General features: G+C 51.7%; 1 protein-coding gene across 2 annotated transcripts; it reads left to right on the forward strand.

The window, feature by feature from the left end:
* The first annotated feature begins 11275 nt into the window (after positions 1-11275).
* Positions 11276-54131, forward strand: Crhr1 (corticotropin releasing hormone receptor 1). 2 transcript variants are annotated; one of them, XM_021211518.1, is made up of 13 exons: positions 11276-11599; positions 31854-31941; positions 37548-37667; positions 41952-42037; positions 47026-47132; positions 47836-47956; positions 48139-48292; positions 48496-48556; positions 50936-51008; positions 51264-51349; positions 51539-51674; positions 51839-51880; positions 52330-53468. In XM_021211518.1, exons 1-13 carry the CDS (start codon positions 11567-11569, stop codon positions 52468-52470), a joined length of 1248 nt encoding a protein of 415 aa, XP_021067177.1. In that variant the 5' UTR covers positions 11276-11566; the 3' UTR covers positions 52471-53468. The 2 variants fall into 2 exon arrangements, with proteins under 2 accessions (XP_021067177.1, XP_029402287.1); XM_029546427.1 differs by lacking the exon at positions 11276-11599 and adding an exon at positions 12043-12082 and having other exon boundaries at positions 52330-54131.
* The last annotated feature ends 5058 nt before the right edge of the window (positions 54132-59189 follow it).

The raw sequence follows: 59189 nt of genomic DNA on the forward strand, positions 1-59189 counted from the left end.
AGTTCTTAAATGGGTACTTAAAAAAATGACTGAGGACCTTGGTACAAAATCCCAAAGACAATGAAAGGACTAGCTAATGAGTCTCTTTCCTGCTCACCACCCCTGCAACAGCCCTCAGCTCCTCACCCCTGCCCCAGCCCTCAACTCCCCACCCCTGCCCCAGCCCTCAGCTACCCACCCCTGCCCCAGCCCTCAGCTCCCCACCCCTCCCCCAGCCCTCAGCTCCCCACCCTTGCCCCAGCCCTCAGCTCCCCACCCCTGCCCCAGCCCTCAGCTCTTCACCCCTGCCCCAGCCCTCAGCTACCCAGTTTGGTCCTTAGAAGTAGCACAATCAATGGTCTTCTATGTATGACTCCCCCCCCCAAAAAAAAAAGACACACTACCTTTTTCTATCTTGTTTTAAACATTTTTTATTTATCCTTGTGGCAATTTCATACATTTATATAATGTGTTTTACACACACACACACATACACACACACACACACTATCCTCTCTATCCTCCTCCCACTCCCTCTGGGCTCCTCTTTCTTCTCAGTGAGCCCCCCTCCTACTCCCTGTCCCCCACCCCAGCCCCTGGTAAGATGAGTGAGTGAAGTTATTTGCTAAAACACAGAGAAAACTTACAGGTGGCTACAGTACCGAAGAAAACTCTCACCATCCCCTCCGCTCCCCCCTCCGCTCCCCTCCTCTCTCTTCCTCTACCCCAGCAGCCATTGATTGCCAATGGCTCCTCAGCAGGTGGGGGTGGAGCACTGTGCTCCCCATTCCTGCTGTAATGCTGTGTGATGGGTGGAGCACCGTGCTCTCCATTCCTGTTGTAATGCTGACTGTGTGGTAGGGTGGAGCACCGTGCTCCCCATTCCTGCTGTAATGCTGTGTGATGGGTGGAGCACCGTGCTCCCCATTCCTGCTGTAATGCTGACTGTGTGGTGGGGTGGAGCACCGTGCTCCCCATTCCTGCTTTAATGCTGACTGTGCAGCTGATCACAGCTGCTGTGTGCTCGTGAGTGAAACATCCATGCCATCCACACACAGGACAGCATTTCCCAGCATTCCCCCACCTTCGTTCTGCCCCCTTGTTTTTCTTGGTTGGTTTATTGTCACCTAATCTGGCATCAAACTTAGGGGTCCTCCCACCTCTGCCTCACAAGTGCTACACTGACAGGCATGGACCACCACATCCAGCAGACATTTTACATTCCATCATGGGCCTTGAACCCAGGTCCTCACATGTTAGGCCACTGCGCTACTACTGAACTACGACCCATGCCCCAGACCTTATATATCATAAAAGTAACTTCTGGTTTAAATAAGAATATGAGAGAACAAACAGGAATTCTATAAAAACTTTGGTTTCCCCAATCCCCAAGCTGATACTCACCCTGGGGCAACGGTGGTCAGTGATCCGTGCTATTCCTTTAAAGTGTGACTGTCACGGCTTATTCAAGAGAGAGTAGTCTGCCCAGGAGAGCAGGTTACAAATGAGAACATGTTGGATTAACCAGGAAGTGGGCAGAGGCGGTGGCAAGTTCCCAGGAGATATTTCAATCATCTCAGAGGCATGGGATGAATTGCCTCTGTCCCTGCAGGGAGATTTATCATCCACCCACCAGCCGCCCCTCCACCTCTCCATCCTCGCTGCAGGGGCCTCCCCTCCATGCTGCACAGAATGCAAGGAGGAATGAGGTGCACTCTCTCATGTTATTTACTCAGAGAAAAATCTAAGCGGGACAAGAGAAGCCAGCCAGGTACCTCTTGTCACCATGACCATGTCCCAGACTGGCTGACTCAGAGTAGTGGAGGGTCTTCCATCAAACAGTGGGCTACAGGAAAAGTCCTTGGGCTTGGAGGCACTCAACTCAGAGCCACCAGGAGAGACGCTCAGCTGAGAACCACGGCTAGCCATGGCTGACTTAAAGCTGGGGAGTTGGTGGGATAAATCGCAGCCATTTGCTGGCCCCAGCCAGAGCTCTCCGTAGCTAAACCTGTTGTGAATCGGGAAGAGAACTGTGCCTGTGGGCATGAGTTACTTCCTCCAGGCCTGGAACAGTGCAGATGGGGAAGACTAGATAGGTGGAGGGGCTGAAGTGGAAACTTGAGGGCAAACACATGAAGGAACGTTTCGTGAACATGGACACAGGTGGAAGACTAAGGTGGACTTGTGAAGGGACGTTTGCTGAAGCAGACACAGGAGAGAGGATGTTCTGCTAAAGCAAGCATATGAAAGGACACGTGTTCTTTGCTAATGACACGCATGTCTACCTTACGTCGCGTAGTTGAGCTGCATTTGTCAGGATGCCATAGAGAGAAACACATAAACCCTTCTGGTGATGTGCTGCCGTTTGTCAATGCTTCCTTAGACTCAGGCTGATTGGATGTACATGCTGAGGCAAGGCACATGGAGGTCACGTGATGTTTGGAGGGTATAAATAGGACTCCACAGAGTGACAGAGACAGAGCTTGGCTCACTGGTACAGCTAGCTGTGTAACACTTGTGGGTCTCACAGTTTTGCTGATCTTCGCTTCCCTGAGAGAGGCAAAGCTGAGAACTTCTCCTGGTGTCCCTCCAGATTCCTTCTGCTGACTCGAGCTGAGGTTGAGGCCTGGCTGTCCCTGCTAGGTCATGTCACCATGGTTGCTAACCCAACTGTACTGAACTGGACTGCTGGTATACATGAGGTCGTGAGTGAACTGAGCTGCTGCTGCCTGCTAACCTGTGAACTGAACTGCCGATTTCCTGACAAGACAGATGGGAGGTGCTCCAAAGAACCATTCTAAACTGGTTCACTTCCCCCTCCCATATCCTTTCTTATCCACTCACTACCTCTGGTGGGTGGTGGGCACAAGGGAGGTTAAAATATTTAAGAACCATCATTAAAAATAAGGACTGAAAAATTAAAATTACAGAGGGCAAACAGAAGATGCACTTCATGACATTGGTCCTTCTTTACCATCAACTGGTGCCTGTTCTCCTTTGTGCTCTCAGCCCAGCCAGATCTCTAGCCATAGACCTCTACTACAAGGTGACAGTTTCCTCCACCATGTGTCTCAGATGGGACCTAATGTCTTCAGCCCTGACTACCACCTTCATCTGACTACATAGTGGTATAATCTCAGGCAAGCCCATCACACAGGAGAGACTCGGCAAAAAGAAAGAGGGGAAAAAGTATTTCCCTCCCAGAATGTGCTGCGGCTGTGTGGCCTTTGGCCTGCTCGCTCACTGCTTCTCTGGCTCAGGTGTGGTTGGGAGGCATTGGCCTCTGTCCAGCGGAGCTACTGGGGCCTGGCCACATGGCAGGCAGCAGAGCCCAGACTGGCTCAGTGCCACAGACCCAGCTTTAGAAATCGAGCAATGGGTGGTCAGAGGGAGAGAGAGCATGTTCTCAGCCAACTTGGAGCAGAGATGGCACAGCCCATCCAGGCCCCCACTGCACTTAGACCCCAGGTCCTTAGTCTTACAAGGACCATGGGCAGCATCCATGCCAGAGGAAGCCAGTATGTCGTTGTACTGTATGCAGAAGGCTAAGAGCTGAAGCCTCAGCTGAGCCAGCTGTGTCTTCTAATACATCTGGCCCAGGGAAACCCTTCACTCCCTAGGCAGAACCCTTTACCAGCATGAGATCTCCTGCAGAACACCACTATCTAAAACCCGGTTTCAGGCCGGGTACACACTTTTAATCCCAGCACTCAGGAGGCAGAGGCAGGTGGATAACTTTGATTTCGAGGTCAGCCTGGTCGACAGGATGAGTTCCAGGACAGCCAAGACTACCAGAGAAACCCTGTCTTGAAACCAAAGCAAAACAATAACAACAAGAATAACAACAACAATGGTTTCACCTGGTATAGTGGTACTCTCTGAAAGTAGAAGTGGGAGAAGCAGGAGTTCAAGGCCAGTCTAGACTATTTAGCACATTCAAGAGAGCCTGGGCAATATGAATCCCTGTGTCAAAAAAGTCCAGTCATGTAGCTCAGTTGGTAGAGCACTTGCCTACCATGCAGGAAGTCCTGGCTTCAACCCTAGCACCACATAGACTGGGCATGGCAGTGCACATCTGTCACCCCTGCACTTGGGAGATAAAGGCAGGAAGGACAGAAGTTCAAGGTCATCCTCAGTGACTTTGCAAGTTTAAGAGTAGTCTAGGTTACATGTGACCCTGTCTCAGAAACAAAAAAATGCACCCTGACATGGAAATATCTTACTCCTCTGATCCCAGTCGGGAGGATGAGGCAGGGGGATTGTGAGTTTGAGGTCTGTGTGGACTGTATAGAAAGGAGAGGAGGAGGAGGAGCAGGAGGAGGAAGAAGAGGAGGAAATCTCACTAGCTCAGCCCCCTTCTCCCCCGCAGCATCATTCCTGGAGGCCTCTCTTTGGAAACTAGAGTTCACTGGAAATGGTCTGGAAACCACAGTCTATTAGGTCCCTAAGTGTCCCTGCAGCTCCTATGTACTCTGAGTTTTATGGCTGGCTGTTTGTTCTGGTGTTGGGGATTGAAACTGGGGTCTCATGTCTGCTAAGCACAAGCTCCACACAGAGCTGCATGAAGCCCCTCATGAATATGTAGATAAGCTCCATGTGACCCTAAATGATCATGTGCCCATCACTCAGATTCAACTACTAACAATGGAATCTGGTTTCATCGGGATCCTGACCCACTCCATTTCTTTCCGTATCACTAAGCACAAATCTAGGACATTGTAACATTTCATCTGTAAATATCTCAGTTCGTATCTCCAAAAGACAGGCACGTGTGCGCACACACACACACACACACACACACACACACACACACACCCCGGTGTGCACTCACACATGCACACAGAGGCCAGGAGAGGGCATCAGAATCCCTGGAACTGAAATTACAGGTGCCTATGAGCTGTGCAATGTGGGTGCTAGGAACAGAACTGGCACTCTGTGCTAGAGGTGACATTGTTCAGAGAAGCTAAGGTGGCCCCTCTGTGATTCCCATATAGAATGGGACATCTAGGTTTGGACCCTAGTTTCTGCCACAGTACTGGCTGGCACAGATGTCCTGTGGGTGTTTCGAGCCAGGTAACACTTTGCTTTGGGGTGCACCATTTTGTACTTTGTAGGGTATCCCTATAGAATCCCTAGACCTCTGGATACCAGCAACAACTTCCCCAACCATGGCAACCAAAACTGTTCTTAGACATTGCCAAAGACTCTTCTGGACTGGACACAAAAGGACCCCTGGTCTACTGGCTCTGGCTTAGGCCTCTGGAGGGAGATAATTTCTCTGTAGAGAGAAGTGGGTATGTACCCTGCCTTTAAAAAAAAAAAATTGCTCCACTTCCAGAATTTTTTTAAGATACCTTCCCACGTGTGCAAACCCTCTTATTTCCATGCACCTTAAAAAAGTTTTGTTACAGAGCCAGACGTGGTGGTGCATGCCTTTAGTCCCAGCACTCAAAAGGCAGAGGCAGGTTAGGTACCTCTGTGAGTTAGAGACCAGAAGGATCTACAAGTAGGTTCTAGGTTAGCTACGGCTGCTATACAGAGAAATGGTGTCCTGAAAGCAAAAAAAAAAAAAAAAAAAAATGTTTTCTTTCAAAAGAACCAAATAAATATTATAGATAAACAAAAAAAAATTACCAAAATTAACCAGACCTCAAATCTATGTTACTCAATGAACTTGTATACAATTTATTTGCATGGTTTTTAAATAATAAAGTTATAAAAAAAATTTAATAAAAAGAACCAACCAATAAATGTCAATGGCCTTCTTGTCCCTGCTTAATAAATGCAAATATATGGTAATTGTGCCACAGATAAGTGTACCTGGTGCCCTTGATAGATGCAAGCTCACACCTGCAAAGCAAGGAAGAGCCACAAGAATTCTCCTTCACTGTGTCACTGCCAAGCCCCATCCATAGTTGTCTCACCGCAAGGTACCACTTTTCTGGATCTGAAGACCCCTCTAAATCACGGTGCAACTCCCTAGAAGACCAGGTTCAAGCCATCTTTCCATGGAGCGCTGGAAACATCCAAGGATATGGGACTGCCTGTGTCCAGCCAGCTGTGTGAGCGTGGATGTCAGGCTTCCGAGAGACTTTCCCTCTATAAACGGTTACCAAGACCCCTATCACAAAGCCGTTGCCAGGATTAAATGAGGAACTTTTGTGGAAAAGTGGAGCCTTGAAAGCAGTCTTCCCAAACCACCGTCAGCACCTGTAGTTCTAAAAGAGCAAACGGGAGACACCAGCCCTTTCTCCAGTCTTCCCCTGCTCCCACCAGCCTCCTGAGCCCAGGCTTGGTCTCTAAGAGAATCGGTTCCCTCTCTTGCCACGGTTGCCTGTCTGCATTCTCTTCCCACAATCCATCTCTCCCAGAAAGCTCTGACCTCTGACAAAGGCAATAAGACCAAATCCAGGTTGTCCTTCTCCACTAGGGGGTCTAGTGTGACACCAGAACCCCGCCCCCAAACTAAGGGCAGTGTTGGTTATGTCTCTAGAAAGATAATGTTAGTGAAGGCCTTTATGGCAGCTGGGCCGGGGGCGTGGCTTAGTTGGTAAAACAGTTGCCCTGGGGTTCATCCGAAGCAGGAAGCACTACATAAAGCAGGCATGGTAACACATTCCTGTAGTCCCAGACCTTGAGGAGAGGAGACAGGAAAATTAGAAGGTCAAATCGTCCTTGGCTATTTGGTGAGTTGGAGGCCAATCTGAGCTATATAACAATCTCTCTCTAAAGAAAAGGGAAAAAAAGCAAAGGAAACGGCTCAGCAGGTAACAGTGCACTTTCCACACAAGTCTGATGGCCTGAGCTCCATCCCTGGAATCCACATAACTTCCAGATGCAGTGGTACAGGATCCTACAGCAAGATGGGAGAGAGAGATGGGAGAGAGCTCCCCCAGCAGCTCAAGGGGCAGCTAGCCTGGAACGGAAGCAGCACAAGCAGAACTTCAAGAGACGCTGCCTCAAAAAATGGTATAAAGGGCTTTCGGCATGGCTCAGCACATAAAGATGCTATTCAAGTCTTAGACTGGTGACCTGATTTAAATCCCTGGAAACCCACATAAAGGTGGAAGGAGAGAAATAGCATCACAAAGTTGTCCTCTGAGCTCCACGTGTATGTCATAGCATGTATGCTCACACAACTGTCTCACACATAATAAATAATAATTTGTTTGTTTGTTTTCCAAGATAGGGCTTCTCTGAATAGCCCTGGCTGACCTGGAACTCACTCTGTAGACCAGGCTGGCCTGAAATTTACAGAGAGCCACCTGCCTCTGCCTCTCGAGTGCTGGTGTTAAAAGTGTGGACTACCACTATCTGGTTAATTTTTTTTTTTAATAATCATTTTAATTTTTAAGTGTGGAAATTGAGAAATGACTTCTGAAAGTTGTCCTCTGACTTCCACACAGGGGCCAGAGCATGAGTGTATGCCTCCACTCACACAGAGTAATAATCAATAAAATGTTTAAAAAAAATAGTATAAATGGCTGGGTGGTGGTAAGTCCCTTTTACCTCAGCACCTGGGAAGCAGAGGCCAGTGGATCTCCGAGTCTACAGAGCAAGTTTCAGGGCAGCCAGGGCTACACAGAGAGATCCTGTCTCACACACACACACACACACACACACACACACACACACACACACACACAATGATGAAAGAGAGAGGTGGGGGAGGGAGGGGAGAGAGTTTAAATGGCACAAGGCACTGCACATAAAGCACTTTACACACTGTATTTATTGAGAACAAGGGGCATATGGTACTGAACAGACACATCCCTCCCTCCCTCCCTCCCTCCCTCCAGATCCTGCAAAAGCTTTGCCTCCTTTATAGACTCTTCCCTATTGGCCAGGAAGGATTAATATTCCTGCCTCTGTGGCCATAGTGTGCCCTGCCTATTGTTGATCCAATTTTGCTAGCTTTTAATAATTTATTCAAGTGTCTGTATCCCACTCCAAGCTGTGAACACCTTGAGGACTAGGACCCTGGCACATTAATCATTATTAACGTTGGCATCCCACAGTGACTGGCATATAGTTGCTGCTCATTAAATGTTTGTTGATTAAGTGGAATAACTAACACTGTCTCCCAGTGTCCCTGGGATTTTAAAGACAGCTCTCTCTGCAAGGCTACTTTCCTGGCTCCGTCCTTGAGACTGGGGCTACGGCAAGTATGATCTATAGACTGATGTGGGTCTGCCAACTGTGTTGCCAAGGTGTGACAAGCTTAGCAGAAAACAGAGAATAAGCATCCAGGCATGTCAAAGCAACCTGGTAGAGTTGTGTGGGTCTACTGGGTCCTCTCGGGTTTTAGTTGTGCCTTTATTTTTATTTTTATTTTTAATTTCACTTCCTAGCCACTTATTCCCATTGTATTTGCAATCGTGTCACCTGTGACCAATTAGAACATTAAAAATAGCTAGGGTTGATGGAGCGTGCCTGTAATTCCAGCACTTGGGAGGTTGGAGAAAGAAAATTGTCATGAGTTGGAGGCCAGTCTGGGCTAGAGAGTGAATTCCAGGAGAGCCTGGGCTCCTGAGACCCTGCTGCGATAAATAAATAGGTTTGGTTCTTAGTCACAGGTGAGAGGAGTGTCCTCCAATGTGCACACACACACACACACACACACACCACCGCCGACGCCACCACCACCACCGCCACCACCGCCTTCATATCTCTCTGGAAGACTGGGTTACTTATGCTGCCCCTATCTTTGGAAGGGTTACTGTAGAGAAAACTGATTCCTGCTTGGACCTAGACTGAATAGAAGGCAAGGGAGAGAATGGAAAGAGAGTGTGGGAAGGCTCTGGCTGGGGCAAGAAGGCTCCTCTGGGCCAAGCAGACCCAGAGAAGAGTGTGGTGAGCTGTAGGACATGCCCTGAACATCAAGCTGTGGGGACAGGATGATGGCAGAGCTGCTACCGAGCAGAGCAGAGAGCCAAGCCTTTGAAAGTAAAAGGTTTACAGTTTCCAGACAAATACGAGGAGATACTGCGAACTATTGAACTGTGGCTCTCAGGACAAGTTGGATCCTGGCATGAAACCCAAGCCCCGGCTTCAGCCTGGGGTCCTGACTGAGGTTAGGTCAGGGAATTAACACAACCAGGGTGACTGTGTTGGACACAGCTGGACTGGCTGGAGACACTTCAGGGAGGAGGCTCAGAGCCAGAAGAACCAGAGGCGATTTCTGTGAACTGATGGCATTAGCATATTTAAAGATCACGTCAAGGGGAGGAGGGTGAGCTCAGAGCCAAAAATCTGCTGCTTACCGAGCCCCAGGAATCAGAAGCCAGAGAAGGGCAGCCCTGAGGCTGTCCTTCCTCCAGGGACTGTGCTCCAAGGCCAGGACTGAGATGTGGCCCTGGGGACCAGCTAGTCTCCCCTCTCCTCCCTCCTCCCTCCTCCCATCCCTCAGTCCAGGGTTCCAGGGCCCTTCTCAAGAATTTATTTCCTGCCAAGAATTTCCTGGAAGAGCACCGGGCCCACTCTATCTTGATGATGACCATGAGAGGAACTATATACCAGACACTGCGCCAATCCTCACGAACAACCCTAGGAGGTGTGCCTTCCTGTGTCCGTTTAATAAGTACGAATATTGAGGCCCCCACTAAATCATTTTCTAGAGCTCTTCAGTTTGAACCTGGTAGAGTCTAGACTCCAGTCCCATCTGCCTGACTAGTAGGCTACCCGGTCACTCTGCATTTCCCTTTTGCTGGTAACAGTGGGCACTGTAAGTCGGCAGTCTGGTTAGCATGTCCAGATGTCCATCTCTCCGGGGCTGACTGGCGTGAGTCACTGCTTTGAACCTGAAGACTTCAGGACTCTGCTTCACTGGACTGTGCATTCGCAATGGCTAAGCCAATGTGACCAGGGTTTAATCAATGATCCAGCCGACTCTGCACCCCAACCCCATCTGTGCCAAGACCGCCAGGGACACTGAGCTGGGAATTCGCAAGGAGGGTGCCGACTGTGGGGATTTGGACAAGCCACGCTCCCCTGTGCCTCAGTTTCCTCTCCAGTAAACTGTCACAACACCTACAGCAACTCCCGCTCCAAAATGACTATTGCCTGGGCCCCTAAGCTGTGGATCTTGTCCAGTGTGCTGAGAACGGATGTAAGAAAGAGGAGTTGCACAAAGTAGTGTCCAGAGCCACCAGGCTACATTTTAAAATAAGCTGGTTCCCCCACTAGGACGTTGCCTCTCTCGGTGCTTCTGCGTACTCAAGATGGAGACCGGGATCTGAGAGGTGAAGATGTTTCTACCCCGACACACCTTTTCTCCTTCTCTATTTCTCCTTGGGGAAGGAAAGGGGGGTGGGGGAAGGAAATCAAAAGAACAATCCACCTAACTGGCCTGAAGGTGGCGAGAGCTGTTTTTCAGGCTGGAAGTGGAATTGGAAAGCCAACCTAGACGAAGACCCGGAGGTCTGGCGGGACAACCCGCTCCAGCCCCGAGAGCTTGGCCAAGAGGGGGCGCTGTGGCCCCCCTCCACGCCCTTCGGGCTGGATTCCCAGCTGCGTCCACAGCGTTGCAGCGCAATGCGCGCCCCGCTTTCCCCTCCTTACAGACTAGGTGCCCAGCCCGCTGTCTCCACTTATTTTGGGGATCCTAAGTAGGGCCTGGACCAAACAGACAGACGTTTAGTTCCAAAAACGAATGAATGAATGAGTGAACGAACGAAGGATTCAAAAAGGAAGGGTTCCCGCCGCAGAGCGTCAGTGTCTCAGCACATCCTACGTGTGTTTAGGCCAAAGGCGCGTGGAGCAGGAGGGGGGTTCGGGCCCGACCTCCCCTCCCCACTAAAGTGGGGGCGGGGGTGAACCTCCTAGATGGCTGCAGGACGGAAACCACCCAAATGTAGTTCTCGGCTTCTTTTTCCACGCAGACTGAGTTTTGTGGAGATCGCCCTATTCCCCAGCGCCTACTAGCCTCCTAATTTCTCTCCGAGCCCCACAAGCACCCCGAGATCCCCCGGACTCCTTTGGTCCGGACATCCAGCCTCACAGGAGGCTAGAGAAGAAAGGCTGCCTGCTCCCCAGCCGCCGCCTCCCCGATCCCCGGTTCTCCCCTAGCTGCGGCGGCGGCAGCTGCTGCCGCCTGTGCGCCCCGCGCACTGCCGCAAGCCGGGTGCGGGGAGACGGGGTTCAGCACGGCCAGTGTGCGGGGATTCGGCCCGGGGTTGGGCAGTGGACCGAGGAGGCGGGAGCCGGCAGCCAGCGGAGGGGCGAGGAGCGGAGGAGGGACTGAAGGGGAGCGGAGGGAGAAAGAGGAGGGGACACGAGGCGAGGGGGCGGGGAGCCGAGGCGAGAGGCAGGCGGACCGTGGGGGAGGCGACCGGGCTAGGCGGGATCCAGGCTGGAGAGAGGTAGCTGCGGGCCCAGCTGAGTGGGGAGAAGGCAACCAGACTTGCTCGCGGGGGGCGAGGCAGAGCCTGCTGGTGGGGCGGGGCGGGAGGGTGCGAAGCCGGGCGCCTGAGAGCAGCTCAGCGGCCCGGGAGACCGGCCGCCCAACGGAGACCGCAGCCGCCCGCCCTTCGCTCTGGGATGTCGGAGCGATCCTGGCATCCAGGACGCTGACGGAGCGAGCCCGAGGATGGGACGGCGCCCGCAGCTCCGGCTCGTGAAGGTAAGAGGGTACCGACCTGCTCGTAATCAGAGGCGCTCCCGGCCGAATGAGCGCGGGACAGGCGTGGGCAGGGGTGCCGGGGGAGGGGATTGGGGAACCCGGAGCCACCCGGGAGGTTGGGGCTCAACCTGACGTCCTCTACCTGGACCTCTAAAGCCGTGCTTCGGAGACAGAGGGACAACTCTGATGGAAAAAGAAAGGGTGGTGGTGAAGCCGCTGCGGCGCCAGAGGAGGAGGGGGTCCGCCCACTCGAAGAACCGGCTTTGCGCGAAGAATCGCTGCAATCTTTGGGGCCGAAGCGCCATCCCCCTTAAGGCTCTGGATGGGGTCCCGTCCCTGCTGGACACCCTCCGAGCCGGCCCTGTCCCGGTCTCAGGCGCTCTTTCCTGCCGGTTTTCCTCCGTAGAAAGGTTCAGATTCCGGAGATAGATGCGGCCCGCGCGTCGAGGCCCTTCATCGACTTAGCATCTCCGAGAGGCGATGGTACGCGCACCCCAGTGTCCAGCCGATCCTCCGGGGAGCCACAGCCTCGGAGCGCAACGCATTCTCTCGCTGCGCTCGCTCCTGTCACCGGGCTGGAGAAGCAGAGTTTCGGAAAGTCTCTAGAAGGCGTTTACAGTGCCTACTGGATAAAGTTCGGGGGCGATCTAGGGCTGCGCGGGGGTGGACAGAGCCCGGGAAGAGCTAGGTGCTTCTCAGCCAGGCCCGCAGCCTAGGGACAGGCGCCACTTCGCCGGCGCGTCCCGGAGCGCGCGCGCTCACTGGGTACCAGCACCTCATCCCTGGTGCTGGAGAAGGTGAGTGGGTCTGGCGCAGCCGCCTGGCAGCCCCAGTTGCCATGCCTGGGTCTCCGGACCGCTCAGGGCTGACATGGACCTCCAGAGCCACAAGCCGAGACACCGGGTTAACTGTGGCCAGGGACGTTCAAAAGCGATTGCATTCAAAAGATGTAAGTGGATTTGGGAGGAGCAGTGCGAATTGACTGACTTTGATTTTTCCACCAGTTATTAAACCGACTGCTTTTACTTGTTCGAAAAGCATTTGAGTTAAAGCACCTCGCGTTTAAAATGTGATTGACTGCTCTGCTCACCAGCAACTCAGGTGCCTACGTCCCCCCTCTCCAAATACTCAAAGGTTGTCTTCAAATCTGAGGGAGTCTCAGTGAACCTAAGGGCTGGAACCCGAGATTAGTTTTTGGGTGACCAAACTCTTCTGCAAAGAAGTTAGGGAGACTCTTGGAGGTTGTATAAAGAAGCAGCAATGGAGGTCTTTTCCCAAGGATTCCTGTGTACTGAGCCTTGATCTAAATTCACAGGGGTTAAAATGCAGCCTCTTAAGCAAATTCAAAAGATTGAGCTGTGGGTATATTTTTTTTCAAGTTTACATGGAAACTGATAAATGTTCTTTCTGAGGCCATTCTTAAAACTGTGTGAAATGACCTGTTTGGCATGTTCACATTTTCTTAAGATAAAAGGTGCTTTTTTCCCTTGTTCCTATTGGCTAGTGGGAGTTGGGGGGCTTGTCTCACTTGATACATTCAGCACATGCCCAGGAAATGCAGAGAGGCGGTGACTGTGATAGTTGTGTGGTCTGTACACATTTTCCAGTGTTAGTCTAGTTGCTTTATAAATATTAAGTCGTGTAGTCGTCACAACAGCCCAAGAAGTAAGAATTATATCCTAGGCATAGAGAATTGAAGCTACTTGTTCAGAAAGGGGCACCATGAGCTTGTCAGTCAGCAAGCCTGACCTTGCCCTTAGTGCCTGCACACAGATTTCAAACCCAGTTCTCCAATCCCAAGACTCTGCTTTGTTAAGTTCAAGCTTAAATCTCGCGCTCAGTCCCTACCAGCTGAGAGTCTGGGAGGTTCATCAGTTTGAACGTGCGAATCTAGGGAACTTGAAGATCTTGCAAAAACCAGCTCTCTCACTGATGATTGACAGGCAAGCCATGCTTGGAAAAGGGTCACTCGGGGGCTACACTGTGCCGTTTCTCATTGGACTTGTTATAGAGCATTGTGGGAGAGTGCAAGGAAGATGCGGAGTGTGTGTGCATCTGTGTGGATTGTGTGTGTGTGTGTGTGTGTGTGTGTGTGTTATTTATGGATAAGTATACAGAGAATAAATGGTCCCTCTTCTTATGACCCATCCACTAACTGCTCTCCCTAGAGACAGATCTATGCTCTGGTGATGGGTGATTCTGTATAGTGACTGTGTGGAGTGAACTAGGCCCCTGTGTGTTCTTAAAGGACAATGAGTGTCCAGTGACTTCCAGGGAGGCCAGTTTTATTGCTGCTGTTATTGTTTATAGCAATTTAGAAGCATTAGGCAAAGTCTAAAGCAGAGGAGAAAATGGCTGTGACATCACTCTTTACACAGTGCTGTGACAAGTTGAACAACGATCCCTGCAGGTCCCGTGTTTTAAGAACAGGTCTAGGCATTGCTGTGACCCTCAGACAGCTCTCTCCCTTGCTGTGTCAGAGCCCCAGTCTTGTCCCATGTCATTTCTGAGCCTTCAAAGGGAGATTGCCTATTGCTAAGGAATGCCCGTAAATGGCTCTGCATGGTCCTCTCTTCCATCGTCTCTTTGGTTGAGTCCTAGTGGAGTCCGGTTTTCTAGGGGTGCTGGGAAGGATGGAAGGCAAAAAGTGAGCCAAGCTGGGACTGTGGGCTGTGGGGTAGGAAGTCACCTGGCCACAGACCTGAAACAGAACAAGGAAGAGGAGGCCCAAAACAAGGGCAAACTGTGGGATTTGATATCCAGCCTGGGGAGAAACCTGGCACGTAAGCCCCTTCTCAATGTGCGCAGACATGAAAAAGCAAAGCCACGGGCCCAGAGCTCAAGTGAAAAATCCATTTCTTACCCTTGTTGACATTTGACTCCTAGGGGAGCTTCAGCAGCTAGCAAAGATCAGTCTCACAGAAATAGTTTAGGGGTCAAATGTGCCCTTTGGAGCCACTGTTAATGTCTAACTTCTGGGCAAGAGCCTGAGCTCTGGTCCCAGAGATTGGGAGAGATGGGGACGCAAGGCCTCCATAGAGAAGCAAGGTGCAAGGCTGAGAATTTCAGCTGAGAATCGGGTAGGTCATCAGCGTGGCAGTCAGCGAGCCTGACTTTCCCTTAGCTCTGCATCCAACTGGCTGTGTGGTTTCCAGTAGATCACCTTCTCTCTCTGAGCTGTAGTGTCTTTATCTGTGCCTGAGTGTGGAGCTGACTCCCTTATTCATCGGCCTCTCTCAGAGGTTCCCATGAGCTCCTTAGGGCTGCGACCTTACGTGGGCAGAACAGGTCTAAGAAACTGAACCACCAGCCTCTGCTTCTCTTACCTTAATGTGTGGGGACCTAGGGCTCTTCTCCGGGCCTTAGTAGCCTGAGCTGGTGTTTCTCCTTCACCACTGGGCCGGGAAACCCAATGAATACAGTAGGTGCTTACCAGATACCTGGGGGCTAAGGTAAGGGTGATATTGTCACCCGCTCCCTTTCGCTTATGCAGTTGGCATAAAGAAATCCTTGTTGCCCCTGTGCGACTTGGGTGTCATCTAAAAACAGAGGAGCCCAAGATGAAACAGCAAAGCAAACATCAGATATGTTGTTTGCATAAAACAACAGAAAAGGAAAAAAAAATAGAAAAAGCAGAGCCACATCAGGGACAGAAAACCCCAGAAGCCCACCTTCAGCTCAGTGGTTAAAAGAGGGAAAAAAATAAAGGCCACAGGTACCAGCACAGTTCACCCCAGTGACCTGGAGCCTAAGGCGGGGTGGGGTGGGGGTGGAGGAGGGTGTAGCAGCTCCATAGGGTGTCTGAAAGAATTGAGTGAGCCCTGTAAGGTTCTGCCCTTCCTGTCTCCTTCTGGGTGGCAAGGGAACCGAGGGTGCTGTCTTTCTTCTCAGATTCCATCCCGCCCTTTCTGGACTGTCTGGAAATAAGAACCCATCAGGTACAGAAGAATGGGTCGAGATATTGACTGCAGTTTGCTGGTCAAGTAATGAATTGTTAATTAGAACCCCGTCCTGTTAGAGGCCCCAGTCATCGGGGACACTTGCAAGCTGTACACTGAACCCTCTTAAAATGCTCGTCACGAGACATCTTGCTCTAGACCAGGCATTTTCTTCTGGGAGATGGGAACATCAGGGAAGCAGATGTGGGTGGACCCCGACCCTGCTATGAGGCTCTGAGCAAGTAGGGTTACCACTCTGAGTAAATCCTCATGGCTCAAAAGATGGGGAAGATGAAGCTGGAGAGACAGCTTGGGCAGTACAGTGCCTGCCGGGAAAGAAGGAAGGCCGGGATTGGGTTCCCAGAATCCACATATAAAAACTTGGGCGTACAGAGGTCAGATGGGTGTCCATGGTCCATGCCGTCACCAGATGCCATGTGGAAGTCTATGGTCCCTGTTCCTACTGACTATAAGGGACAAGAAAGCCTCTTCCGCAGTGGTACTAGTGACAGCTGACTCACAGTTGACAGAGAGAGACATAGACAACCCCCATCCCCCCAAAGTAAAAACCTAGACCGGAAGTCATCAAAGAGAACTCTTAAACATTGTGATAGGGGGGCTGTTTAGCTCTCCACAACCGATGGCTTCTGGTGGGGATGCTGGTGTGGAAGGACTCTCTTTTCTTTAAGGGACTGGCCATAGGGAGTGCGACCATGCTCCAGTAACTATATGGACAACACAATTTGAACTTTCTTTCTTTTTTTTTTTTTCCTTTATTTTCCTCTTTCATTCTTCATTTTTTCTTCTGTTTTCTTTTTTTCTTTTTTTTTTCAGGGGAAGGCCTTAAAGATAGGAGACAGACCTGGGAGGGATGGGAAGTAAGGGACAAGAGGAGGGGAAACTTGGGCATGGCGGCCTATGTAATTTCAGCCCTGGAGAGGTGGGGTGCATTCTAAGACATTCTAAGATCCTTGAAGCTCATTCATTCGCCAGCCCAGCCCAGACTAATCAATGAGCTTGCAGTTTCAGTGAAAGATGCTACCTTATAAAGTAACGATGAAGAGTCATAGAAAGATACCTGATATCCATATCTGTCCTGACCACACATGTGCATACATGAGCATGCTCTATCACACTAACAAGCACATATATCACGCACACAGCAAAACACATATACACACTCTCCCCCAAACTGGGAAAATGGGGTAACCATGACTTCCTGCATTGTTGAGTTTGGCATGAAATAGTCCTAAAGGGTCTGGCATACCATCTGCCCTTTGTAAGTATGAGCTAGAGTGGTCTATAAGATATCCTACCAATGTCCCCGGTCTAAGAAAGGCTATCAGAGGTTGGGGAGGGGATGGGAATGGGAATGTAGTTCATTTCTTAGAGTGTTTGCCTAGCGTACAAGGAGTCCTAGGTTTGACTCCCAGCTATGTGTAAACCAGGCATGGTGGCTCACATATCTGTCACCCAACATTCAGGTAATAACAAGAGGATTAGAAGTTGTTGGTCATGCTGGACTACATGAATTTTAGGTCAGCCTGGGCTACATGAGACCCTCTTGAAAACAAAAACAAACAAACAAACTAGAAGAGGAGAAGAATGGGGAGAAGGGAGGAGGAGGAGGAGTGGAAAGGAGGGAACATCCCCAGGATTTTTCACGTTTCACATCCCACCCCACCCTACCCTACCTCCACCCTGTGAAAGGCTAGAGCTCTAGCCTACAGCTGAGCTCAAGGTCAGAGGCCACACTAATGTGTGGAAACATTTGTCAGTAAAAATAGACACTTGCAAGGAGGATGATACGGTGTGATTAACTTTCAGATGCAGGCAATTATTTTGAAAACAACTCCTTGGGGTCTGTCAGGAAGCAGAGTCTTAACCACTTATTTTAGAAGCAGGATCTGCTTCCATGAAATTAAAAGGCAGAACGATGGGGCAAGAGGGAGCCTAGCCTCTCAGAATTTCATCTCAGGACTGGGAAAGGTCCTCCCTTTAGTGTGCAGTGGACACGTCGGAATTCTGCTCCAGGACGCAGGTCTCTGTGCCCAGGGCCACCTGTTGAGATTCCTCCATGTTGGCAGCCATCCACCATGTGCTCCTGGGCCACATGGAGATGCCATGGAAACAGACAATCCTGCCACTGCTCTGCTGGGTCCAGGGAACAGCAACCACAGGAGCCCAGAGATGGTCTGAGTGGCACTTACTCCTCTCCGCTATCATCCTGACCTCTGGTCTGGTGGGGAGCCAGGGCACCTAGGGTAAAGTCCAGAAGAGAAACTGGACGGGCAGGTCCATCTGCTTCACTGCGGCGGGTCAGGGAGGAGATCGTTTGAGCTAACTTTGGAGTCTTCTGTGTTTGGGCAAAGGGGTTCCCAAGCTTTTGGCTTCTTTTGATCACGTTAGATAAAGAATTGTCTGAGACACACAGTAAGTACTGGAGGTGTCCAGCCTGCCACCCAAGAGTGTAATGTGGCCATGGGACCATGGTGGGATACCCCTGGCAGAGATACAAGGCTGTCGTGAGGCATGGTAGGAATCTTGGTTGAGTCTTTAGGCACCGGGAAGTCAGGGCACTCGGAACTGAGAACAGCTTATTGGTTAAGGTCCCTGGTAAGAACACAGAACCACAGAGATAAAATGCAGCCAGCCCAGGTAAATGGCTAGAACAGGAGCTGGTGACGGGCACAAGAGTGTCATCTGACAAAGGGCGGGGTGTGATCCTCCCCTTTGATGTCCTTGCTTTCTCCACCTTCTTGGCAAGGGCTAAGTGGTTGCTGGAAGGCCTTTTCTGGCTCGTTGGCCTCCTTCTCTCATGAGGGCGTCGCTGGTGGGCAGCCAGTGGGCATAGATGGGAAAAAGAGGAAGGGCCCAGGCAGCCTCGGAGACAGGAAAGTCTTGGCTGATGAGAAAGGATTAAGAAAGGATACAAGTAGGGAGTGGTCCTTCTAGGACCATACAGACTCCTGTACTGAATGACCAGCCTTGTCCACAGCCTACTAGGGGTGGACAGTTTTGTTTTGATAGGGGAGTCTGTCTTCGAGACAGACAGTCTGGTAGAGAGAGGCTTCACTGGGTAATGGAGGAGAAAGAGTATTGAACATGAGATCTGAGCAGGCATGGGAAGGAAGCTAGCTTGCATGACTACTTTGGCCATTCTGGCCTTTCCTTTCTTCCTAGCCCCCAAGGATAGCTTTGTATCCTGATGCTGAGTGCTCAGTAACACTCAGAGGTTCCAGCCCTGTGTCTCCTGGCATGTGCTGGGGGGCAGTCCACATGTGGAAAGGCAAGTCTGTATCCCGAGGGTTTCTGGAGAAATACCACCAAGGGGAGGCCAGGGTCCAGGCTGGAGACTGGGGTGTCACAGAGCAGGCCTGGGTCACTTCTGTGCCCCAGATGGGATCGGAGGTGTTCTGATCCTTCAGATATCCAGACAGGAGGGACCAGGAAATGCAGAAGTGACTCAGAACAGTAGCACTGCCATCTCCTCTAATCAGTCTTGTCCTGGGTGTATGTCACATGCCCCCAGCTCCTCGTGGGTGGCAGTGGGACGGCCTTGCATCCTTTCTCTGCAGATAGTTGGGCCCCATGGTCTGAACTAAATGACACGACTAGGCTGTGAGACCCAGGCTAGGAGTGGCAGGGCTTATATGTACCCTGAGTGTCACAAGGAAGGAGCACTGTCCCCAGTGCCAAAAAAGTAGGAGTCCTGGGGTTAGAGTCAATTCTGTCGTCCTGATTGGGTGACCTTCCGGAAGTCTCTCTCGGCTTCTGGACCCTCTCAACCTGGACAATGATGGGGAATAATAGGAGATGATGTGCAGTGAGCAGCCTGCATACCCACTAAATCTCAAACAGGGGGGCCTGCAACTTTTGTGGGTATCAGCCCTCTTCTCTGCCCCATGCTAAGCTCAGCAATCACTCAAACTGTCTCTTCCACGAGGGCTTCCATAATGAGCCAGTTGGAGCTCTGTCCTCCAGCTAGCCAGCGGGGAGAAAGACCACGGGGATTTTCCAGTCCTCTGCAGACTGGCATGTGGTCCCGGCGGCGACACCCCGTGATTCACCTTGCCAGTCTGACAAACACTGGGATCAGCCTAGACCCAGTTCAAGGAGATGAGTTTATTGACAACTTGCTTGGGTGTCAGAGCAAGGACAAATTCCCATCCAAGTTTCTAAATAGTCACTCTCGATTTTTGGACTTAGCACGCCGCGGACGGGTATCAAACAATTTACCCTTGGCAAATCTGCCCAAACTGATCCTAAGCACGCTTGCAGCAGCGAGCTCTGCTCTGAGATGCACCTGGGGGCTACAATTCCCACCATCAGGGCTGGAATCATTGTGTGTGCCCTGTGTCTTCTCTTCAGCTCTGCTGTAGGGGCCTGAGTTAGAAAGCATCTCTGGGGTAGAGCCAGGAGGAAACCATGTGGATTACTCTGGCAGGGAAGGGCTGGCACACTCTGGCTTCTTCCTTCTTATTCTTTAGCAGCAGAAACCCTAACTAAGACATTCGTCAACCTGTCCCTTGTCACTGAGGTGAGAGGAAACCTAAGCATAGCCAGTGGGTCCCAGTGCCACAGAGAGGCCAAAGAAGTTTCTCCTTTATAGTGGGTTCATCGAAAGCTACCAGGGCCCGGCCCTATAGTGGTTCTGCAATTGGCTGAGACTCAGTCTAGATAAAAGAGGCAAAGTCCCGAGCCCAGAACCCTGTTCTGGCCTGTGCTGACTGCCCCTGAGCTGCAGCCACACCAGTCAACGATCCATCTTTCTTCATCTTTCTGGCCTTCTGTGGCATCCCACCCAGGAGGAGCTTGGAGGAGCTGGTTGGAGGAGGGTTAGCTAGCCAGGTAGGGGTAGCCACCGGTCCTCTGATTGCAACTTGAGGCCAGAAACAGGGATGACTGGTTCACGGTGGCAAAGGGCTGTTGATGGACAGAGAACAGCAGAGCGTCTTGGGTATAGAAGGTTCTTTCCTTGTGTGTTTTCCTTTTCCCCAAGGACCTCCATTGTCTCCCTTCCTCCCCCTAATGAGCAGACAGGTGAGTGCCTTCAGAATAGGGCTGGCCAAGGACACTATTGCTGGCATTTGGTGTCAGTAGTTTTGTTGTTTGTTTGGTGTGTGTGTGTGTGTGTGTGTGTGTGTGTGTGTGTGTGTGTACGTGAATTGAAAACAGAAGACAACCTAGGTATTATCACTGGGTCTGGAGCTCACCAATTAGGCTAAACTGGGCTGACCATCAGTCCTTAGGAACTTGCCTGTCTCCACCTCCTCACACTGAATTCTGAGTGTGCATCACATGCAACATTTGTGTGTGGGTTCTAGAGACCAGACTTGGGGACCTCGTGCCTACAGGGCAAGCACTTTACCAACCAGGCAATCTCTGACCTGGGACAACAGTTCTTTGTTGTGGGAGCTGCCTTGGACACTGGGATGTTCAGCACCTCGGGCCTCTACCCGCTATGTGCCAGTCACTCTTCCCTCCGATTGCTGCCACGCATCACCTAGTTGAGACCCATAGGCAAGGCCACTACCTGTCCCATGATTATTCCTAATTTCTGCTCAGTGGGCCTTGGTCCAGCAGCCACTAGCTCATGCTCCCGAGTGACCTTGGCAGGCAGCTGCTCACCCGAAACATCCAGTTACAGAAGCTCTAGGCTTTCTATAATAGACCCACTTTTCCAGCTGCCAAGCAGTCTCCTTCCTCCTTCCCAGCCTCCTCAAAATCATGTCTGAAGTGCCTCTCCTCCAGGGACAAGCTTCTGCCACTGCATGCCGACCTCCCACTTCACTCTTGTCTCTGTGCAGCTGATCAGGAGCTCCCAGGATACGGGAGGCGGGGGGAGTCACCTGGAGGGCTGATGTCTCCAAAACTGTCCTGACACCTGGAATCTAGCTTCTGCCTCCTCGAGGAAACGTATCAGCATCCAGGGATCACACACAGCCCATAGCTTCCAGTTCCCCAACCTGGGAGCAGGATTAGAGCCCAGTTCAGGCTCCATGCATCTGTGAGAATCAATTTAAGTTCTACCTAACTCTTGTCCAATAAGGGACCCTGCTCCCCTGTTCTTACTACAACATGCTGCTGCTCTAGCTATGACTTACAGGTGTAGAGGCAAAAGAAACCTGTACCTACCTTGGATGCATCAGGCTTAGAAAAGGGCTCGGGGAACAAGCTGTCTTGCTAAAACAGGAGAGCGGCTTCCATCCTAGTGCCTCCAGTTGCTAGGGTAACAGCCATGAGCAAACTCTGTTCACACCAGTTTGACATTTGTACACAGTGGAGAAGTGGTAAGGACTCCAGCTTGAGATGGGTTAAGATTACATGAGTGTCTTGGGCAATGTTCTATTTTTGTGAGGAAGCGCCATGACCATGACAACTCTGATGAAGGAAACCATTTAACTGGTCCTTGCTTTCAGAGGCTTAGTCCGTTGTCACCATCACCATTGTGGGAAGCATGGTGGTAGGCATGCAGACACACTGCTGGAGAGTAACTAATTCTTCATCCTGACCCACAGGTAACAAACAGAAAGAAAGACAGTGGCCCTGGCCTGAGCATTTGGAACCCAAAGCCCACCCCTAGTGACATACTTCCTCCAAGAAGGCCACAATCACTGTCAAGTAGTGCCACTCCCTAATGACCAAGCATTCAAATCTGTGAACCTATGGGGTATATTCCTATACATACCACCAAGTTTGTTAATGGGCAAGTCTTCACTGAAACCAGATAATAATAGAAAGGCAAGGAAGGAGGCCAGAGGACCACACTGGACAAACAAGTCACTGAAGCTATCAGAGAACAAGTCATACCATCCTAGCTAGATAACTGTCAGCTTGATACAAGTTAGGGTTATTTGGAAGGGGGAATCTTAATGGAGAAAATACCACCAAAAGGTTGGCCTACAGGCAAGTTTTCTTGATATTGTCTTGATAACAGCCAATATGTAAGGGCCCAACCATTGTAGGTGATGACAACCCTGGGCAGTGGTTCTGTATAAGAAAGCAGGCCGTGCAAGCCATGAGGAATAAGCCAGTAAGCCACACTCCTGCATGGCCTCTGCTTGAGTTCCTTCCCTGACTTTCCTGATGCACAACTGTAAAATGAAATAAACCTTTTCTTCCCTGACATGCTTCTGGTGATGATGGAGAAACACATTAGAAACTCTAAGACTCACTTAGGACAGTGAATGAATGATAGGCAGATTTGGGATGGGTGTTTTAGTTAGTTCTTCTCGGCGTGACCAAGTAATTGACAAAAACAAAGGAAGGAGGAAGGCTTGGTTTTGGTTCGCAGTTCAGGGGAGCACAGTCCATCACAGAAGGAGAAGCACAGTGGTCCACAGCCCTGACCAAGAAGCAGAGAGAGGGGCTTGCCCACAGTCAGCCCACTTTCTCCTCCCCCCAACCCGTTCATTCACTGTCAGATTTCAGGCCACAGGATGCTGTCACCCATATTCAGGGTGGGTTGTTCCTCCTCATTGATTGATATTTAGCCTCTCTCTCTCTCTCTGGAAATTCCCTCAAAGAGACATCCAAAGTTGTGCCTTGTTGTGTTTCTTTCTCTTCTGGGGTACTGATGGTTGTTTTTTCAAGACAGAGTGTCTCTGTGCAGCAGAACTAGTTATCCTGGGACTTACTCTGTAGGCCAGGCACCATTGTATTTCTTAACTCAATCAGGCTTGTAGTGGAAATTAACCATCATTACGGGGGTTGGAAATAGGTACCACTCTATGTCCTCATGCCCAAGACCAGCTAGTTCACATCCAGGGTGACACACACATTTTTGTAGGTGACCACAGCTCCTGGGAACAGACTGGTGATGGAGGGTGATGGGCAGGAGACCAGTCAGGGGCACTTCTGGTATGGAAGACTGAGTCATGGAAGAAGCACCCAGCAGGAAGAAAGCCCATCACTGAAGAGCTAGCCAACCCCTTGGCCCCTTGTTATTCGGTATGCGCTGAATACCAGATCTTTCCAAGAGCTTCTGGGTGTAGATATTTCATTCCAACTAGTCCCATCTACAGACAGGGAAAAGACTGGGAGATCAGTGGTTTTTCTCAAGGTTACACACGTGGGCCCAGGCAGTATGGTGTCCCACTGTGGAGCTCCCCCTGAGTTAGAGGTTGGGTTTGGGCTTTCCTGAGGGTCTTGGAGCCAGAGCATATTCATACCTGGAGAAGAATGTTGAGAACAAGTGTCCTACTCATTTCACACTTGTGGAAACCGAGACAAGTTGGACAGCCACTTGTCCACTGTCCCAGACCCAGTCTGTCCAAATCACACTCCCCCTTCACCAGGATGTGCCTTTCCGGAGCTCAGCTCTCCAGCTGATGCAAAGCAGGCGGCGTGCTGGGCAGGGAGTCAGAGCAAGAGAAAGGACCCACACCACCAGGAGGAGAGAAGGAAGGGAGAAAGAAGGAGATGTCACCGTGTCTTGGTGGAGCTGGGCACAGTGCCTGGAATCCCAACACAAGGAGGCTGAGGCAGAAGGATTGCCAAGAGTCAAGGCCAATCGGGGGTCCAGAACGAGTTCCTAGGCTAGAGTGAGATCATATCCCAGAAAACCAAAGGAAGAGGAAAGAAGAGAAGGAAGGAAGGAAGGAAGGAAGGAAGGAAGGAAGGAAGGAAGGAAGGAAGGAAGGAAGGAAGGAAGGAAGAGAAGGGAGGAAAGAGGAAGGGAGAGAAGGGAAGAAATTATCACAGGATCCTTTGGACCAAGGGGGTAGAAAGAGAAAGTCAATCTGTCTTATTCATTCGTTCATTCATTCATTCATTCATTCATTCCACATGTCTCCCAATTCATTGGGGATATCAAAACAGCCACATGCCCCACCCAGGAGCTTACAGCCCTAGCAGACATAGTCCAGTGCTCTCCAAGGTCATGTGTAAACTCCACTGCCCAATGAGGGGTGAGGACAGGTTCAGTCCCACTGTGAGGCCCCCATGAGGGGAGGCAGGAACAAGGGGAGGGATGGGGGAGGGCACAGGGGAGCTTAGGACCCAGGGAGAGAGTCTGGAGGTGGGGAACACCCAGGCCTACACCCCCTTGAGTGTAGGCAGGAGATTTTCCCTTCTGATTTTTTTTTTCCTTCTTCTCTGTACAACAGCAATTTAACCTAATTAAATCCAACAATACATTATTTTTTGTCTGCCTGGAATAATATTTCACTGCTCACTCACTCTGAGGCGGAGTGTGGAGAGACAGGCTTTTTACCTAGAGATGGGGACAGGTTGTGACCGTCAGTAGAGATCGTTGGGGAGGACCAGGTCTGGGGTACAGTATGGAGAGGGGATTGTGTAGGGAAAGGCAGGAAGGCTGAGAAAGGACTTCTGTGGGATTCTGTCCTTAGTCTGGTGTTGCCCTGACTCATCTTTTGGACACCTCTGTGGATCCAAAGAAGCAAAGATGTCCCCTTCGTGTCTCAGCCGGGCTGTGTAGAGCTTGTGGTCTTCACCAGCACTAACCCCTCTGCTTGACACTTGTGAGCCTGTGGAGTCCACAGAGTTGTCCCTCGCTACCCTCAGAATCTCCTGTTGAGGTTCAGTTAGCCCGCAACTGCGCATGTGTCTGTGGCCGCAGAGATGAGGCTCGAAGGGCTAGTGGCACACGTCCTGTTTCTGCAAGCTAGATGCCAGCATTTCAGAGCACGAGGGGAGTCCGCCTGGGGAAGGAAACTGCTTTATGAGCCCTATGCTCCCTTTCACATCGTGACTTATTCCCCTTCCTAAACAGAGTACCGAACAAAGCAGTCAGAGTAACCGGGGAAGGGCTGGAGAGACAGCTCAACGGGTAAAGCACCTACTCCATAAACGTGAGGACCTGAGTTTAGATCTCCAGCCACCCGTGTCAAAAAGCCTTGGGATCCCAGCCCTGGGAGGCAGAGATAAGCAGATTCTCAGGACTCACTGGCCAGCCAGCCTACCCTAACAGTGAGCTCCAGATTCAATGGGAGACACCGTCTCAAGAAATAATGTGAAAGTGATAGAAGACACTAATGTTGACCTCTGACCTCCATGTGAGCATGCATAGACATAGGCACCCACATGCACATGTGCACAGTATCACACATAGAAACATGCATGGGGAGGTGATGTCAAAAGCAAACAAGGGGCAGAGCTGGGATTTTGATCTCGCTAGGGAGTCGGGGCTTTTCTGGTCCACTAACGAGAGCCCTCATGTTCTCCTGAGCTCAGTTCTATCAGGATCCAATGGATCTGCCTCAAGTACCTGATCTAGCTTCCAATTTCCTTTCAGGCCTCGGTTTCCACACCTGCCAATGATAGCACTGATCAGATCCAGCTGTCTGCTGCCCAGAAATCCGTGTTGGCTCTCTGGGCCTCCTGGATCCATCTCGACTTGTCTGAGTCCTCCATCTCTGACTAGCTTGAGTCTCCCCAGGCCAAGAATGTTTCTCTTCCTGACTGTGTCCCCCTTCACAGGCTCCCCTCCCTCCAGAAACCCACTCATGGTCATGCAGTGCAGCCTCTTCCCTGTACTCAGCTACAGTCTTGGTCTTCATGAGAGGGGTGTGTGTGTGTGTGTGTGTGTGTGTGTATGTGTGATATTGACCTGGTGGTTTCTGACTCTGAATTGTGTGGTGTGTGTATGTGTGTGTGTGCACATGCATGCTCATGCACGCACACGCATGCATATGATACTGACCTGGTGCTTCCTGCATCTGAATTCCTTTATTCTTCTACAAATCAAGTTCTGAGCGTTGGACTCCATGAATATAGAACCTTAGCTTAGCAAAGGCTTGCAAAATAAGCAAGGTAAACAACAAACAGCTATTCTTTTAGGCTGAAACCCCTTCCCAGATGCATGCTTACAGAGAGGGCAGACCATGAGTGAGTGAGGTAGAGAGGGCATGGGGCAGGCAGCCGCAGGAGCAGCCTCACGCATGTTATACCAAGCCTGCCCTCAAAAGCTAAGGAGGAGGCTGGGCAGTGGTGGTGCACACCTTTAATCCCAGCACTTGGGAGGCAGAGGCAGGCAGATTTCTGAGTTCAAGGCCAGCCTGGTCTACACAGTGAGTTCCAGGACAGCCAGGGCTACACAGAGAAACCCTGTCTTAAAAAACAAGAAAAGAAAAGAAAAGAAAAGAAAAGAAAAGAAAAGAAAAGAAAAGAAAAGAAAAGAAAAGAAAAGAAAAGAAAAGAAAAGAAAAGAAAAGAAAAGAAAAGAAAAGAAAAGAAAAGAAAAGAAAAGAAAAGAAAAGAAAAGAAAACTGAGGTTGATTCTGGGTCCCAGAGGGATCAGATAGTGGGAATGGCTCTGCTGGCCTCAGAAGCTTTCCATTATTGGTCCCAGGAAGGCCCACCTCCCAACTTCACTGTTCTTGCTTCACATAAAAGGAAGTTGCATGTGAAGGGCCAGCCACTCCCTCAGTAAGAACAACACTCTGAGCTCTAGGAGAGTGAAGAAAGAGGGCCCAGTGCCATGAGGTGGTCACACCTGCCCCGGAGCTCACCTCCCAGGGAAGGGAGGAAGATAGATCCCTCTCCTGATTCTTCAGAGACTTTGAGGAGGTGGGGGGAGGTAGCCTTGGCTGCTTCCAGGCCACCTCTCCCTCCCTCCTGTGGCTCCTCAGGTCCCTCCCCAAATGGTTAATAATCATGGAATCGTCCCATCAAAGAAGATTGTACTTTGTGCCTCAAAGACCAAATGGAGCTTCAGTAAGGCGGTTATTTGCGATCTCTAATAAGCATTTTCTGGGTGTGATTAACCTTTATGCCAAAGTCACAGTGGGAACTGGGGTGGCAGCTCAGACTGTGCCGGCCTGGGGGGGTGGGGGGCAGGGCTGTGGAGCTGGAGCAGGCAGCTGTCAGGCTCAGCCCTCCCACCAGCCCTCCAGAGACGGCTTACCACTTTTCTTGCTTCTCTATGGCTCCGTTCCCTCTCCCGCTGTGGGTGCCCTGTGCGTGCCAGGGCCTGACATCCGTTGCGCAGCTTCTCAAAGGTAGGTGACCTCCTTGAGTAGCAGAGTGGCCTTGTCTTTCTCAGACTAGACCTTCAAGGCTTGCTGAGGTTTAGCAGTGAGGCAGAGGTTTAGTTTGGGGTCCGGAGCTGGCAGGCTGGGGTACAGACCCAGCCATTCGCCAGTGAGTGAGAGGATGTGCCTAGTCCTGCTGGGATTAGATGCCCCAGGATGGGGTGGTCTCCATAGAGGGCTTCCTTTTCTCTGAGGAGAAGGGGAGGGGCAAGAGGGGAGGACTTGTAAGGGCAGGACTGGGAGGAGAGGAGGGAGGGGGGCTGTGATCAGGATGTAAAGTGAATAAAAAAATAAATTATTGGAAAAAAGAAAAAAAAATGGCGCTTCAAGAGATACTGAAAACTTTTTTTTTTTTCAAAACTAGTTGTGGGGACCTGGGAGATGGCTCCGTCTGTGAGAGTGCCTGCTTGTTACATAAGCGTGAGGACCTGAGTTTGTTTTTTTTTGTTGTTGTTGTTGTTGTTGTTTTGTTTTGTTTTCTTGAGGACCTGAGTTTGAACCTCAAGACCCTCATAAGATGTTGCAAATGACTGCTCATGTTTGTAACCCCAGCATTAGGGGACAGAGCCCAGGAACTCACTGGGCAGCCAGCCTCACTAAGTGTGAGAAGTGTGCTTCTCAACCACAGATAGACCCTGTCTTCAGAGAAATAGAAGACAGCGTCTGACATCTTCCTCTGAACTCCACTTTCATGTGCTGCACACACTCATAGGCATGCAACACACACACACACACACACACACTACATGCACACACACATACACACTGCACAAAGTTTAAAAAGTAGTTCTGAACACACAGCCAGTGTCCAGTGCTAAGGCTGGAAGGAGAGAACAGGGTAGACACGAAGGGAGTGATGGTTCTCAGGCTACATGTACTTTGTTCTGATTTAAGAAGACCCAGATCTGGTTGTACGGAGGCCTGGGACTTGTGAAGTAGAGGCAGTGACAAACTGTCCTAAAAAAAAAAATTAAAAAAAAACTATTTTTAAAAACCATTCCACAATTAATTACAGGGTATTCACACTGCCCACCACCCCCAGTGTGTTTGTTGAATTCAGATTAAGAATTCCCAGTCTTGCTAGGTGTTGTGGCATACTTGGGAGACAGAAACAGAGGATGTCTGTGAGTTCGAGGCCAGCCTGGTCTACAAAGCAAGTTACAGGACAGCCAGGGCTACACAGAAAAACCCTGTCTGAATAAATAAATAAATAAATAAATAAATAAATAAATAAATAAATAAAAATAAAAATTCCCAGTTTTAGCTGGTCATGGTGGTACACACTTTTAATTCTTGAGCCTGGAAGGCTGAGACAGGGGGATTTTGAGTTTGGGGCCAGCCTTGACTACTTAGAGAGCCTGGCTTCAAACAAACAAATAAATCTTCATTAAGAGGACTTTAGCCTGGAAAGTTTGGGAGACTTTGGCTGCCAGCAGAGCCTTCTCCTGCTGATGGAGAAAGGAAACTGAGGTGACAGTGGAAGGAGATCCACAGTCTGCAAGAGGGAAACACTTGGCCTTTTATGGAAGTAGGATTTCAGAATTAGCTGGAAGCTTTTATAAACCTCCACAGAGCAGGAGGGGGCGCAGGTAAAAATTCTGCCACAGAGCTGACCTTTTGGGAGAGGAAAGACCAGCTTAGGAATTTTAAGAAGTATTTGCCTTTTCATAATGCAACCCAGGTCCTCTGTGAGCAGAAAATAGCTCTATGACCAAGCAGATCCAAGACAGACAGACAGACAGACAGACAGACAGACAGACAGACAAGCAACAGGGTTCAAGGTCAGCTGATCCCTTTGCCTTATGGCATTTGGTTCTTTTTTTTTTTTTTTTCCTTCTTCCTTCAAATCTGGGTTTCTGCTCTAATGACCTCCAGGACATTAAGATGTGTGAATAAGAGCTTCCGGTCCTCGAATTCCTCATCTAATTAGAGCTGGGTTGAGTGTGTGCGGTAATGAGCTGGCTTTTACACACTCCGGACTACCCCAAGGCCTCCACTGGGAACATCCCTAACACGAGCAGGGTATGGGGGTGTACCGAGGGCACACTGAAAGGGTATACTGAGTCACTTTGCTTTGGAGTGCTAAGGATGGGTTTTGTCTCTAAGGACAGCTGAGTCACCGGGTGCTGGACAAGGTTAGAAGAGACATAGACTGTGTAGGCAAAGGTGGACCAGAACAGGAGGGGCTGTGTGGCGAGAGAGGATGCAGGGTAGGTAGAGGAGAGTGGGGTATGATGTGTCTTCAAGGGGAAGCTGAAAAATGGAAGCATGATCTAAGTATTAAATTGATAAGGGTAGGAGTCAGGCATGGGCTGATATTGTCCAATAGGGTTCGAAGATTATTTAACTTGCCTATGACTGAAATGAGATTGATTGAGTGATTAACTGTTGATTGCTTGCTTGGTTGGTTGATTTGTGTGTGTGTGTGTGTGTGTGTGTGTGTGTGTGTGTGTGTGTGTGTGTGTGTTAGGAGGTGAAGGAGAGTAGGATTTTCTATCAGGGACCTCTCTCCCCAGCAGCCATTACCCATCTCTGGGGAGAGCACAGAGCCTGGGTCCCTGCTGACTCTGAATGAGCTGCTGCAGAGCTTTGTCAAGAGGACACTGCCCTCTGCTTAGCTGTCAAGAGCCACCCTCAAGCCCCTTGGCTTCCTCTTCTCTCCACTTCTGCCTTTGCATTTGGAAAATGAGGCTAATGATATTTCGTCACCTCTCTGGAGATTGAAACTTAATTACTGATTAATAAAGTGTAGGAAGTTGCTTGGGGCCAGGGCAACAAATGGCTTTATCCTAACCACCGCCAAGGCCCTGGAGTGAGTTTACTATCCCCAGGGCTGATGGCAGAGCAGCCCTGAACCTGCACAGGAATGGTGGGACTGGGGACGATTGAGGAATCTGAAGCTGTGTCAGCAAAGAGAGTCCTAGGGCGAGATGGAGGGAGGATGCTTGAGGTGAGGGAGTGAATTAGATAAAGCCCACTAAAGACTTGGGCAGATACCAAGGGGGACAATGTGGCTCTGTAAGTCACCAGGATTTAGAGGTAATTCTTGTGGGGGCCAGGTTCAAGCTCTGGTCAGGAATACAAATGCATGGTGGGAAAGAAGGCAGCAGACTGCCTTTGTCATCAACCTCTGACAGAAGGGAGGAATAAGTACTGCTGAGGCTGGGGGATTGCTGGATAGGAAGAGATAGGGACATTCCTATCAGGGGAACACAGAAAACTAGCTTCAGAAAGGAGATGGATGGACAAATGGACATTCACACAGAGAGAGAATGAGCCACAATCAAATTAAAGAAACTAGGGTTCCATTTGCTTCTAAAGCTGGATATACTGTCCCTCGTTGATAATTCTCTCAAGCCTAGGGCTTGCAAAGATGGGAACAGGAGAGAGTGGAGTGCTGTGTGAAGAACACGTCCAGGGTTGCCATCCGACCTAGGGATTCTTCTCCCACTGTGTAGGAGACGATGCATGTGGTAGTGCCTCTCTCCTATCCCCACTTGCTTCTGGACCCCCTTGCAAAAGGAACCCCCAACAGACACAGCTCCGACCCTGTCTCCACCTTGCTAGACCAGGTAACAACCAAGCTCAAGTCAATCTGTATGTTCTCATTGAGCACCTATTGTATAGCCACAATACAACATCATTCCTTAACCTAGTTGCCAAATTCGAGCACCGTACCTGTTCTCAAACACGGAGGGGAGATGAACTTGCTTAAGGGTGCAGACACTGTGGCCCAGATTGGTCACACAGCCCACCCTTCCAGACTCTAACCTTAGAGACAGCAGTAACCTAAGAAAGGTATCATTGTGGTTGAGGGTGTCCATTCAAAAAGAGAATAGCCTTCCAGTCAGAGAGCCACACTGCTCCCACCCCAAAAAGGGCTGTGATCCAGAGTGACACAGAGCCCTCAGTGGGGTTATAGGACAAAGGCCTCCCCTAGAATCTTCTCAGATCAGTTCTTCAGTGCCTCAGTTTCTCCCTCTGCAATAGTCATATCCATGCTGGCCCCAGGCAGAATTAATCTGTCCTAGATATCAGAGTACATCAGAGGAGCTTGACACATAAGAAGGGGAGGCAGAAAGTTGGATACAAATGCGTGTACATGCCTTTGTAGGGGCCTGGTTGGACATGTGGAGATGGCCAGAGACAAACACCAGCTTCCATCCCCAGCCCTCCATGAACCCAGCAATTTCAAACAGTCAGGAGGGCACCAGGAGACTGGGAAAGGGGAGGATGCTGGGCAGAGAAGGAGGGGCAAGAATCATCAGGTCAGACTGCTGAGCACTCCTAACAGTGTCCTGTACCCCCTTATCCCCACAGGCTCTTCTCCTTCTGGGACTGAACCCCGTCTCCACCTCCCTCCAGGATCAGCAGTGTGAGAGCCTGTCCCTGGCCAGCAATGTCTCTGGTGAGTCGCCCCTGTCCCTTACCTCTCAGCATGCCTGGTTCTCCCAGAGCCTCCTTCCTTGGCGTGATCTGTATGGAAAAGAAGGAGCTGGAGCCGGAGTCCTGAGTGAACAAGGACTGAGGTTAGCAAGCAGCCTTCGCTGTGGGCCACAGGAGTCACAGCAATGTGTCACATGCTCACCATCCCATGGGCCACAGGGAAGGGCCCTCCAGACCCTGCTACTGGGCTGTGAGTTGGGGACACTGACAAAGGACAAAGGTGACTGCTGTTGCTACATGAGCTGGGGTATAAGGCTCCATGCTGCCAGCACAAGAGCTTCAAGATGTCACCCATTTGACACCTCAGGCAACTGAGGCACAGAGGACCACTAAGTGCTGAAGTTCGCGTTGCAGAGGCAACCTGGCTCCCTCTCGGTTTGTCACACCTCCCCAATAGAAAATGCTAGATGAATGCACCAAGGCCACTGGCGAAGGGCTTCTACGCAGTTATTTTATCCCCAGTGAGCTAAAAGCCTGATGGGGAAACTGAGGCACGAATGGGTTTCACAAACTTCCCAGAATGTCACTATCAATGATCGCAGGGTCTGAACCCACAGCTAGGCCTTCCAAACCCCAAGGCCAAGCCAGGGATGGCAGGTGCCGGACAGGATGCAGTGGAGACTCTTCTCTGCTCTTCTTGCATCTGCCTCAGAGGCATCAGATCCCGTGTAAGTCACCAGAGGAGCCAAGAGGGTCTCCCAGTCTCACCCAGGTCCCCAGGACTGAGAGCCAGAGGGCAGAAGAGCAGCCAGTGGAGAAACAGACTCAAGAGTGAGAAGGAGGCCGGAGGAATTCACTTCTAAAGCTGGGCCTGGTGGGAGAGGAGGCTCCTGCAGCTGAGAGCAGCATCCATATGCTGACCCCTGACCCCTCAGAGAGGTGGAGGAGGGAAGGGAGGACTGGACCTGCAGGAACCAACTGTGTCCTCTACTGACTTCTAGTCGAGCTCGCTCACACCCCCAACTGTGGGGCTCAGGAGTGGTACTCACAGGGAGACAATGCCCTAGGCTTCTTCGGTCCTTCCTTTGCCCAAATGGAGGGAGGGGGAAATCCATGAGGTTAAATGCACTGAATTTTGAGGATCTGTTTCACAAACTGCAGAATGCAGATAGCTACCGGGTCTAACCATGGGTGGCTTTTTAAAAGCCAGGAAGAAGAGGAAGTGCACGCTACCAATTGCTTGGCTACTACGAGGGAGGTATTGGGAGACCAGGACAGGGGCAGGCCAAATCTAAGAAGCCTTTCTGAAGGAGAGGGTTTTTTTTTTTAAGTGAGCTTAGAGACAGAGCAATCAGTGAAGACCAGCGGGTAAGTTTGTCAGGAGAACTCACCAGGGAAAGAGAGGCACTTGTCCCCTCAGCCGTGGACCACCCACTGGCAGAACTGAGCAGGAAGAGAGGGAAGGAGGAGGGAGGGAGGGAGGGAGGGAGGGAGGGGGATGCCTGGAGGAAAGGTCTCCATCTCTCCTCTCTACCCCAGGCCAGGTCAGGCTCCATTAACTTGCTTGTGTTCAAGAGAAGTGACACCCTGGAGCCACACAGGTGTCACCTGTCCTTGGAGGCAGCAGGCTGTGATGAATAGTGTTCATTCCTCCGTGATTTGTACTGGACACCCCACCCCCATCCCAGGCTGCCTGGCCTCATAGGATGCAATCCATCAACCCTCACAACAGCCTCCGATACAGCCATTTGTCATCTGATGCCCAGACCAACCCAGACCGATGGGCATTGGCAGAGACAGATGGTGAGGGTGGGGCGAAGGGCCCAGGACAGATGGATGGACGTCTGGCCGGAGTGGCTGGCACTATGCTGAAACCTTTGGGGGCCTTGCACATGCTTCGTGCCAGAAAGCAAGGAAGGGTTAGGTTCCCATGGCCAAGGCCCCATCATGTGACAGGTTACAGAGTTGGCTCCTTATAAAATCGTGGCATGAGTATGTCTATGCCAGGAAGAAATAGAATTACGGACTAATAACATCACAGACAAGTGGAATCAGAGCTCTCGAGGACCTGGAGCCACCAGCTCCTCTTCCTGTTGTTAAGGTGGCAATGACTAACAACTGTTATAATAATAGCTAGCGTGTGTGGCTCTCCATTTGTGTTGGGCTCCCCTCTAAGTGCTCAGCCTCGTTCAGTCATCATAGTGGAGTAAGCAAGGATTTTTGTTTCTGCTTTAAGGAAAAGGAACCTTAGACTTAGAGAGATTGAATAACTCACCCAAGCACACGGTTACCAAACACTGGCCTCAAGAGCTGAGCCAACTGGACTCTGACTTCGGATTTAGTACATTATGTGGTCACTTAAGAGATTTGTCATACCCACAGCCCAATGTCCTCAGTTACTTAGAGCTGCAGTGTCACCCTGAACTTTTCACATACTGAGCCTTCATATAGCCCTATAGCTTCTTCAGCATCTACTATGTGCTGGGACCTCTACTAGGTATTGAGTGTAAAACTCAAGAGTGTTCAGAGCCACAAAACAGGAGGTCTCGTGGGCTCCCACCTACTCTCTTGGTGTTTCCCCCAGAGACACCTTTTTTTTTCCTTCCCTTTTTTGATGTTTTGAGACTGGGTTTCTCTGTGTAGCCCTGTCTTGGAACTTGCTCTATAGACCAGGCTGGCCTCAAACTCAGAAACCCACCTGCCTCAAGACACCTACCTTTGTCCTGCCTTTCTTTACAGCTTAACCCAAGGTGACAAGCCTGTCTGCCAGCCTGTGTGCCTCTCTCCATGTCATGTCACCCAAACAAAGCCATTGTCCCTTCGTCCCATGGCACCAGCCTCCCACTGGCAGGAGGTCTGGCTCCGAGGCTGCCCTGGCTCCTGGCTGCTCCCCCAGGCAGCCCCAGAGTTCTTCTCCCTGTCTCATGCCAGATGAGTAAATGGATTTCCTAGCTGCAGGGGAATGCCAGATCCTCACACCTTTTGTGATTTGCCCAGAAGCACATGATGGGAGACCCCTCCTCACACCTGGGCAGGAACATTACCTACAGTGGAAGGGTCCTGTGAACACCCTTGGGCACTGACCTTGATAGGAAGGGAACTGTGTGGCCAATCTAACAGAAGAAATCAGTGTCCAATTGTACAGAAGCCATAACTAGGCCACCCTTGAAAGAGTCCTTATCTGTAAACTGAGTGACCCGGCGACAAGTGACAACCCTGGATACCTCAGCAAACACCTCCTGGGGACCTTCATACTGGCTGCTCCCTCTCTTCCATGGATGCACCTGACTTCCTCCCTCCAAGTCTGTAATTAAACTCAGTGCTTTAGAGAAATACCAAACTAAAGAAGCACCCCACCCGACCTCATCTCCTACATTACTTGTACTATTTCACACTGGAGAGCGCATGCTTGCCTGCTTGCTCACTGTGTCTCCCAGTAGGGTGAAAGCCCCCTCGGGGCCAGACATCTATTTTATTCATTTTTTTTGTCCCCAGCTCACCCCATTTCTTGGGTGAGTTAAGTATTTGAATTTTGTTTTGTTTTTTTGTTAAGAGAGGGAAAGAACACGAGAGAGGGTAGGGAAGGGGGAGGATCTGAGAGGACTTGGGGGACGGAAAATATGACCAAAAATATATCCTGTGGAAAGAAGAATCATTTTAAAAGCCTCCGGTGTCCACTCGGCGCTGACCAGGAAGGAGCTCATAGGTAGTTGGCTGTCTCTGTCTCTCCGTGTGTGTGTGTGTGTGTGTGTGTGTGTGTGTGAGTGTGTGTGTGTGTGAGAGAGAGAGAGAGACAGAGAGACAGAGAGACAGAGAGACAGAGAGACAGAGACAGAGAGACAGAGAGACAGAGACAGAGGGACAGCGAGACAGAGGGAGAGGTTAAAAATTTAAAATAATCCAGGATTCAGCAGCCTAGACTTTGAGATCCTTGAGTGCCTCAGGCTAGGACATGAGAATTCCTATGCTCTGCAATCGGTCTCTGCACCTGCTTCTCAGGGCATTTCCTCTGCCCTTCCGGGCTTTGGCCTCAGCATATCCTTTATCCTTTTTGTCCCAGTCTCCGTAACACACTCCAGACTCGGGTTGTTCTTTTGTTTGCTTTGTCTTTTTCCCTCCTCAGAGTGATGTGGGGGATGGCAAAGCGCCCTTCACAATGCCTGGTAACAATCACGCCGGTCCCTTCCCTCCTATGTCTTATCTATCTATGGTCCCCTTCAGAGACCCTGTCTGTCTACCGGATCCCCAGGGACCCTGCTCTCTTTCCCAGGCGTGGTCCACAGGATGAGCCGCAAATGCTGGTCAAGCCGAAGGTGACTGGACGCGGGGACCCCCGTGAGGTGGTCTGGGGACTGGCCGTGTGCTGGGCAGCGCTGTCTGAGGCCCTGACATGCCGCCTGCTCCCTGCTGGGTCCGTGCCCTCCTTCCTTCCATTTTTCTGGTCCCTGGAGCTCCTAGCGGTGGACTGAAACCCTAGTGCCAATTCAGCAGCAAAGTGCATCAGCGGAGCCCGGCCGCAGCTCCTGATTGGGCCCCATACGCTTGTCTCCGCCCTCCCCCGCACTGCCCCACCCACAGATCCCAGTGTGGATGCTTTCTGGAAGAAGCTGGTGTCTTTGTTGCCTACCGGTTCGTTCCACCTCTCTTCTCCAGTCTTGCAGCTTTTCAGAGACTTTGATGCTCCAGGATTTTCTGAGCTTTTAATATAAAGGTCGCTATATCCCCGTTGTCACTTCAGAAGCTTTCTGTGAGCGTCGGGGACAGGCGCAAGGAACATGGCGCAGAGAAGAGCGAGCCCCAGCCAGATATTGGCAAAAGGCAGATGCCGCCAGAGACCTCTGTGGAGCAGTGGAAGCTCCTGGCTGGCCTCTGCAGCCCACGGTTCAAAATCTACCCCGCCTCTTGGTAGCCACTTTGGGTCGACCCCTGTGCATTCCCGGGCCTTGAGTGTTCCTTCTCTTTAAAGCAGGGAGTTAGCGCCCAAATAGACAGGTGGTGTAAGACCAGAATAGATTTTAGGTTATTTAAGGGAAGACCCTAGGACTTTTTGCCATTCTGCTTCGCCCACCATCCCATGGGTCCTGCTCCTCCCTGGATGAGCCGTGGGCGGAGTCAGAGCTCTAAATAGGGTCTTTAACACGGGGGAGGGGGACGTTGGAGGATGGTGTTTCCCGGCGGGAGACTTCTTCAGGTGGAGCTTCACTGCTCTAGCCGGTTTTGATATCAAATGGTGCTGACTGCCCTTAAGAGGCAGGTGCTTCTGTCTTTGGCGGAAGGTTATGTTAGGCGTTTCCTTCCTTGGACCCTGACAGCAGCGCATTTCACCTCCACGGTGCTGGGCAAAATGCCTGAGCCCCTGTGAAGAAAGCGTCCTCACCAACAGCGGGAGATCTGAAGCCAGCCGGGACTCTTTCTTTGCTCTGCTCAGGAACTCAGTCTCCCAAGGGCTGTAGTAGCGAATTCGCATTCCTGTACTGGTTGAGTTGATATCCCTGCTGAAGCCTTGTTTTTTCTGCCTTTACTGGGACTGAGGATGGACAGATCTCCAGAGAGGTGTCTGTCTACCTGGGGATCTTGCTTTTTTTTTTTTTTTTTTTCTTTCTCCTCACTAGCTGTCTCTGTTCCTAGGCCTGCAGTGCAATGCCTCTGTGGACCTCATTGGCACCTGCTGGCCCAGGAGCCCTGCGGGGCAGTTGGTGGTTCGACCCTGCCCTGCCTTTTTCTACGGTGTCCGCTACAACACCACAAGTAAGGAAGAAGGGAGTGAGCTATTGGGGCGGGGTGGCGGCAGTTTGGTGGTGGACGGAATAACCACCATCACCCCTAGGGCCAGCTCTGCTCTCTGCTTGCTCCCGCTGATTCTCTCAGAGAAAACACCTTCTATATAACCAAGGTACCTGGACTCAGAGAAGTTAGGGAATTTGCTCAAGTCACCAGCCAACAGAGGGTGAAGCTGGGATACACAGGTCTACCTGACCCTTTCTTCTGTAGTTGTAGGTTGACAAGCTTCTGGCTAGTCCCATTGAGCCTCAGCCACTCCCGAGATAGGTGGGTAATTGTCCTAACAGGGCAAGGAATTTTCATGGAGACAGGGTACCTGGAGGGCCCAATCCACGATAGAAAGTGACTTGTATCCAACTATCCCAAGCTCGCAGCTGTGGTGGGGGCAGGGCAGGACTGACCCATGGACTGAGCAGATACTGGATCCCCATGTAAACACCTTGCTCCCCAAAGGCCCAGCCTTCATGCCGGGCTTTGCAGCTCCTTGCTATAGCATCTGCCACCCTCAGAATTAATTTGCTTTCTCCTGCCAATGACTCAGGTCCCTGCTATCAAGAGAAAAACAGATGGAGCCCAGGGGCCCTGGACTATGCAAAGGAGGTTGGGTTCTGGGTCCCTGGGGGCTAGGAGCCCCTGTGTGAGTCCCGAACGTGTGATAGGTCATCCTCAAGCTCCAAACAGGTGCCAAAAGTGACCAGAGGCCAGGTGACCCACGTCGAGACTCACTGGATCACCTCAGTTTTTTCTCCCTCCTTGTGGCCCTCCAGCTTCCTCATCTGAGGTTTAGAGGGCTGAGGACCTCTTCCCATTCCAAAGTCCCAAAGCTCTCCTCCCATCCCTCCTTCATTTACTAGATGGCTGACGGGGGTAAGATTAGGAATATAGACAGGAGAGTTTGAGAGGGTGGCTGCGGGAAGGTCATGAGAGAAAGAGAAGAAATACTAGAGTGGGTGACGGGTTTAAAGGGTGAAAGGCCAGGTAAGAAAAAGTAGAGGTCAGAGGTCAGAGGTCAAAGAGGAGACTTTGTGGCACATAGTCTGCTAGTTTCAACTAGGGCATGTTTTGTAAAGAGGAAACTGAGACATAGATTGATGGATAACTTAGGGTCACACTACCTGAAGGTGGAGTCAGAACCCAGGGTTCTAAGGCCTGCATGTTGCTCTGCACAGACCCTACACCTTGTCCCAGGACAATGGCAGCATAAGCTGGCATAGCCGAGCTCCCTGGGAGCTCTCTCTCTCTCCCTTCACTACAGCACCAGGGCCTGCTTGGCACTCATCTCCCCTCCTGCCCAGCCCCAGGCATCCCAGCCTAAGCCCTAGTGTGCCCAGTCTGATCCTGCTACAGCTCACTCACGTCTGCTACACCTTTCTGTGCCTCGAGTCCACTAAGCTGTCCATGGTACAGCCCTGCCCACTTTTGCAGCCAGCCCCAGCCATTGTCCATGGGCACCCTCAATTTGGATTACCAAGGTTTCCTGGACACATTCCTGCAAGTGCTTTAATGCTATGGTACACACAGGCCCTGCCTTCAACAGAAGCAAGGCACCTTGCACTCCAGCCCCACCCCTGTCTGTCCATAGTTCAAGAATCCTTGGTTTGGGTCCATCTCTGGACCTCTGTTTCTCTGTAGGATGGTTGGGGGTGAGGTGAGGTATCTCCTGAGTTCCCTTGATCACCCACAGTTCCAGGGAGAAAGTTGAGATGTTGGTTTCCCTGGCATGGGCTGCCAGATTCCCCATGCAGGTGCCCCTGGCACCAGACGATGGGAGCGCGCCCACGAAGGTGTCAGGAGGGGGCAGAACTGCTCCTAATCATTAGCTTCTAATTAACTCATTTACTGATGAGGTGTTGCTAGGACTTCCAAGCCGCTCTTTACCATTCTCCCTCCTGCGGCATCAGATCTTCAGAGGGATGGGAAACATTTCCAAAAATATCCATTTTCCCATGATCCTCCAGGAGGACTGCTCAGCTCAGCAATTAGACAAGGAGGTTGGCTCCTCCCTGGCAACAAGCCCCTGTGGGCCAGGCTTTTTTTCCTTCAGGGTCAGTTTGTCCCTCTGGGCCAAAGCCTGCTGCTTCCGACGGTCCATCCTGTGGACCAGCTCCAGACACCCTACCTTAGGTGGGGGTAGGTGAAAAGGCTGTTGGACAAAGAAGACTTAAATCTCTACCTGCACCCCTTGGGTAGAGACGAATGATATGTTCTATTATGTACGGTTATATAAAAACAGCTCAGATACAACAATAATAGACATAGGGCTGACACCATATGCCCGGTACTGTTCCAACTGTTCACTAAAAACACTAACCCAAAAGAGGCCAGAGCATCTTCAAGATGGCTCTGTCTCAAGACAGGGAGGCTGAGTGACCAAGTGATTCACCCAAGGTCACACAGGTTGTAAGGGTAGTGCCAGCATTTGAACCCAGACTCTGTGGCTCGAGGGGCCCTGTTCTGAGCCCTGCTTTGGGCTGCTTCTCTCTGCCTTAGGCTCTCCCCCATCCCTGCCACAAGCCCCTTTCTCTGCTCACATTCTAAGCAGCCTTCGGTTGATGCCAGGCACATCCTCCCCATACTGTGTGCTGTAATCAACCTGCTTGTTCTTGGCCTCCTATCCCACAGATATCCCAGAGCATCCTCATTGTGAGTCCCTTGGGGATCAGCTCTTATTTAACACCAGTGGAGGGCCTTTGGCCTCATTGCTGACTCTCTCCAGATCATTGCTTTGCACAGGACTCGGATTTGCTCATGGAGAGGCCAAGCAGAGCTAGGAAAATCCATAAAGATAATTTTCCCCATCGGTTAGCTACAGCCAGAGCAGCTTCTCGGGTTAGAGAGGAGGCCACAGCCTTTTAGGTTGGAAAGTCAGACCTACTTCCTCCAGTGGGACAGCTTTAATCCCCTCTGGCCTCTCACTCTGCATCTACCTCTGGTCCTGACGCTGCAGGGAGGAGGCCCCCAGGCTGAGGATGGCCCTTAGGTATCAACTGGAACATCTCCATCTTTAGAAATGAATGGGGGGAGCTGAGAGGCACTCTAACGGCTCAGCCGCAGCTGAGCTATGCCTTTGGTTCCTGTTGGGCTCCAAGCCCAGGGTCCGAGACTCCGGCAGCTTCCCCTGCCCTCTTCTAGCCTGTGGGTCAGTTGGAGCCACAGAGCAGACTGTAGGAAGAAAGACTACAGTGGAGATGACCCAGGGCTCGAGTAAGAGCCAGAAATACAAGGAAGTGTGGTTAACAATACTGATGCCAGAGAAGGTTCTGGAAACTGCTGGTCTCCCTCCCTGAAAGACTTCCTGGCTCTGCTATCCAAAGGCTGTGCAGAAAATGGGTAAAAGAGGCTCTTTGGGCAACCCTGACCCTCCCAAGGCCCTAAAGGTAAGTAAAGCAGCCCCAAGACCCCTCTCCCCCACCCCTGGCAGCCACTCTCTGGCCTCTTTTCTAATGTCACATCCCAGGTCAAAGGCAGCAGCAACAGCAGGCCTAGTGGTGAGCTACCTGACACATGAGACCCGCTCGGTGCCATCCTCAGCATAGCCCTGACATCTGCCCTTTTCTGCCTAAAAGGCCTCCCCCGTGAGGCCTCCGACATATGGCATGCTGAGGAGAAATGGTACTGTTGGGACCTCTGTAAGTCTGACCCCTTAGGGAACGCTCCAGTGTGAGAATTCCTCACAGAGAAACAAACACAAGGAGTCCCGTCATTTAAACCGCCCGAGTGGGCAGTCACTCACTCCACGTTCAGCCACCAGATCCTGCCCAGGGGTGTCTTTTTTAAAGACAGTCTCACGATGTAGCTCTGGCAGATCTGGAACTCCACAGAGATCTCCTGCCTCTGTCTTAAAGCGTACACCACCACTTCCAGCTGCCCAGTGTATCCTAAGTCACAGCCTGTGCCATTCTCTGTCATCATGAAGGACCCCAAACAAGAACATCTTGGAAGAGTAACAACCAGGAAATTTACCACTAGAGAGAGTTTAGGGAGGCAGCCCTCCGGGTAAGGAGAGCGCATGATCGGGCCAGTTTGGGCTGACAGAGCCAAGGCCCTGTGGACAGCTTGTAGGGTACAGATATAAACCTCTGTGGTACAGAAGGTAGAAAAAGGTAGGGCATGGGGTAATCAGGAAGCCGCCCCTCCCCAGTTTAATCCCAGGGTTCCCAGCCAGCAGGCCCCGTGCTAGCTCAGATGTGCAAGCAGACAGATGTGCGAGCAGACAGATGTCTTCTGACATGGGTTTTCTTCTTTTCCCAGACAATGGCTACCGGGAGTGCCTGGCCAATGGCAGCTGGGCAGCCCGTGTGAATTATTCTGAGTGCCAGGAGATTCTCAACGAAGAGGTGAGGCTAGCCCACCATCCTGAGGAGTAGGCCAGGGCCATCCGCACAAGCCGGGTGGCTGGGGGGAGGAGGGGGTGCCACATGAGCAGCTGGGGCCTGGGGAACTTTCCAGAAGCTAGTGTTGCGACTCTGGCCTATGGAAGCTGGTGGGAGCCTCTGAGTATGCATCGTGCGGTGAATTCAGTCCTGGCCCTCTTCCTTCCTCCCTTCCTCTCCCTCCCACCTTCCCTCTCTCCCTTCCTCTCACACTTTGGCTGTTTGCACTGGGTGTGGGACAGGGCTGGGGTACAGCCGAGCCCAACAGTAGCTGGACCCAAAGACACCTAAGAGTCCGGCCATGAGGGCCTGTATCAGAACCAGGGCTGGAAGTAGGGCACTGATGCAGTTTTAAAAAGCCCCAGAGGTGCTTTGCAAAACTTCAGTGGTTTCGAGCAGCTGTTGCTTATCCGGAATGCAAGATTTAAAAGGTCCAAATGGGAATACACCGAGAAGCGCCCCGCCCGTTGCCATCCCTAACCGGGTAGCTCACATGTTCTGTGTGCTCCAGTCAATGTGTCTCTGCATGGTACTCTTGGCCTTGCCCAGACATCACCTGCCATACAAACTACTGGATGCCTGCTTATTCATGTGGCCATCGATACTAGAGATTGTTCCGTGTCAGTTTAGAGCAAGCCTTGTTAGGCTTGCATGCTAACCACAGTCCAGATGTGCCATAACTTAGCGGGCCAGTCTTCATTCTGTGTTTGGTTTTTACAGACAGCATCATCACAAAGAATCTTCTATAAATGATGCTAGGCAGGTGTGTGAATATCTGCCTTCCTCTATCACCTCTTCTCTTTGCTCGGTCCCCCTGACCCCATCTGAGGAGGATGGGGACAGGCGGGGCTGGCAGAACAAAGGAGCAAAAAGCAGGGGGTTAGAAACCAAACCATCCTGGGCTGCCAGGTCCCTGGGCCTTAGGAGTGAGGAATACAGACTGGTCCAGGGGATCCTGGCAATTCCATCCTCTGAAAGGTCTGCGTTAGAAAGGAACTTGGGAGACCCTCCATCCCATTCTGAGCCTTCCAGACCTGCTTAATCTCACCCAGAACACTCGTTCACACAGAGCCTCCTGAACAGCCAGGGCTTGAGGTGGGCCAGTGGTTGGAATGGGCTGCTAAAAATGTTGAGATGTCCCAGGATTTCTTGGCTCCTTGCTAAAGATAAGCTTCTAATTCGGTGTGACTGGGCTGTGCCTTGAGACTCTGTCTTCCTTGAGATGTCTGCAAACTCCTGGGATCTGATGCTCTGATGTCTTAAGGGCCACGCTTTATGAACTGGAGGTACAGTGGGTACCACCCTCTGTGGGTGGCACAGAGGAGCGAAAACTGCAGCTCAGAAGCCAGGTGGACAGGAAAAGGCACGAGTCTGATGATCAGGGACGAGGAGTGAGACAGGCAGGCACTGGAAAGAGCTCATTGCTCCAGGCAGGGCATCCAAACAGGTCTGATGACACCGGCCTTCAGTGCAAGATGATATCTTCCAATCTGGTCAGAATCCGTTCAGCAGAAACTGCTTGTTAGAGTCTGGTCTTGAGGGCACAGCAGAGTGGGTCCCCTCCAGTGTCTCACTCAGTGCCACCCTCCTCATGGAGCTTGTAAAGCTCACATCTCCAGACTGGGCAAGGAGAGAGCACCGACCAAGCTTCCCAGGGCTGGTTTTGTCTCCCCGTGCTTTGGGCATCCAGTGGCTTCTGCGGTTCTTAGTGACTTGTCCCCAGGAAGTCAGAACATGTGAGGGTGTCACTGACATCAGGGAGACTGGAGAGGTCAATGGCTGTCTCTTGGGACATCACTGGCTGGTCTCTCCAAGTGTCACTGACAACATCTTGGGGTATTACTAGCTTTTCCTTGGGGGTGCTGCTGGTTACCTCTCAGGGTGTTACTGGATATCTTTTCCAGACAGTGCTGGCCAGAGCTCCGGCTGTTCACGGAGCTTTCTCAGTATCACCTGCTCTTCTGCTTGGTGTCCCTGGATCATTCATGTCCCAGAGCACTGGCAGCTAGCTATTCTGATCAGAATACTCTTGAGGTTGAGTCTTTGAAATTTTGAGACAAGGTCACATGTGGTCCAAGTGGACCACAAACTTCAGGTGTATATGAGGGGCTGGAGAGATGGCCCAGCAGTCAAAAGTGTGTGCTCTGTGCTCACACCCGGGTTTCATTCCATTCCAAACACTCACATGATGATTCACGACCATCTGTAACTAGAGTTCCAGGAGAGTCAATGCCCTCCTCCTCCTCCTCCAATCCAAAGCTTCACGCGAGGTAGGCAAGCATCGTATCATCTGAGCCACGCCCCCAGCTTCTAGGTCATTTATAATGAGTAGAGACGGTTTGTCTTTTGGTGCTGGAAGCTGAGACACCCAAGGTTGAAGGGGTAGAATCTTGCAAAGGCCTTGCTGCTGTGTCGTCTCATGACAGCAGGCAAAGCAAGGGTGAGAGTGAGCAAATGGGTCACACATCCCTTGCAAAGGAACCAGGCCCTGCAGTGAGGCCCCCACTTGGCTGAGAGGCCCCACATCCAACAGCCCTGTACCGGGCACCCCGTCTCCAGCCTTTAAACTTCAGGAACCCATTCGTATCGGCAGCAGTTACCGTATCTCGGGGTGTCTCTGGCACTCTATGTGACACTGCTGCCCTGGTGCTCTGATCCTTGGATTGCATCAGGCCCACGGGGTCAAGCGGAACCCAGAGCTTGACCCAGCTGTATCTCTCTGCCCCTGCGGTTTGGGGCTTTGTTTTTCCATTCCAGCCTTTGTGAAGAAAAATACTAGCGAGCCATACTCTTGATGCAGAAGCCCCTCCACCAAGATCTTGGACACAGCAGAGAAGAGACACCCCCCCCCAGAGTGCCTACCCCCCAATCCCTGCTTATCCCCCTCACAATACCCTATGGGTGGAAGGAAGAGAGAATCCTAAAAGCCAGGCTGGTCCAGGTTCTGATTGCTGGCCATACAGCTTGGATCAACCAGAAAACAAGATTATGGGGGCCAGCCTCAGGGACTTCACTGAGGACAATGGTGTGGGACCCAGCACACAGTAGGTCCTCTCAAAACTATCCAGCTTCACTCTGACAAACAGAGGAGCCGGGGTGGAAGATCGAGCAGAAGAGCCCCTCTCCCCAGCCCCCTCCTAGACCCGAAGAGCAAGCAGGGGCACGGCAGCGGCTCAGTTCCACAGATGCTGTTAATACCCAGGGGCTTCTCAGCATGGAAGAGTGGAAAATTTAATAAAAGGAAATCAAGTGTTGATTCCAGACAGGCTTTGCACTGAGCATGTCTGTCTGGAGCCTCTGGTAGGATCCTGGCATCTGCTGTAGGCCCTTAGAGCCCCTCAGGTCAGAATGGATGCCCCCCTGCCTCCCTGACCTGTCCCCATTCACCATCCTTGGGTCCCAGGGCTCCAGCAGCATGAGCTGCTAGTGTGATGTCCTGCCTTCTGGGGTCCAGGAAAGGGTGAATGGGGGTTCTGTATTGGGGATCTGCTAAGATCTGAGCACTGGGGTCCTGGCTGGTCCCCTATGGAATAAGGACCCATTTGTAGCATCAATATACCTCTCCAAGCTTCACATGGAGGTAAGAGGTGCTTTAAGCTGAACTTAGCAATCTTGAGCAAGTCAACATACCTCTGGGCTTCTTTTTCTACAAAGCAAGTTACAAATGCTTTCCCAGCTTTTCCCACAGGGCCGCTTTGAAGCTTTAAGATGAGGAAAACTCTTTAAGTGGGAAGGCTCTCACACTCGTGCCAGTAGCTCCGGTCACATATTCATAATTGAATAATTAAGAAAGTTAAGGGCCAGAGAGATGGCTCAGTGGGTAAAGGTGCTTGCTCCTGAGTGCGACAAACTGGGTTTAATCCCAAGGATCACCCGGTGGAAGGAGACACCTGGCTTTTTTGAGTTGCCCCTAACCTTCACACACGTGCCTTGACACACGTGGCTATACTCATGCTCCTGCATATACACACATTGAATAAATAAATGTAATTAAAATGCTTTTAGTTAGGAATGGCTGAGAATGTAGTTCACAGTGGGCAGAACACTTGCCTAGCCTGTTCAAGACCCTGAATTCAATTCAGAAAGAGAGGGTTTGCATACGGAGGAGGCAGTGGCAGAGGGAAGAAATGGAGGGACACTGTTCACTTGGGGCAGCCCCTGGGCCTGGGATGAGGGAAAGGTTTTGAGAATAGGGAATTGGTGTCTTCTCCTTTCAGGGGTATGTGTGTGGTACATGCATGTGTTCATATATGCACGTGGACAACACACATCTATGTATGCCTGTGGAGGTCAGAGGTGTATATAGGGTGTTTTCTTTAATGGTTTTCCACCTCATTTGTTGAGACTGGGATCGCTTCCCTAACCCTAAAGCTGACAGTGTCGCTGGGCTGACAGGCCAGGGATCCAGGGATCCACCTGTCTCTGATCCTTTGTGTTGAGGTTACAGATCCCCTCAGCCACACCCAGCGTTCATGAGGATGTCAGGGATCCAAACCCGGGTTCTCACTCAGCCAGACTCAGGTGTGACCAGGAAGATGGGAACGTTCAGGAGTGAGAAATGCCATCCTGGAAGGCTGGGGTCTCTGCACCCACCAGAGCCTGTGGTGTCAGGACAGAACGAGACACGGGTATCTGTGGGCACTAGAGTACATGTGTGGGTGTGTACAGTGTTAATGTGACTCAGGAGCACCATGTGACATAGATACAGCTTCAGTTCCTATCTGTCTGTAACACATGACAGACCGGATTCAGAGAGTGGCCCAAGTGGATGGGGTTACTCCAAGGTAGTGCGTGGCTCACAGGGCCACTCTGGGGCAGGGCAAACCCTGTCACTGTTGCCCACTCTCCCCTAGCCCCCCTCCCTGGTGCTGTCCTCTTAGAGCTCTTTAGTTCAATGGGTACAGAGGCCCGGCTGTGCAGGAGGCTCACCTCTGCCTTCTCTCCTGCCTCAGAAGAAGAGCAAAGTGCACTACCACATTGCCGTCATCATCAACTACCTGGGCCACTGCATCTCCCTGGTGGCCCTCCTGGTGGCCTTTGTCCTCTTCCTGCGGCTCAGGTGAGAAGGCACGGGCACTGCCACCCCTGGGCCCTTGAGCGTACACGGGGGAGGTGGGTAAGACCCAGGCATAGCTATGGGGTGGGGGCACTGACCAAGGGGTAACCTGCCTCTCATTTGCATAGAAGAGTACCACTCTGAGAAGCTCAGGTCTCTTAGGACCTCTGCAGAGCCATGCCTGTCCTTTCTCCCAGAAGCCTCTGGGGGACGTAGGATAGGGAGAAACAAAGCCCAGGCTCACCTGTGTCACCAATGCCTAAAGCCGGTCTGTATCCATCTTGTGGTTATAAGGCAGGGGGACCCCTGGAGGTGAGGGTTTCATCGAGGGACATCCCTGTCACAAGTTCAAATATGATAGGGTCCGAGTGATAGGTAAAAAGCTTTGAGTGGGTAGCACCAGAAATTGAAAGTCAAGACAGGCTTGACTGTTGGAGGTTTCTCCTATTTATAAGCACTCAATCCTGGGGTGTGGGAAACGAGGGGGACTCCCTGACCACACTGGGCTCTTCCAGGAGCAGATGTCTTGGTGGTCCCTGATAGGAAGGGGCCAGTGGAGTTCAGGCTAATCCATCAGCCCCACTCACTCAAGCTTCAGTCCCTCCATTCTTGCACCTGAGCTGGAGCGACACTCAGTGCCCACAACCCGCCCTCATGCTCTCTCCTCCCCGTTGCTATGGCCACCTGCCCTCTCCCGCTACCCCAGGAGCATCCGGTGCCTGAGGAACATCATCCACTGGAACCTCATCTCTGCTTTTATCCTGCGCAACGCCACATGGTTTGTGGTTCAGCTCACCGTGAGCCCCGAGGTCCACCAGAGCAATGTGGTACGTCCCAGCTAGGGAAGCAGGAAAGGTCGAGCCCGGGTCAGAGGAGCTAGATTAGGGCTACCGTGTAGAAGGGTCGGGCCTGGGTACCCACAGAACAGGAACAGGACCCCAAGGAGCCTGAGGTTGGACACTGGGGTCTCTGGATACCCCCACGCTCACGGCATCTCTGGTTGGGGCAGGCCTGGTGCAGGCTGGTGACAGCTGCCTACAACTACTTCCATGTAACCAACTTCTTCTGGATGTTCGGCGAGGGTTGCTACCTGCACACAGCCATTGTACTCACATACTCCACCGACCGTCTGCGCAAGTGGATGTTCGTCTGCATCGGCTGGGGTGAGCTGGGCCAGCCCTGCCTCTGCCTCTCCTCACCGAGGATGTGGGCCAGCCGGGTCAGGAGGGTGGGGTGCACATCCTTCTTAGGGACGAGAGTAGTGGAGTTGCCATGAAGCATCAGAGCTAAACTCCCATGAATCCTTGCTCTAGGGTCAGCCCCTGACTGCCCTGGGTCCTCCAGTAACAGTCACTCTCTCCCTCAGGTGTGCCTTTCCCCATCATTGTGGCTTGGGCCATTGGGAAACTTTACTACGACAATGAAAAGTAAGTCACTCTGTGAGGTCAGAGCCTAGCTCTACGTACACGCCCTAGGGGACTTCAGCCATTTTCTCTCCTGTAAAGACAGTGGCTTCTGCATCAACAAAGGCAGGGCACCGACCTCAATTCTAGGATCCTTTCCAGTGCTCTGCCAGGGAGGTGACACTAGACAGCCAAGGACCCAGCCTGTTATCTGTCTGGAGTTTTAAGGAGAGCAATACCCAAAGTCACACAGCCCAGGTTCTGAATTGTTGCCATCACCAAGTAGCTATGTGTGACCTTGGAGCTCATTGGCACAGCAGGCCTCAGTTTCCTCATCCATGAAATGGGCATCTTTGTTTTATTTGCCACCTCAAGGCTGTAGTGGGGATGGAGGGCATCAGTGCCTACTAAGCATGAAGAATAGCACCTGCCACCCAGTAAGTGCTGCATAAATGTTTATTAACATCAAGGTGTGCTTTACAATAAGATTCTACTCTTTTATTTATTTTTTTATATTTTTTTGGAAACTGATTCAAGTGGTTTCAAAGCCTTTTCTAGCACAGTCTGAAGCCTTGCACATGGGGACTTCCTGGCTGTCTGTCACAAGGATCATATGGGAAGGTCTAGAAAGTTCTATACCTCAGGGCTCCATGCTACCAGACTGAGGTGTGGCTTGGGTAACAGGGTGGTTACTGTGGAAAGCCAAGATTGAGAACTTCACAGAAAGACCGAGAAGGTGGGAGGAGCCGGGCAAGATTCCAGTACCAGTGTCACACTTAAGCATTCCCAGCTCCCAGCTGGCTGACTGGGGGTTCACACTGACAGACTCTCCCTTCCCCTCACTGGGCTCCGCAAGAAGCCTGGGGGAGTATCATTCACGTTTGTGAAGGTTGTTCCTTCTGCCTCAGGCTGGGGTGTTGGTGCCAAAACAGGGTAGGCGGCAGGCTGCAGGGAGCCAGTTCACTGAGTGCTGGGTGCGGTATCCCGGGCAGTGGGGAGAGGGGGCGGTATCTTCTTGGGAATGCCTGGATGGGGGTGCCTGAGCTTTGTAGGATATGAAAATTTGGGTAGAAGAGACTTGGAAGGAGGGAGAGGCGGGAGTAGGCAAGAGACAGGCAGCGAAGGAAAACCCAGAAAGGCGCCTGCTCCCACCTGGAGCAGGAAGGATGCTGTAAGGTTAGGCGTGAGCAGCTCTGAAGCCCCATCTGGTGGACAAATGCAGACACTGCAGCAGAAGTGGGGGAAGATGAGCAGAGAGGCTGCTGGGGTCCCACCCAGTCTGGAGGCCACGAACAGTGATGTATGACCTGAGTGGTGTTTAGAAAACAAAAACAAACAAAAAGAACCTTGAGGTTTCAGCCAGGAGGTCACATATGCTAACTTCCATTCTGGTTTACAGCATCCATTGCAAGTCCACATGCCCATAAGGACATGGGACTTCCGATTCGCCCTGTCCGTGCCTGCTCCCAGGAGCTTGCCAAATAAAGGTCAGTTCGTGAGGATGCAGAGCAGGCTAACATCTTGCAATAGGTGCTAGCTGTGAAACCTTTCCCTGCATGGGCTGCACTCCCACAGAGTCCCGCAGAAACTGCTGCGTGACGGGGCAGTGAGCATCGCTCAGCCATGGCCACTGCCAGAGTCCCTCGGTGGACACCAGAGAATGCAGTGCAGTGTCAGGTTTCCGGCTGTTTCTGGATTGCTGTTTGGAGAATTCTTTCCCTGGGTAACGCAAACAGGCAAGCTACCCCTGCCTGCCTGCCAGGGACCCAACCACAAACTCGGGTGCAGTTTACCAAAGTCCAGCTGAGGAAGCAATGAGTTTACTGGGAATGTTTACAGGGCCGAGGTGAGGGGCCATTTACAGGCACATAGGTGACCTCAAAGCACCCGCAGCGTGGAGAAAGACTCCCCTATGATACAGATGGAGTCAACCTCCAGTTAACTCTACAAACTCAAGCATCTCCTAAGACCATGAAGCTATGTGTAGTGGGCACCTAGAGGTGTAGGCAGACACAGCTGGGATCTCAGGCAAGGGCCCATTAACCCTCCCACTCTACTTCCCCTTTCTGTGGGAGGAATGTCAACAATCAGTCCCATCTTGAGGGGTCCTTACAAACAGCCACGACTGCGTGGATGAGGATGGTGGCTGTCACAATCAGGCGCCTTCGTGGGCCCTCCCTCCACAGAGCTTGCTCCAGCTTCGCATCCTACACCAGAGGGTGCCACCCACTTTGCAGACGGGTTCACTGAGGCACTGAAGGAGAGTCCGTTGGCCTGGCTTTCTTGGAAATTGGGGTGCCCTTTCCTCACCACTGGCAGGAACCCTGCCCTGTGTTCAAGCACTACACCACTGAAAGGACTCTGTTGATCCCTCTTTTTCCCTTTCCCTCTGTGGTCTTCTAGGTGCTGGTTTGGCAAACGTCCTGGAGTATACACTGACTACATCTACCAGGGCCCCATGATCCTGGTCCTGCTGGTGAGAGCCTCAAGAGGTAGCAGGAGGCAGGCCACCATGGGGTGGGACAGTCTTTCTAGTATGGACAGTATTGAGAGAAGGAGGGAGGAAGAGGGAGCACATGTGTGTGTGTGTGTGTGTGTGTGTGTGTGTGTGTGTGTGTGTGTGTGTGTGCAGCGAGTGCGGCAGGAATGTCCCATCCACCCCACCCACCTCCATTTCCTGCATTTGTCGCTGCCACCCATCCTCACTCCTCCTGGTGTGCTCCAATTGCAGATCAACTTCATCTTTCTCTTCAACATTGTCCGCATCCTCATGACCAAACTCCGGGCATCCACCACATCTGAGACTATTCAGTACAGGTACCTGGCTCCCCGGGGATACTTCAGAGATTCCCAGTGGCTCCTTTGAACCAGATCTCTCCCGTGGCAGCCAGTCAACCCCCGAAACTGCAGCTCCACCTTGCCCAGACATGCCTGAGACACTCCCCTCAAGCTAGCAGCCCCACCCCTCCTAGGTAGTCTGTGACTCCAGCCTCTATCCCACCCTAGGAAGGCTGTGAAGGCCACCCTGGTGCTCCTGCCCCTCCTGGGCATCACCTACATGTTGTTCTTCGTCAACCCCGGAGAAGACGAGGTCTCCAGGGTTGTCTTCATCTACTTCAACTCTTTCCTGGAGTCCTTTCAGGTACCTCCATCCTTCCGGAGCCTTGCCTCTCCAGCCTGGGGACCAGATTTGCACCCATGGGTGGGGATTTGTTCTGGCAGAGGCCTGGGGGGCTGGGGGAGGCGGGGCTGGGCCACCTGGGCTGGTAAGACCCCACTTACCTCGGACTCACTTCTTCCTTCCAGGGCTTCTTCGTGTCTGTGTTCTACTGTTTTCTGAACAGTGAGGTAAGGATCTAAGGCCAGGCTGGGGACTGTCTCCCTCATATCTCTCCTGCCATGGGCTGGCTTTCCTCCCCCTTCCCAGGGCCCCACGATATGCCTCGGGGAACTTCGTTGATCTGTACCTGTGAGGACAGCTCCGACTCTTTCAGCATGGCATGGGGGTGGTTAGAAGATAAGGCCTCTGCCTTAGGGAGAGTCAGACAGGGGTAGGGATTCTGTATGGCAAAGGCAAGATGGCATCTCTATTAGACTGGGGGGGGAAAAGGTGTGCCTTCCTCATTTGGGAAAACTGACTGGACAAGCAGCAAACCAATAGAAGTAATTATGTGACTGTCACCACCTACGATAGAGCCTGTCACCAACCCCGGTAGGCGCCTGTATCAACCTAGAGGACGCAGGGATGAGAGGGGTGTCCTGAGTCTGAGCTCTGATGCGTTACCTTGTGCCCACAGGTCCGCTCTGCCATCCGGAAGAGGTGGCGGCGGTGGCAGGACAAGCACTCCATTAGAGCCCGAGTGGCCCGCGCCATGTCCATCCCCACCTCCCCCACCAGAGTCAGCTTCCACAGCATCAAGCAGTCCACAGCGGTGTGAGCCGCAGGCCACAGAGCAGCCCCTAAGACCTGAGGCCGGGGAAATGATGCAAGTTCACTCGCGAGCCTGTCTGCAGAGGCAGGTGACCTTCCCATTCCTGCCCCTGGGCTGCAGACCTGAGAGCCTGCCCAGCCATGGACAAAGCTCATAGCACCGGGGTGGGTCCTGGGCATCTAGCTCCCTGCTGCCCATTCTCCCTGGGAAGTTGAAATGGGCATTGGGGGCTGGAAACCCTGCAGCAGTTTGATGGACCTGTGAGTGCTGTCTTCTCCCAGAGCAGCTCACTGAAGATCTGTCGTCTTCGGCAGCTGTTGGGGAGGCCACTTGCCCAAGGGCATCATGGGAAACTCCCTTCTGAGACTGTAAAGCCTCTGAGGGTTGGCGATGCCTCGGGATGCTACCGAGGACCAACGCCACACGGCCCAGTCAGGAGACCTGGAGATAGCGTTAGAAATTTGGAAACGTCATCAGATGGCACTCCACCTTCCTACGAGTGACTCCTGACCCACCAGGATGTCATCAGCTCTGTGGCACTGCCACTGGAAAGCCCTGCCTTGCTGCTTTGCTGCCTTGCACCTTTAGACATTTACTATTCTGCAGGCCAGCTTTCTGTCACTTATCCACTGACAGCAACGGTCCCCTCGCCCCCAAACCCTCCCACCTCTGGATATCTTCTAACCTGTGAGAAGATGGGGGTCGGGAAGGGGACTTGAGTTGCCTGTAAGGGAGAACTAGAGTGGGCCCAGCCTATGAGGAAGGAGTGGCCCCTGGGTACCCAGGCCACTGTCTTCAGTGGCTGGCCTCTTGAACACAGTCACAAGCTGGGGGAAGGGTGAAAGGACCTCTCTATTCGAGTTCCCTGACCAGTGACAAGTGGCTCCTGGGACAACTGCCTTGTTCCCAGGCTTGAAATGGCCCAGTCCTCACTGGGTAGGAGGGCTGAGGAGCCGCAGCAGGACTGAGGTGGGGGGTGATATAAATAATATTTATCTTTTTAATTACCTTTGTGAAGACGTCCATTCTGCTGGGGCTAGGAGTGAGCCAGAGGGTAGCTTCTGAGAAGTAGCCGGTAGGGGCGGGAATTACTGTGTGGCAGGATGCCTGATACATCTCATTACAATTCAGGATGAGCCGGAGGGCCAGAGGCAGAGGGCATGAACTCCAGACATGAAGGTATGGATGCTTGTCAAGTAACAGCTCTTGGCAAGGTGGTGAGACCTGGAGAGAAGAGCTGTGGGGCTTTCATGCAGGTTACCACGCAGGGAGAGTTAGCATGGATGGGGGACAGCCATGAGACCAGGCTGAAGTGGGGCCCAGTTCTGTAGAGGAGAACTAGGCAGCAGTTAGGGAGGCTGAGCAGCCTATGGAGCTGGAGTCTTCCCAGATGCACACATGGAGACTTGGTGGCCGGAGCACTCTCAAGGCAGCACTGGAGAGCGGGTAAGGCCAAGGAAGGAGAGAAAGGGAAAGACAGATGATGTACAAGCACCATGGCAGGCAGCTGGGACTCTGGCCTTCCAAGGAGCCTGGGACACAGGATGAGGGAGCAGAGTTGGGATACTGGTCTACCAACTCTTACCATCCCTCATTCACTGATGCAAGCTGCTCCCAAGGGACATGAGTGTCCCTGCATTTGCCACATCCACGGGGCCACAGAGTCATCAGAAGACGGCATGCTGCAAGCCTCTGAGAGGAAGCACAGGGGTGATGGGTGGGACTCCCGTGAGGGTCCCAGCGCCACCTGGGCCATGCCTCTGGGGCTCCGACCAGGGAGGACAGCCACCTCATGCATGCATATGAACGTGCACACAGTCGCACACAAGGGTGTGTGGCAGGAGATGCCATGAGAAGACTGATATGGCTGTGGCGGGAGAGCTCCACAGCTCCCGCTGAGCCAGCAGAGATGATGGAGGAGAAGGCGTTCTTGAAGGCTACATGGAGTGCCCTTCCCTGCCAGTTCTTCAAGCAGGAGTGCGCCCTTAAGTAGAGGTGGGGTTGGGGAGGCCCAGAGAACACTGGGAGAAAAGTGAACGGGTGGCTTCTACATCAACCTAGGAGTTTATGGGTGGGCTAGGGAGAGAGAGGGAAAGCCCCCCTCCCCTTCCCAGGTGACTGCAGGGACCCACAATGACCAAGTGTCAAATAGCCACACTGAGATGGTTCTTCACTCTGCCTTTCAACCTGTCCCAGGCAGGGTTCTGGTTTCTCACCAAGCCTCTGTGCTGATGGGGCATTTGCTAAGACAGAAACAGAGCAGGAAAAGGCATCTCCTGAGGGAGGGAAAGAGAAAGGTTCTAGAGAGTTATACAGCCGGGTGTGGTGGCGCACACCTTTAATCCCAGCACTCAAGAGGCAGAGGCAGGCGGATTTCTGAGTTCGAGGCCAGCCTGGTCTACAGAGTGAGTTCCAGGACAGCCAGGGCTACACAGAGAAACCCTGTCTCGAAAAAAAACGAGAGAGAGAGAGAAAGAGAGAGAGAGAGAGAGAGAGAGAGAGAGAGAGAGAGAGACCCCTGTAAGCTGCTTAACCATCCACCAAATCTATTCTAGCATCTAACCCTTAACTCAATTGAAGGACCAGACCACTTTGCGGTAGAGGGAACCGAGGCTGAGGAAGCAAGGCTGGCTACACATCTGGGAGTCTTCCCTTCCTAGAGTCCTCCAGCCTTGGCTTGGAAGGCCAAGACCCACAGAACGGCACAGGGGAGATGAGAGGCTGGTACAGGGACTCAGGCTGATCTCAGCTGTGTCCAGGTGGCTCACCCAGTGTCCAGCTGCCCGGCCAGCTGTGGAGGAGCAATTGGAGCTTTCTGCTCAGTGTCTCTCTCCCTTCCCTGGCACCCCCCCCTCATCCCTCGCCTCAAAATGATGCTTCATTCCAAACTGTACATCCAGGTCACTAGAAGCCACTGTCACCCTCATGGTCCCCACCCAGATCCACTCAGACCCCTGCAAAGAACTCCAAGACCTCCGAGCCATCCCACCCAGCTCCCCCGATGACTTTAAACTCACCTGCTGACCACACTGGGTCTGGCGTGGCCAGGTAACTTCTGTGGCAATCCCGAGCCAGTCCTTACTGCCGTGGGCACCAGGTCTCATGTAGGGATCAAACTGTTCTGCGTTCAACCCTGTGAACCCTGTGATGCTGCTCCCCCTTTTAACATATGAGGAAGGTGGAGCCCGGAGAGGAGAAGAGGTCTTCCTGAGGGCACTCAACAGAGGTGTGGCTGAAGGAGAACCCAAGCAGCCTCACATGCGCCAGTGTTCCACCAAGTGCCCCAGGAGCCCACTGCAAGGTGGCCCTCTATCTCCTCCTTTTGGGGACATTGTTCAGCTTCCCAGTTAGTAGACAAGCAGTATTTAGGGATGAGCTGACTGAACAGCCTACAGATCAGGGGCCTCAGACTGCCCACCTCCCAGTGACCCAGCCTGTTTCACATTCACATTTCAGCATGGCTTCCCACTCTCCCGCTAACACGCCAACCCTGCAAATCATGAAGCTCAGGGTGGAGGAAGACCTGAACCATGGGAATTTTGCTAGGCCCTCAGTATTCAGGAAAGTCATGAGTTCCAGACTGCAAGCCACTCCTACTCTATGTCTCTATGAGGTCCCGGACAGAACCCCTAACACCCAGCCTCATTGCCCATTGGACAAAGACACAGGGTAGGGCCTTCCAGAGGACCCAGAGATGCTGAGGACTACCACAGATAGCCCCCAGCTAGGGTAGACAGCATGGGGGTGTTCCTTCTTGGGCCTTCACTCCTAGGATGGTGGGGAAGACACAAGTAGTGTCTAGGCCCAGATCTGTTCCAGCTGGAAAGGTGTGGGCCATTGAACCAGGCCAGGAGAGGGTCTAGGAGACCCGGTCCCTTCCCCACTGTCCTCACCTGCAGTCCTCACTACCTTGATTACATGAAGATAAATATCCCAGATGCCACCTAGAACCTAGGTCCCAACTGAAACAGACACTTTGTCCCAAGCTACCTGGGGAACCCCTGAGAGCCGAGATCTTAGCAGAGGGTTGCAGTGGGGTCGGGTGACACTGCTGACGGAGGGTTCTGCAGTTAAAACCTGGAGAGTAGTGGAGTCTGAAGAGCCCCAGCGGCTCCAGGGGAATACACTCACAAAGGCACCAAGTGCCCACAGGAGGCAGTCCTAGGGCTGGTGGCCTGGGGGTTCTGGGGCAGCCAGGACTGAATAGGTTTCCCCAAATCTCAGGGAACTAGACACCCCAGGTTCATGGAGTGAAGGGTTCAGAAAGTTCTGTGAGCCAGGGCACCCCTAGCCGGAGGATCTGATGTGGAGGGGGATGGAGTCAGCAGTATGCTGTGTTCACATCTTCTCAACCTCATTGTGCCCCTGGCCAACAGAGTCCTGATGACCAAAATGAAACCCATGCTGGGAGCAGGACTACTGCAGTGGACTGGGATGACATCCTGGTTTCTTGGTTTTTGTTCTCATTATGGTAAAAAATGCACATGAACATTAAAAAAAAAAAATCACGTCCTCACAAGTGAAATTTTAAAATGCACAGGTGTTAATATCACAGCCTACAGATACGGTTAATTATTACATGTCAATAAAATACACCCACAACACTGTTTCCAGAATGTTTCATCATCCTGAGTGGAAAATCAATCTCACCTCTCCCTCCCCCTTCCCCCTCCTCCCCTTCTCCTCCTTCCCTCTCCCCCCCCAAGCCCATCCTCCTTTCTCCTCCTCCCCCTCCTCCCTCTCTCTTTCTTCCCCCTCCTCCTCCCCCCCTCCTCCAGGAGTCTGATTTCCATTCTTGTGGGTGGGTCCCCAGGAGGATGGCAGCTCCAGGAACAACTCTTCTAACTTAAAGCCGTCATGCTGCTTCCCACGTGGCCACATCACTGCACAGTCTCAGCAGCTGTGCAGAAGCCTCTAGTTTGTCTGTATCTTCACGTGTGACCAAGTTTGTGGTTGGTTGACTGGTTTTAAGACAAGATCTCATGTAACCCAGCGGGCCTCAAGCTTGCTATGAAGTAAAAAGGATAAACTTTAAACTTCTAATCCTCCTGCCTCTACCTCCCGAGTGCTAGGGTTACAGGCGTGCAGAACCACATCTGTGTTTATGCAGTCCTGGGGATCGAACCCAGACTTTCGCACACGCTAGGCAGGCTCTCTACCAACTGAGCTACATCCTCGGCTGTTCTTTTTAAAGATTTATTTATTGATTTTATGTGTGTAAGTACACTGTAGCTGTCTTCAGACACACCAGAAGAGGGGTGCGTTGTGAGCCACCATGTGGTTGCTGGGGATTGAACTCAGGCCCTCTGCAAGAACAGTCAGTGCTCTTAACCGCTGAGCCATCTCTCCAGCTCCTCTGTTTGCTTTTTAATAATAGTTGGCTCCCAGAATGTGCTGATCTTGGTTTCTAAAACAAAATAAAACAAACAAGCAAGCAAACAAAAAACCTCCCTGTGAGGAGAGGGCTTTAGTGAGGATTATAGCCTTTCATGGAGGGTGCCTGTCCCGACAGTAACTAAGTGCTTGGTTCTTGGCCACATATCAGATCTCCTTCATACCAGATGTTTACATTATGGTTCATAACAGTAGCCAAGTTACAGCTACAAAGCAGCAACATATAATGTTATGGTTGGAGATCCCCCCAGCATGAGGCTATATGAAAGAGTCACCGCATTAGGAAGGGTGAGAGCCACTGCTCTGGAGGGGCGCACTCCGAGGTGACATTGCCACGTGCCCCACTAACGGTTATACATGCCAAGCCTCCTCCCCACCCCACCCCCATGCTTCTCTGAGATAAAGATTCCTCGGGGGGGGGCAAGCCAGTGGTGGCTTAGCTTTCTGAGCCTTGCACAGCCCCCCAACTTGTGGCAAGTCGCCAATCAGTTGTGTTGGCTCCTAATGTGTTTCTGACAGTTCACCAGTCATAGTAATTACTGCTTGTAATGTAATTAAATGTTATGTTAATGGATAAATCAGAAGTGCACAAACCAAGGGGAAATGGTTTTGATGATAATTTGGCTGGATGCTTTGAAAGACACAGTTACAAATGAGTCACCAAAAACTAAGCTGTCAAATTAGGTGTTGGCAAGACAAACGGAAATAATCAGGGGCAAGACAGTCAGAATCTAAATGTGGCCTGCTGACCACTTTATAAGGTTCTTTAAAAATGGCCCCCACTTTCAAGACTCTGAGCTGGGTGCTGGGGACACCTTTCATCTCTCCTCGTTGGTGTGGCATCAACTAGGCCTTTGCAGTGTAATCAAATTAGAAACGAGTGGGCTGTACGCCATGGTGACACAGACAGGGAGAGAGTCATGTAACCATAGCTGCAGAGTGGAATGGCTCGCTATAAGCCAGGGTGGCCCCAAGGCTGGCTGGCCACACCTAGGAAGAGGTAAGCAGAAATGCCACCTAGACTCCCCAGTGCTCAGGCTGCTACAGCAAGAACAGACAAGATGCTGAGGCTTCAGTAGGTTCTGGTGAGAAGGCTCCTGTCCTGTGATCTGGTCTTACCTTTGCGCACACCGTGGGCTTCGGTGCGCACACCGTGGGCTTCGGTGCACAGATGAGGAGGGGACACGGCCTTCAGCCTTTAGGTTACGTATACCTTTCAGAATTATGAGGGAATGCGTTTCTGATTGTTGTTATTGTTGCTGCTCGTGGGGGTAGCAGTGGGGTGTGTGTGTGTGTGTGTGTGTGTGTGTGTGTGTGTGTGTGTGTGTGTG

Source organism: Mus pahari, chromosome 14, assembly GCF_900095145.1.
Source record: "Mus pahari chromosome 14, PAHARI_EIJ_v1.1, whole genome shotgun sequence".
NCBI lineage: Eukaryota > Metazoa > Chordata > Mammalia > Rodentia > Muridae > Mus > Mus pahari.

Bases quoted from the DNA above. Each gene is read 5' to 3' on its own strand.
- Crhr1 (XM_021211518.1), top strand. From the start codon at position 11,567: ATGGGACGGCGCCCGCAGCTCCGGCTCGTGAAG. The intron at 48,557-50,935 runs GTAAGTCACTCT...GTGGTCTTCTAG, and splicing joins CTTTACTACGACAATGAAAA to GTGCTGGTTTGGCAAACGTC. The intron at 51,675-51,838 runs GTACCTCCATCC...TCTTCCTTCCAG, and splicing joins CTTTCCTGGAGTCCTTTCAG to GGCTTCTTCGTGTCTGTGTT.